The sequence below is a fragment of the Chlorocebus sabaeus genome, chromosome 1, assembly GCF_047675955.1.
Source record: "Chlorocebus sabaeus isolate Y175 chromosome 1, mChlSab1.0.hap1, whole genome shotgun sequence".
In the NCBI taxonomy this organism is placed as follows: Eukaryota; Metazoa; Chordata; class Mammalia; order Primates; family Cercopithecidae; genus Chlorocebus; species Chlorocebus sabaeus.
The window spans coordinates 115,195,621-115,256,568 of NC_132904.1; the positions used below are offsets into that span (position 1 = coordinate 115,195,621).

The 60,948-nt window shown below is 48.4% G+C and overlaps 5 protein-coding genes and 1 long non-coding RNA gene across 11 annotated transcripts; 3 read left to right on the forward strand and 3 right to left on the reverse strand.

Moving 5' to 3' along the window:
* Nucleotides 1–5,027: 5,027 nt before the first annotated feature.
* FOXR1 (forkhead box R1) lies at nucleotides 5,028–15,198 on the forward strand. Its single transcript, XM_008021127.3, has 6 exons — nucleotides 5,028–5,246; nucleotides 12,649–12,723; nucleotides 12,827–13,074; nucleotides 13,312–13,538; nucleotides 14,402–14,640; nucleotides 15,119–15,198. Exons 1-6 carry the CDS (start codon nucleotides 5,186–5,188, stop codon nucleotides 15,145–15,147), a joined length of 879 nt encoding a protein of 292 aa, XP_008019318.1. The 5' UTR covers nucleotides 5,028–5,185; the 3' UTR covers nucleotides 15,148–15,198.
* An 11,742-nt stretch (nucleotides 15,199–26,940) lies between these two features.
* On the forward strand, nucleotides 26,941–42,015 carry CENATAC (centrosomal AT-AC splicing factor). Of its 2 annotated transcripts, XM_008021131.3 has the most exons (11): nucleotides 26,942–27,151; nucleotides 27,263–27,426; nucleotides 27,844–27,942; nucleotides 36,864–36,930; nucleotides 37,315–37,377; nucleotides 38,034–38,098; nucleotides 38,244–38,349; nucleotides 39,354–39,384; nucleotides 40,949–41,035; nucleotides 41,587–41,719; nucleotides 41,813–42,015. In XM_008021131.3, the coding sequence occupies exons 1-11, from the start codon at nucleotides 27,032–27,034 to the stop codon at nucleotides 41,871–41,873; spliced, it is 996 nt and encodes a 331-aa protein (XP_008019322.1). In that variant the 5' UTR covers nucleotides 26,942–27,031; the 3' UTR covers nucleotides 41,874–42,015. The 2 variants fall into 2 exon arrangements, with proteins under 2 accessions (XP_008019321.1, XP_008019322.1); XM_008021130.3 differs by having other exon boundaries at nucleotides 26,941–27,151; nucleotides 41,587–42,015.
* LOC140712922 (uncharacterized) lies at nucleotides 30,023–30,474 on the reverse strand. The gene is made up of 2 exons (XR_012094769.1): nucleotides 30,371–30,474; nucleotides 30,023–30,058 (listed from the first exon to the last, which is right to left on the reverse strand). It is a non-coding gene; the product is annotated as an uncharacterized lncRNA (long non-coding RNA).
* On the reverse strand, nucleotides 41,980–45,143 carry RPS25 (ribosomal protein S25). The gene is made up of 5 exons (XM_008021129.3): nucleotides 44,962–45,143; nucleotides 44,639–44,734; nucleotides 44,040–44,223; nucleotides 42,109–42,207; nucleotides 41,980–42,026 (listed from the first exon to the last, which is right to left on the reverse strand). The coding sequence occupies exons 1-4, from the start codon at nucleotides 44,962–44,964 to the stop codon at nucleotides 42,113–42,115; spliced, it is 378 nt and encodes a 125-aa protein (XP_008019320.1). The 5' UTR covers nucleotides 44,965–45,143; the 3' UTR covers nucleotides 41,980–42,026; nucleotides 42,109–42,112.
* Nucleotides 45,144–45,359: 216 nt separating this feature from the next.
* On the forward strand, nucleotides 45,360–50,334 carry TRAPPC4 (trafficking protein particle complex subunit 4). The gene is made up of 5 exons (XM_008021128.3): nucleotides 45,360–45,662; nucleotides 45,837–46,011; nucleotides 46,837–46,940; nucleotides 48,449–48,575; nucleotides 49,991–50,334. Exons 1-5 carry the CDS (start codon nucleotides 45,488–45,490, stop codon nucleotides 50,067–50,069), a joined length of 660 nt encoding a protein of 219 aa, XP_008019319.1. The 5' UTR covers nucleotides 45,360–45,487; the 3' UTR covers nucleotides 50,070–50,334.
* A 997-nt stretch (nucleotides 50,335–51,331) lies between these two features.
* On the reverse strand, nucleotides 51,332–57,900 carry SLC37A4 (solute carrier family 37 member 4). 5 transcript variants are annotated; one of them, XM_008021139.3, is made up of 9 exons: nucleotides 57,799–57,900; nucleotides 56,215–56,557; nucleotides 55,184–55,416; nucleotides 54,618–54,861; nucleotides 53,911–54,069; nucleotides 53,577–53,662; nucleotides 52,942–53,055; nucleotides 52,169–52,307; nucleotides 51,332–52,054 (listed from the first exon to the last, which is right to left on the reverse strand). In XM_008021139.3, exons 2-9 carry the CDS (start codon nucleotides 56,360–56,362, stop codon nucleotides 51,888–51,890), a joined length of 1,290 nt encoding a protein of 429 aa, XP_008019330.1. In that variant the 5' UTR covers nucleotides 56,363–56,557; nucleotides 57,799–57,900; the 3' UTR covers nucleotides 51,332–51,887. The 5 variants fall into 5 exon arrangements, with proteins under 5 accessions (XP_008019330.1, XP_072877635.1, XP_072877630.1 ...); XM_073021534.1 differs by having other exon boundaries at nucleotides 56,215–56,380; nucleotides 57,799–57,851; XM_073021529.1 differs by lacking the exon at nucleotides 57,799–57,900 and adding an exon at nucleotides 57,157–57,407.
* Between the last annotated feature and the right edge of the window lie 3,048 nt (nucleotides 57,901–60,948).

Consider the following 60,948-nt stretch of genomic DNA (forward strand, 5'->3'; position numbering starts at 1 on the left):
AGTATGGAGTGCAGTGGCATGATAACAGCCCACTGCAGGCTTGAGGACCAGCTAATTTCTAAATTTTTTGTCAAGATGGGGTCTTGTTATGTTGCCCAGGCTGGTCTAAAACTCATGTGCTTAAGAAATCCTCCCAACTCAGCCTCCCAAAATGCTAAGATTACAGGAGTGACCCACTGTGCCTGTCGAGTACATTCTAACAAATACGGGAGGAGAAAAAAGCTCTTCTTTGCAATAGAATGCTAGCTAAATAAATGGAGAAGGAATGATAGATTTGAAAAATTATCATTTTACAACCATCATACTAATGATTCAGTCAAGAATCATAAATGAATGTTAGTGAGTCCAAGTTTAATAAGGAATAGGATTTTAGATAATTTCAAAATATCTCCCCACAAATTACTTACTAATTACAAAAGGGAAAAAAGATAACTTTACAGTAGAGAAATCTGATAGATACCACTAAATCAAGTGATTGAAGTTAAACATCACTAATAATGAGACAAACTGACACCATCTGCTTCTTGATGCCATGCACTAAGAAAGAAACATCACTTCTTTGGCCCAAAAGCTCCCTCAGCTGGTAAACAACTTCAGCAAAGTTTCAGGATACAAAATCAATTTACAAAAATCACTAGCATTCCTATACACCAACAAGAGCCAAGCCAAGAGCCAAATCAGGAATGCAATCCCATTCATAATCGCCACAAAAGGAATGAAATATCTAGGAATACAGCTAACCAGGGAGGTGAAAGATCTTTACAATGAGAATTACAAAGCACTGCTCAAAGAAATCAGAGAGGCCGGGCGCAGTGCCTCATGCCTGTAATCCCAGCACTTTGGGAGGCCAAGGTGGGAGGATCACTTGAGCCCAGTAATTGAAGACCATCCTGGTAACATAGTGAGACCCTGTCTCTCTCTTAAAAAAAAAAAAAAAAGACTTAAATGTAAAACCCAAAACTATAAAAACCCTGGAAGAAAGCCTAGGCAAAACCACCTTGGGCAAACATTTCATGACAAAGACACCAAAAGCAATTGCAAAAAGGCAAAATTTGACAAATGGGATCTAATTCAATTTAAGAGCTTCTGCACAGCAAAATAAACCATCAATAGAGTAAACAGTCAACCTAAAGAATGGGAGAGGCCAGGCTCGGTGGCTCAAGCCTGTAATCCCAGCACTTTGGGAGGCCGAGACGGGCGGATCACGAGGTCAAGAGATCGAGACCATCCTGGATAATACGGTGAAACCCCGTCTCTACTAAAAAATACAAAAAAAACCTAGCCGGGCAAGGTGGCGGGCGCCTGTAGTCCCAGCTACTTGGGAGGCTGAGGCTGGAGAATGGCGTAAGCCCGGGAGGCGGAGCTTGCAGTGAGCTGAGATCTGGCCACCGCACTCCAGCCTGGGCTACAGAGCGAGACTCCGTCTCAAAAAAAAAAAAAAAAGAATGGGAGAAAATACACATCTGACACAGGTCTGATACCCAGAATCTACAAGGACTTTAAACAAATTCACAAGGAAAAAAACAAGCCTATTAAAAAGTGGACAAAAGACAAAAACACTTTTCTTTCTTTTTTTTTTCTTAGATGAGGGTCTCACTCTGTCACCCAGGCTGGAGTGCAGTGGTGCAATCTCAGCTTACTGCAGCCTCCGCCTCCCAGGCTCAAGTAATCCTCCCACCTCAGCCTCCTGAGTAGCTGGGACTACAGGTGCACACCACCATGCCCAGCTAATTTTTGTAGCTTTTGTAGAGATGGGGTTTTGCCATGTTGCTCAGGTTGGTCTTGAACTCCTGAGCTCAAGCGATCCACCCACCTCAGCCTCCCAAAGTGCTGGGATTACAGGCACGAGCCACTGTGACCAGCCAATAGATGCTTTTCCAAAGATATACACGTACATGAAAAACGCTCATCACCAGCAATCATTAGAAAAACGCAGATCAAAACCACAATGAGATACCATCTCACACCAGTCAGAATGGCTACTTTTTTTTTTTTTTTTTTTTTTGAGATGGAGTCTTTCTCTGTCACCCAGGCTGGAGTGCAGTGGCACGATCTCAGCTCACTGCAACCTCCGCCTCCCGGGTTCAAGCGATTCTCCTGCCTCAGTCTCTTGATTAGCTGGGATTACAGATGCACACCACCACGCCCAGCTAATTTTTGTATTTTTAGTAGAGACAGGGTTTCACCATGTTGGCCAGGCTGGTCTCGAACTTCCGACCTCAGGTGATCCACCTGCCTCGGCCTCCCAAAGTGTTGGGATTATAGGCATGAGCCAATGTGCCCAGCGAGAATGGCTATTATTAAAAAGTCAGAAAATAACACATGCTGGCAAAGTTGTGGACAAAAGGAAAGCCTTACATACACTGCTGGTGGGAATGTAAATTAGTTCAGCCATTGTGGAATGCAGTTTGGTGATTTCTCAAAGAACTTAAAACAGAATTACCATTCAACCCAGTAATCCCATTTTTGGGTATATACCCAAAGGAATATAAATCATTCTACCATAAAGACATATGCATGGCCAGGCACAGTGGCTCACACCTGTAATCCCAGCACTTTGGAAGGCCAAGGTGGGCAGATCACTTGAGGTCAGGAATTTGATACCAGCCTGGCCAACATGGTGAAACCATATACTAAAAATACTATAATACAAAAAATAAAAATACAAAATTAGCTGGGAATGGTTGGGGCCACCTGTAATCCCAGCTACTAGGGAGGTGGAGGCAGGAGAATCGCTTGAACCCGGGAGCAGAGATCACGCCATTGCACTCCAGCCTGGACAACAAGAGTGAAACAAGAAAAGAAAGGAAAAGAAAAGAGAAAAGAAAGAAGGAAGGAAGGAGGGAGGGAAAGAAGGAAGGAAGGAAGGAAGGACGGAAGGAAGGAAGGAAGGAAGGAAGGAAGGAAGGAAGGACGGAAGGAAGGAAGGGAGGAAGGGAGGGAGGGAGGGAAGGAAGGAAATGGTACATATACACCATGGAATACTATGCAGCCATAAAAAAGAATGACATCATGTCTTCTGTGGAAACCTGGATGAAGCTGGAGGCCATTATCCTTAGCAAACTAATGCAAGAACAGAAAACCAAATGCCATATGTTCTCACTTGTAAGTGGAAGCTAAATGATAAGAACTCATGAACACAAAAGAGGGGAAACACACAGACACTGGGGCCTACTTGAGGGTGGAGGATGGGAGGAGGGAGAGGAGCAGAAAAAAATAACTATTGGGTACTAGCTTTAGTACCTAGGTGATGAAATAATCTGTATAACAAACCCCTGTGATATAAGTCATATATAGCAAACCTGCACATGTATACTTGAACCTAAAAGTTAAAAAAAAAAAAAAAAGACATCACTTCTGTGGTATTCTTGCCAAAAATGCATACTCTAATTAAGAGGAGACATTAGCCAAATCCAACAGAGGGCCATCCTACAAAATAAATGGCCAGTGCTCTTCAAAAATGTCAATGTTATGGAAGATTATAAAGACAGAGAGGCCGGGTGCAGTGGCTCATGCCTGTAATCACAGCACTTTGGGAGGCTGAGGCAGTTGGATCACTTGAGGTCAGGAGTTTGAGACCCAGCCTGGGCAACATGGCAAACCCTGACTCTACCAGAAATTAGCTGGGCATGGTGTTGCACACCTGTGGTCCCAGCTACCAGGGAGGCTGAGGTGGGAGGATTGCTGGAGCCTGGGAAGTCGAGGCTGCAGTGAGCTGATTGCACCACTGCACTCCAGCCTGGGTGACAAAGTGAAACCCCATTTCAAAAAAAAAAAAAGAGTAAAGATGGCAGTCTGGTGGTAGTGGGTTATCAGAACTTATTATTAATAACATTAGTGTCACTAAAGTTGGTATACAAGCCCCTATTGCTAAATTTGGCTTAAAAAAAAAAAAAAGAAATTGTTCCAGATTAATGGAGAGTAAACAGACACGGATATTGAGTGTATTACATAGTGTTGAAAGGGATCCTAGACCAGAAAAAAATTTTATATAAATGACATTGTTGGGACAATTGGTAAAATTTGAATAAGAACCATATATTAAATATAACATTGAATCAATCTTAAATTTTCTGATTTCTGATTTTCTGGATAAATAAAACAATATCCTTGTTTTTAGGAAATAACAGAAATATTTATAGGTAAAGGGACACGATGTCTGCAAATTACTCTCAAATTGTTAAGCAAAACATAATATATATGTAGTATATATGGAAATAAAAATATAAATGTGATAAAATGTTAATTGGTGTAATTGGTGAATCTGAGTGAAAACGTATACAGGAATTTTTTATAGCATTCTTGGGATTTTTCTGCAAATCTGAAATTATTAAAAACAAAATTTTTATTTTAATTTTATCGTCCCCCAGGCTGGAGTGCAGTGGCACCATCTCGGCTCACTGCAACCTCCACCTCCTGGGTTCAAGCGATTCTCCTGCGTCAGCCTCCCTGGTAGCTGGGTTACAGGCTTGAGCCACCACGCACGGCTAATTTTTGTATTTTTAGTAGAAACGGGGTCTCACCATTGGCCAGGCTGGTCTCAAACTTCTGACCTCAGGTGATCCGCCCACCTCGGCCTCCCAAAGGGCTGGGATTACAGGCGTGAACCACCGCGTCCGGCCGAAAAACAAAAAATGTTTTCATCAAATCACCATCCAATCTAACTCCATCTCCACCATCTACTACAGATGTGATTGTGGATAAGCCATAAACCTTTCATAACTTTTAGAAAGTAACTACAATTATGGTAGAAAGGATCAATGTTAAAGCAAAACTATAAAAATAAATAAATACGATCACGTGACCATGGTGCCTCTTCAGTGAAATAAGGGGCTTGGGCAAACGAGGATGCGGAAGATGGTTTGGGGTCCCTTCCGGATCCCCAGGTCCTCGACCCCCAGCATGTAAGGGTAGGGTCAAGGAGGGTCTTCCTAAGCGTTCCTCGGCGCGGTCCTGAGGAGATTAAAGGCGTCAAATGGACCGCTCCACACCTGAGCTGCCGCCAAGCTAACTCAATCGCAGCCGGCGCATTTGAGAAGGCGCCTGTGAAGGTCGCTCCTCAGCCGCCGCGCTCCCACTCCGCGCCGCCGCGCCTCTGCCCGCCCCGAAGGTGGACGTGAAGCTCCAACACCTCGACTTCTGGGCCAGCCTCCATGGCCAGGTCCCGGGACTGCTGGACTGGGACATGGGGAACGAGCTCTTTCTGGCCTTCACCACATCTCACCTCTCCTTAGCCGAGCAGAAACGTGAGTAGCGGGTGGGGTGAGGTGGGGGCTGGGCGTGGCAGCGGGGTGGCCTAGGGGCTCGCGGGACCCCGGGGCCGGGCGGCTCCCCAGCCTTCGCCCCCGCGTCCAGGGGAGGCTTGCGGGGGCCGAGCCCCCCGGGCTTAGCTCCGCAGCCCCCACTCCACCCCGACTCGCGAACTCCACTCGGGAGTGGTGGGGCGGGGGCGGTTCGCGCCTGACTCTGACTCAATTGGAAGCTCCCCGAGGGCAGCTGATCTTACCTAAAAACGGAGGCTTTCCACTCTACGTCACCCGCCAGGCTCCCAGAACATTCCAAGGCCTCTTCTGGGTCTTCTTCTTGGCGCTGGTCGCCATTTGCTATACTGTATATTTCAGTTACTTTTCCGTCTCTTAAAAAAACAGGCCTCATCGTTTTATCCATGGCTGTATTCTCACCTCTTAACATATTGTCTGACACCTAGAAGTGCTTCGTACTTGCCAAATGCTTGGTTGACCATTGCGATCTTTTAGGTTTTCTTTTTCTTCTTTGGACCTCAAGTGTGGAGAGTTGAGGTAATTACTCCCCACATTCATGGTACCTTTTTGCCTGCAAGGCCCTTGGATTAACTTTTTTTTTTTTTTCCAAATTTATTGTTGTTGAGACGGAGTCTTGCTCTGTCTCCCAGGCTAGAGTGTCAGCTCACTGCAGCCTCCGCCTCCCGCATTCAAGCTATTCTCCCGCCTCAGCTTCCTGAGTAGCCTGGATTGCAGGCGTGCGCCACCACGCCCTGTTAGTTTTTTTATTTTTAGCAGAGGCGGAGTTTCACCATGTTGCTCTTGTCGGCCTTCCAAAAGTGCTGGGATTACAGGCCTGAGCCACTGCCCCCGGCCTTAACTCTTCCTTTTGCCCCTTAAGTCTCCACCCCTCCTTCCATTACCTCCGCTACTCCCATAACCAACCCTAATCCATTTAACGTCTGTTTTCTCCACTCATTGTTTTTGAGAGCTGTTGTTTTGCGTTGCTAAATTCAGGCCTGGTTCATTATTTCTGATTGTTGTTACTATTCTATCTGCTGGGTGTCCCACCTTTTACATTTTAATTTTCTTTACACCTAGATTGCTTCCAACTCTTTGCCACCATAATTAATGCTAATGAACATTCTTACTTGTTTCTTCATTCAAGAAATATGTATTGAGCTCCTCCAACTGACCTGGCACTGTTCTAGAAACTCATGATACACAGTGAACAGAACAGACAAGGAACCTTACATTCTACTGGGGGCAGATAGATAATCCACATAAGTATAATAAATGGGTAGACCATATAGTATGCTATAAAGTGATCATCTGCAATGGGGAAAGAACAGGAGGAGACTCAGGAATAGGGGAAGCGTATGGTAGCAGCTACAGTTTGTTTTTGTTTGTTTATTTTTGTTTTTTGAGATGGCGCCTGGCCCTGTTGCCCAGGCTGGAGTTCAGTGGTGCAGTCTCGGTTCACCACAACCTCTGCCTCCTGGGTTCAAGGAATTCTCCTGCCTCAGCCTCCTGAGTAGCTGGGACTACAGGCACGTGCCCCCATGCCCGGTTAATTTTTGTATTTTTAGTAGAGATGGGGTTTCACTCTGTTGGCCAGGCTGGTCTCGAACTCCTGACCGTGATCCGCCGTCTCAGCCTCCCAAAGTGCTGGGATTACAGGTGTGAGCCACGGCACCCGGCCTTTTTTTTTTTTTTTTTTTTTTTTTTTTTGACATGGAGTCTCACTCTGTCGCCCAGGCTGGAGTACAGTAGCGCAATCTCAGCTCACTGTACCCTCTGCCACCCAGGTTCAAGCAATTCTTGTGCCTCAGCCTCACCAGTAGCTGGGATTACAGGCATGCATCACCATGCCCACCTAATTTTTGTATTTTTAGTAGAGACAGAGTTTCACCATTTGACCAGGCTGGTCTCAAACTCCTGGCCTCAAGTGATCTGCTTGCCTCGGCCTCTCAAAGTGCTGAGATTACAGGTGTGAGCCACCACGCCTGGCGGCAGCTACAGTTTTAAATAAGATTGTGGGGTTGAACTCAATTAGGAACATAATATTTGAGCAAAGAGTTGATAGGAGGGGAGGAGTGAGCCTAGAGGGTACTTGAAGGGAAAGTGGTAAGGAGGTCAGTAAGGCTGAATGACAGTAAATAAAGAGCTCCGAAGGGTGTGGTTGAGAGCAGGAATGCCTGTCCTCTAAGGACTTTAGGGTTGACTTTGAGTCAGATGAGGGTTGGTTTTAAGGTTTTGTTTGAGATGGGCTCTTGCTCTTGCTCAGGCTGGAGTGCGGTGGCACAATTACCTCCAGGCTCAAGCAATGCTCCCACCTCAGTCCCCAAAGTAGCTGCAACCACAGGCACGGGCCACCACACTGGCTAACTTTTTTAGTATTTGCAGAGATGGGGATCTCCCTATGTTGCCCACGCTGGTCTCGAACTCCTGGACTCAAGCAATCCTCCTACTTCCCAAGTTGAGCAGAGGAGTGACTTGCTCTCAGGGTCTGCTTCATGAGTGTGTGACCCATGCAGTTGCCTAGGTGCCTGTGTTTGGTTTAATACACTGCTATCACTGTCTTGAAATTTTTAATAATTTTTCAATGAGGAGCCTCATGTTTTCTTTACTGGACCCTACAAATTATGTGGCTAGTCCTGCATGATCTGTATTTGAAAAGATCACTCTGGCTGTTGTGTTGAGGGTAGACTGTGGATGTACAGAGACTAGGAGGCTACAGTAGTAATCCAGACAAGAGATGATGGTAGATTGGGCCAGGGTAGTAGCAGGGAGAACCAGCTGGCTATGCTGATGGATTGGATATGGAGTATAAGACAGACAACTGAGTATGAACCTTTCAAAGTGTTTTGACCTAGTGGAAGGATGGAGTTGCCTTGTACTGCAAGTGGGATACAGGTTTAGGAAGGAAAATCAGGAATTCTGTTCTGGATATGCTGAGCTGAGAGATCCTTAGACGTCCAAGTAGAAGTGTTGAGTCTGCGGTTAGATACCTGAGCCTGGAGTTCTGGAGAGAGGTGGGGACTGCAGATGTAAATTTTGGGTCTTTTGGTATATGGGTGGAATTTAAGAAGTAATAGAGGAGGAACAAGAATGAGCCCTGGGGGCAGTCCATTGTAAAGAGATTGGAGAGAAGAGAGATAACTAGCAAAAAAGACCATTGAGAATCAAAAGTAGGGGGTCTGTGGTGTCCTGGAAACCAAGTGGAAAAAGCCTTTCAAGGAGGGAGTGGTTGGATGAGTGGAATGTAAATGATGATTGGACTTAACTAAGCAGAGGTCCCTGGCTAGTGGTTTTACTAAGTGGTAGAATGTAAAACCTGACTGAAGGGGGTTTAAGAATGGAAGGAGGGGAAGTAGAGGCAATGCGTTATGCTTCAACAGGAAATAAGATGGTATATATTTTTTTATTTTTCTTTCTTTTCTTCTCTATCTTTTTTTTTTAGAGACAGGGTCTCTATCTGGTGCCCAGGCTGGAGTGCAGTGGCACCAGCACAGCTCACTGCAGCCTTGAGCAGGCTTGAACTCCTGGGCTCAAGTAATCCTCCTGCCTCAGCTTTTTAAAGCAGGCTGGGATTACAAGCATAAGCCACTGCACCTGGTCCCTAAAATGGGAGAATTAACGGCATGTTTGCATGCTGATGAGAATGACCCAACAAAGACAAAAAATCAGTGACACAGGACAGAGAGGGGAAGATTTGTGGAACAGTGTCCTTTAAAAAGCATGGGGGATCTGTGCCAAAGCGAGACACAGACATCCAGAGGTGCTATCCTTGGGTCACAATGAGATCAGCAGTCCATTGATCCTACCTTTTCACTGTTTCAGTCACTTGATGAGTCTACCCTTATTCAACTAACTTGAATCCCATGGTCAAATATTACGCAGGTTCCCTGGATGGTCTATGGCTTTGGAGCATTTTGTTGGCCAAACCACAACCCTGACTAAATCCACCTCTGCCAAACGAGTGAGCCAAAACCATAATTCAGTGGACTGGTGATCTCAGTGGGATCATAGTTGGGGTTGAGGGAGTTAGCCAGAAAGACACAAGGTGGTGCATTTTTATGTGGTGCATAAATGAGGTTACGGAGAGGTTGCAGTTGTTAGTTTAGGTTATGACTGAGGGAAGTGTCTACAGTAGAGTAGAAGTCAGACTCGCTGGAGAAGAGTTCAATAAACAGTAAAGATCATGTTTTTGTTTTCAAAACAAGGTCTGGCTTTGTTGCCCAAGCTGGAGTGCAGTAGCGTGAGCTTGTCTCACTGCGACCTCCCCTTTCCCTCTCGAGCCATCCTCCCACTTTAGCCTCCTGAGTAGCTGGGACTACAGGCTCACACCACCACACTCAGCTAGACTATTATCTTTGTATTTTTTGTAGAGATGGGGTTTCACCATGTTGCCCAGGCTGATTTCAAACTCCTGGGCCCAAGCAATCCGCCTGCCTAAGCCTCTTAAAGTGCTGGGATTATAGGCATGAGCCACCACACCTGGCCAGCAACCAAGATTTAAGGCAGGAGTAGTGTTGGAGAGTGACAGTAAGTCAGGAGCTAAAACAGGAGGTCAGTAGATGATAGTAACAGTGGAGATTGATTAGTATATAAGTTCCTGTATTAACTTGAAAATATACATCCAGGAGCAAACAGTAAGGTAAATTGTAGTCCTGCCTCATTGCTCTTAACAAGGGCTGCTCCAGTTGATACTCAGAACTGCAGTATAATAAGAGATTCTATTTCTTTGCATGTTTCTCAACACTTGGTATTATCTTTATAACTCTAGTCAATTTGATTATCTCATTATCTTACAGTGTTTTTCTTATTAATAATACTGATCATCTTGTTAGCCATTCAGTTATCCCCTCCTTGTGAATGCTGATTCATATCATTTGCCCATTTGTAAGTTTGTGTTGACCTTTTACATATTGATTTGTAGGAGCTCTGTATATATTAGAGAACTGAGAAATTTGGGTTGAGGCCGGGCGCGGTGGCTCATGCCTGTAATCCCAGCACTATGGGAGGCCAAGGCGGGCGGATCACAAGGTCAGGAGATTGAGACCATCCTGGCTAACACGGTGAAACCCCGTCTCTACAAAAATACAAAAAAAATTAGCTGGGCGTGGTGGCAGGTGCCTGTAGTCCCAGCTACTCGGGAGGCTGAGGCAGGAGAATGGTGTGAACCCGGGAGGTGGAGCTTTCAGTGAGCTGAGATGGCGCCACTGCACTCCAGCCTGGGTGACAGAGCAAGACTCTGTCTCAAAAAAAAAAAAAAAAGAAATTTGGGTTGAAGTTTGCTGTCTATATATTTTTTTTGCTTATGGTGATTTTTACTATGTTTGAACTTTTTTTAAGACAGAGTCTTGCTCTGTCACCTAGGCTGCAGTACAGTGGCATGATCTCAGCTCACTACAACCTCCGCCTCCCAGGTTCAAGTGATTCTCCTGCCTCAGCCTCCCAAGTAGCTGGAACTACAGGTAAGCGCACCACACCCGGCTAATTTTTTGTACTTTTAGTAGAGATAGGGTTTCGCCATGTTGGCCAGGCTGATCTCGAACTCCTGACCCCTCAAGTAATCCACCTGCCTTGGCCTCCCAAAGTGCTGGGATTACAGGTATCAGCCACCGCACCTGGCCAAACTTTAATTTTTGTACTATAATATGTGCATAAAACTTATAGATTCATTTTAGGGTAACTGGCATCTTTTTTTTTTTTTTTTTTTTTTTTTTGAGACAGAGTCTGGCTGTGTCACCCAGGCTGGAGTGCAGTGGCGCGATCTCGGCTCACTGCAAGCTCCGCCTCCCGGGTTTACGCCATTCTCCTGCCTCAGCCTCCGAGTAGCTGGGACTACAGGCGCCCGCCACCTCGCCCGGCTAGTTTTTTGTATTTTTAGTAGAGACAGGGTTTCACCATGTTAGCCAGGATGGTCTCGATCTCCTGACCTCGTGATCCACCCGCCTCGGCCTCCCAAAGTGCTGGGATTACAGGCTTGAGCCACCGCGCCCGGCCCGGTAACTGGCATCTTAATAGTATGTATTATAAGTCTTTGTTCAAGTCTTTTAAGTTATTTATTTAAGAGCTGAGATGGGAGGATTGCTTGAGCTGGGAGGTGGAGATTGCAGTGAGCCAATGTCACACCACTGCACTCCAGCATGGGCAACCAAGCAAGACCGCGTCTCAAAAAAAACCCAAAAAACCCTATGTTTATATCTTTTGCTACTTTTTCCGAGTACTATGTTGAATGTTAGCAACCTAATAGGCATCCTCTCTAAGCTCTCCGATAAGTATGTCATTTCCCAAACAAAAGCCTAGATTCATCTGTAATATAATGACACTCATAGGGACAGTGAGGGGGCAAAAATAGTTTTTGTCCTGAACAACCAGTTAATGGTGGTGCCACTTGCTGAGACAAAGAATACAGGAAGGCTAGGCATGGTGGTTCACGCCTGTAATCCCAACATTTTGGGAGCCTGAACAGGAGGATTGCTTGAGCCCAGGGGTTCAAGACCAGCCCAGGCAACAACATAGTGAGACCCTCATCTATACAAAAAATACAAAAATTAGGCCGGGCGCGGTGGCTCATACCTGTAATCCCAGCACTTTGGGAGGCTGAGGCTGATGGATCATGAGGCCAGGAGTTAGACACCAGCGTGGCCAATATGGTGAAAGCTCTACTAAAAATACAAAAATTACCTGGGCGTGGTGGCAGGCACCTGTAATCTCAGCTACTCGGGAGGCTGAGGCAGGAGAATCACTTGAATCCGGGAGGCGGAGGTTGCAGTGAGCCAAGATCACGCCACTACACTCCAGCCTGGGTGACAGAGCAAGACTCCATCTGGAAAAAAAAAAAAAAATTGCAAAAATTAATGGGGCATAGTGGCATGCACCTGTAGTTCCAGCTACTTGGGAGGCTGAGGTGGGAGAACCTCTTGAGCACACCACTACACTCCAGCCTGTGCAACACAGCAAGACCCTGTCTCAGAAAAAAACAAGAATACAGGAGGAAGAGCAACAAGATGGAATTCAGTTTTAGAAGCCGTCTGAAGTGCCTGTGGGCTACCCAAATAAAGATATCCAGTAAGTAGTTCTCCTTAAGGGCTAGCACAGAATGCTAGGCTAGAGGTGAAGATTTGAGAGTTCTACATTTTTTTTTATAGATGTTAACTGAAGCCACGGGCATGCAGGAGATCATTCAGGGACAGTATATGTAGAGTGAGAAGAAAAGAATGCAGAGGGGAATGAGAAGGTCAGAGAGGTAAAGGGAAAACCAGTAGAAGTACAATGTGATGTTAACTCCCCAGGCAAGGCCCACAATACCTTGTCCCAGAGAAACCTTAACGCCTAGGATCCTAGGGTCACAAAGGGATATCCTAGGATGTTTTGACTCTCTCTTTCTTTTTGCCAGTTGCCAGGTATAAACTGCGAATTGTTAAGCCACCAAAATTACCCCTAGAGAAAAAACCCAACCCTGATAAGGATGGTAAGTATTGAGTTCTCTGACCTGTTTCTGTGACCTGGGCTGGAGACCAGGGGCACCCAAAGCCAGTGGGCTGCGGCACACAATCTACTTTTGTTCTGCACAGGTCCAGATTATGAACCCAACCTCTGGATGTGGGTAAACCCCAACATCGTGTATCCCCCTGGAAAGCTGGAGGTCCCAGGACCTAGGAAGAGGGAGGATCTGACAAGCACACTCCCCTTGTCTCAGCCACCACAGAAGGAGGAAGATGCCAGCTGCTCAGAAGCCACAGGGGTGGAATCACTGTCCCAGTCCTCCAGCAAGTGGTCTCCCCCTCGGAAGCGCTTTGCCTTTTCCCCCAGCACCTGGGAGGTATGGATCTCTGGGGGTGGGAGCCGGACTTGGGCAGTAGGCGAGGGGCATGGGGAAGAGCCATCACAGTTCCGCTCTCTTAGCTATAGCAAAAGGTGAATGGGTTCAGAAATTACCTACATGCTTGGGTTGGGGAGAAGCCCAGATGGTGGCCTTAGACCACCCCCCCTTCCTGCCACTGCACCCTGGAGTAGAGGCTGAGGAGTCAGGACCAGTTCCTACTCTGTGCTCCTCTAGCTCACAGAAGAGGAGGAGGCTGAGGACCAGGAAGACAGCTCCTCTGTGGCTCTCCCATCCCCTCACAAAAGGGCCCCCCTCCAGAGTCGGAGGCTTCGGCAAGCCAGCAGCCAGGCGGGGAGGCTCTGGTCCCGGCCCCCTCTCAATTACTTCCACCTAATTGCCCTGGCATTAAGAAACAGTCCCCCCTGTGGCCTCAACGTGCAACAGATCTACAGTTTCACTCGGTATGTGCCGGGGGCCCTGTGAGGAGGGGGAAGTGGGGGCCAGGGCCCTGGGCTGAAGCCTTCCAATCCATCCCAGGCCCTGGGTTGCTGACCTGGTTTCCCTATCTGGGTCTGAGAGGACGAGTATGTTCCCAGTTCCCTTTTCCCAGGCGCATTTGTGCCCACATGTGTACAGGAACATATCCATTCCCACCCCTTTTCACATCTAAAGAACCCTCCAACCTTTTTATGACTTTAGTTCTTTTTTTATTTTTTTTTTTAACTAGTTTTCAGTGCTCTTTGGGTATAGTTCTCCTTTAAAACATAAATTCACTTGGGTCAGGTAACAGTTTTCCACCATCCTCTGAAGATGAGCCAGTCTAAAGTCAGGTTCCCCAACAGCTCCCACCTGCTTCTGCTAGGACTGGACTGCCTGGCACAGCTCCCTGCACCCCCAGGGGTGCAGGCAACCCAGTTGAGAAGGGTTTTCCATTTAGCTCAGAAAGTCCTGCTCACATGAGTGTGAGGAAGGGAGTTTGTTGGGCCCTTTCCCAGTGTTAGGAAAAGTGCCTAATGTCTCAGAATAGGCATTTTCAAGTGGTTTCCGTCCTCAATCAAGATTCCTCTTATGGGAGATACTTGGCCTCATTCTGCTTTGTTCATGCTGTGGTCCAAGCCCTGGGCCCTCAGAGGGAGGGAGGGTTCAGGTGAGCCACACACCATGTGGACGCTTTGCCACGTGCTCAGTCAGCAAAGAGCAACTCCAGGCCAACTTGCTACTATCCCCCTGTAGAGGGGCTGAAGCCCCTGGGTAGAACATGCTCCAGAGAAGGGCATTCCCGAGACATAACATCCCTTTCCTTACCTCTCCTCCCTGTCCACAGAAAACACTTCCCCTTTTTCCGGACAGCCCCGGAAGGCTGGAAGAATACTGTCCGTCACAATCTCTGTTTTCGAGACAGCTTTGAGAAAGTGCCTGTCAGCATGCAGGGCGGGGCCAGCACACGGCCTCGATCTTGCCTCTGGAAGTTGACCGAGGAGGGACACCGCCGCTTTGCGGAGGAGGCCCGCGCCTTGGCTTCCACTCGGCTGGAAAGTATCCAGCAGTGCATGAGCCAGCCAGGTGTGAAGACTTGTCGTGCGTGGGCCCAAGGGGAGGAGACCTGAGGATCCTGACCCAAGACTGAGTGTGGAAGCCTGGGTCACACCGTGGTGGGGGGGCGGGGGGACATCTTCTATAGGAAACAGGGATTAGCAGTGATCTGAGACCTTCAGGTGATGCCTGCCTGAGGTGAGACCTCCCCCACCAATGTGGGATGTGATGTGCCAGGAATCCATGGGCAAACACTAAGGGGCAGCTGGCCTTACCAAGCCCAGCAGCCTAGGCAATAGTGAGCACACAACATGAGAAGCACACTAATAGAGGTTATGTGCAAAGAGTACTTGTACTTTCCCTGGTGCAGTGCAGGGAGGCTTCAGAGAAGAGGCAGCATTTGAGCCTTGAGTGAAGGAAGCAGATCACTTGCTATGAGAGAGCATCCCAGGCCTAGGAAACAGCAATTGTGAAGCATAAACTCCTGAACTCTCTCTTTTTCTTACAGATGTGATGCCCTTCCTCTTTGATCTTTAACCCCAAGAAGCAGGAGCCAGCTAATGCTTTATTAAATTTACCCTCAGTAGCCTTCTGTGTGTGTCTATGGAGGTGGGATCTCTAAGGATGGGGTTAAGGGTGGAGGTGGAGATCAACTCCAACGTTGGAGATGGGACGCCTTCAGCTTACAGATGCTCCTGAGGCAATGGGGCAGGTGCCTGCTGTGCAGCAAAAGGAGTCCGTAATTTTCTTTCCTCAAAGGAGGAAAATGCACAGCCTTCTAAAGCATCTTGGAGCAATTTCCATTTTCCTGAATTATGAAGATAATCTTGGCTGGGTGTAGTGGCTCACATGTAATCCAGCACTTTGGGAGGCTGAGGCAGGAGGATCCCTTGAGCATGGGAGGTTAAGGCCGAAGTCAGTCATGATCACACCACTGCACTCCAGCCTGGGCATCAGCAAGACTCCATCTTTAAAAATTATCCTGGGAGATGCCAGTTTGTAACAGCCAATTCTGTAAGCACCACACATTCATTCAATTGATACTCCTTAACCACCACGCCCAGCTAATTTTTTGTATTTTTTAGTAGAGATGGGGTTTCTCCATGTTGGTCAGGCTGATCTCAAACTCCCGACCTGAGGTGATCCGCCTGCTTTGGCCTCCCAAAGTGCTGGGATTACAGGCGTGAGCCACTGCACCCGGCAGGTGACCTTTTTTTTTTTTTTTTTTTTTTTTGAGATAGAGTCTCGCGCTGTTGATCAGGCTGGAGTGCAATAGCACAATCTTGGCTCACTGCAACCTCCACCTCCCAGGTTCAAGCGATCCTCCTCCCTCAGCTGCCCTAGTAGCTGGGATTACAGGCATGCACCACAAGGCCCAGCTAATTTTTGTATTTTTAGTAGAGACAGGATTTCACCATGTTGGCTAGGCGGGTCTCCAGTTCCTGACCGCAGATGATCCACCTGCCTTGGCCTCCCAAAGTGCTGGAATTACAGGCGTGAGCCACCGCGCCTGGCCTCTTGAGTTAATTTTTGTATGGTCAGCGTTCATTTTTGGCTTGTAGATGTCCAATTGCTCAGCCTTCCAAAGTGCTGGATTACAGGTGTGAGCTGACTACAGCCTCGAACTCCTTGGGCTCAGGCAGTCCTCCCACCTCAGCCTCCCAAGGAGCTGGGACTACAGGTGCATACCACCACACCCAGCTAATTTTTTTTTTGAGATGGAGTTTTGCTCTTGTTGCCCAGGCTAGAGTGCAATGGTGCGATCTCTGCTCGCTGCAACCTCCACCTCCCGAGTTCAAGCCATTCTCCTGCCTCAGCCTCCCGAGTAGCTGGGATTACAGGCATCCACCACCACATCTGGCTAATTTTTTTGTATTTTTAGTAGAGATGGGGTTTTACCGTATTGTTCAGGCTGGTCTCAAACTCCTGACCTTAGGTGATCCACCTGTCTCAGCCTCCTAAAGTGCTGGGATCACAAGCGTGAGCCACCGCACCCGACCTGGATACTGATTTCTAAGTGATAGCCACTAAAGGAGTGGGTAAGGGAGACCAGGTCAGGTCAGTTGCTCTGGACCCACCCAGAGCTCTCCTGCAGCCAGAGCCTCTTTCCTACCACCCTAATCTACTCAGCTCCCAGGAAGGAGAGGGTCCTGAGTCCCAAGCTCTGCTTTCATCTGATTTCGCCTCAATTTGTCCACCTCATCTGCACTTTGTATACAGCCTTATCACTGTGCACATTCTTGTTAACATCAGGGTTTTTTTGCTTTGTTTTTGTTTTTTGAGATGGAGTCTCACTCTGTTGCCTCGGCTGGAGTGCAATGGAGCAATCTCAGCTCACTGCAACTTCTGCCTCCCAGGTTCAAGCGATTCTCCTGCCTCAGCCTCCCAAGCAGTTGGGACTACAGGCGTGCACCACCATATCTGGCTAATTTTTGTATTTCACTAGAGATGAGGTTTCATCATGTGGCCCAGGCTGGTCTCAAACTCTTGAGCTCTGGCAATCCACTTGCCCCGGCCTCCCACAGTACTAGATTACAGGCGTGAGCCACCACACCTGGCCAACATCAGGTTTAAGTTGCAAGTGGATCCCAAAATGCAGCAGATCAGAAAGAAAGTACAAAACAATACAGCCTTTGGGGAAAATGGGACTTGGAAAAAAATCTGCCTTTGCCCACTTTGCTCTCTAATAAACTCCTGTACTTGCACCTAGTTTTCACTTATCGATTACTTTGTTATTTTTCTTTTTTTAGGCAGAATTGCAATCCCAGCTCACTGCACCTCCCAGGTTCAAGCAATTCTCCTGCCTCAGTCTCCTGAGGAGCTGGGACCATAGGCACATGCCATCATATCCTGCTAATTTTTGTATTTTTAGTAGAGTCGGGGTTTCACCATGTTGTCCAGGCTGGTCTTGTACCCTCCCTGAGGTCAAGCGATCCACCCACGTCAGCCTCCCAAAGTGTTGGGATTACAAGTGTGAGCCACCGCCACAGGCCAGAGGAAAAGCATTCTAATAGAGGGGTTAGAATGGACAAAGCCCTGGAGGTAGAGACATACCTTGGCCTTTTGAGCAAATGGGGATGAGACCATGGAAGACAGAATACACTAAACAAGGGCAGAAGGATCCAAGGTGAAACTGGGAGAGGCGCAGGGTAGGCTTTTCTAGGCTATAACGGGGCATTTGGACTTTTTTCCAGTATGGTGAAAAGTAATTGAAGTAACTTACTTAACCTGTTTGTTGTTGTCATTGTTGTTCATCACAATTAGCCATTCATTGACAGTGGCTTGTCGGGGGAAGCCAACATGGAAGCAGGAAGACCCATTAGGAGGTGACTGCGGTAAATGAGACCGGTTGGAGTAGTAGTGGCAGTAGAGATGGAGACAGGCAGAAGAACAATTTGATGATGCATCATGGAGGTAGAAAAAACAAGTCAATAGTATTGACTGCAGGAGAAGAAACGACAAGAATGACTCTGAGGTTTTTGGTTTGAGCAAGTAGGTGAATGGTGAGATGAAGCCTGCAGGAGTAGCAGGTTTAAGCGTTCTGTGTTTAGTATCTGAGACAAGAGCGGGCACGATGGCTTACACCTGTAATCCCAGCACTTGAGGAGGCAGAGGTGGGTGGATCACTTGAGCCCGGGAGTTGGAAACTAGTCTGGGCAACATGGCAAGACCCCTTCTCTACAAAAAAGAAATAAGCTGGGCGTGGTGGCATGTGCCTGTGCTCCCAGTTACTTGGCAGGTTGAGGTGGGAGGATTGCTTGAGCCCGGGAGGTCAAGGCTGCAGTGAGTCATAATTGTGCCACTGCACTCCAGCCTGAGTAATGACAAAGCAAGATCCTGTCTCCAATTAAAAAAAAATAAAAGGAATCTGTGAGGCCAGGCGCGGTGGTTCACACCTATAATCCCAGCACTTTGGGAAGCTGAGGTGGGAGGATCACTTGAGTTCAGGAGTTTGAGACCAGCCTGGCCAACATGGTGAAACCCTGTCTCTACTAAAAATGCAAAAATTAGCCAGGTACGGTGGCTCACACTTGTAATCCCAGCACTTTGGGAGGCCGAGGCGGGTGGATCATGAGGTCAGGAGTTTGAGACCAGACTGGCCAACAGAGTGAAACCCAGTCTGTACTAAAAATACAAAAATTAGCTAGGCGTGGTGGTGGACGCCTGTAATCCCAGCTACACGGGAGACTGAGACAAGAGAATTGCTTGAACCCAGGAGGAAGAAGTTGCCCTGAGCCGAGATCACACCGCTGCACTCCAGCCTGGGTGACAGAGCAAGACTCCGTCTCAAAAACAAACAAAAGGCGGGGGGGCCGGGCGCAGAGGCTCACACCTGTAATCCCAGCACTTTGGGAGCCTGAGATGGGTGGATCACCTGAGGTTGGGAGTTCAAGACCAGCCTGACCAACGTGGAGAAACCCTGTCTCTACTGAAAAAAAAAAAAAGAAAAAGATTAGCTGGGGGTGGTGGCACATGCCTGTAATCCCACCTACTCGGGTGGCTGAGGCAGGAGAATCGCTTGAGCTTGAACCCAGGAGGCGGAGGTTGCGGTGAGCCGAGATCGCACCATTGCACTCCAGCCTGGGCAACGAAAGCAAAACTCCATCTCAAAAAAAAAAAAGGAATCTGTGAGACATCAGGGTGGCTATGTCAATGTCAAGTAGATAGTTATAAGTCGAGTTCAGAAGAGAAGTCTGAGGTGAAAATGTAAATCCACTGAGAGTCAGCAGTATGTGGATAGCACTTAATATCATGCTCTATGTACTGACATAGATATCCACAAGGCCGGGTACAGTGACTCACGCCTGTAATCCCAGTACTTTGGGAGGCCGAGGTGGGTGGATCACTTGAGGTTGAGAGTTCGAGACCAGCCTGACCAACATGGAGAAACCCTGTTTCTACTAAAAATACAAAATTAGCCAGGCATGGTGGTGCATGCCTGTAATCCCAGCTACTTGGGAGGCTGAGGCAGGAGAATCGCTCAAACCCAGGAGGCGGAGGTTGTGGTGTGCCGAGATGGCGCCACTGCACTCCAGCCTGGGCAACAAGAGTGAAACTCCATCTCAAAAAAAAGAAAAAAAAAAAAAGGAAAGATAACCACAATACATTTTGAGGAATTACAAAAAAAGAGTAGCAGAACAGTGTGTTCAAAATTACTCCAAATATGGCAGAAATTATGTTTTTATATATATATATGAAGTCTAAACAGAAAACATCTTGATCAATATAGGTGTCAAACAGCAATGGCCACCTTTGAGGACTGGGTAGGCAACATAAATGGGGCAATTGTTTGTAGCCTCTGTACAGTTTTTGTTTTTTACAATAAATTGCTTTTTACAATTTTTCTTTTTTCTTTCTTTTTTTTTTTTTTGAGACTGAGTCTTGCTCTATTACCTAGGCTGGAATGCAGTGGCAAGATCTCAGCTCACTTCAACCTCTGCCCTCCGTGCTCAAGTAATCGTCCTGTCTCAGCCTCCCTGGTAGCTGGGACCACAGTCACACACAATCCTGCCTGGTTAATTTTTTATATTTTTAGTAGAGAAGAGGTTTTGCCATGTTGCCCAAGCTGGTCTCAAACTCCTGAGCTCAAGCAGTCTGCCTGCTGGGATCACAGGCGTGAGCCACCGTGTCCGGCCTATAGTTTTTGTTTGTTTGTTTGTTTGTTTTTGAGACGGAGTCTCGCCCTGTCGCCCGCGCTGGAGTGTAGTGGCCGGATCTCAGCTCACTGCAAGCTCCGCCTCCCGGGTTTACGCCATTCTCCTGCCTCAGCCTCCCGAGTAGCTGGGACTACAGGCGCCCCCCACCTCACCCGGCTAGTTTTGTTTTTTTTTTTGTATTTTTTAGTAGAGACGGGGTTTCACCGTATTAGCCAGGATGGTTTCGATCTCCTGACCTCGTGATCTGCCCATCTCGGCCTCCCAAAGTGCTGGGATTACAGGCTTGAGCCACCGCGCCTGGCCTGCTTGTTTTTTGAGACAGTCTAGCTCTGTCACCCAGGCTTGAGTGCGGTGGCATGATCTCAGCCCACTGCAACCTCCACTTCCTGGTTTCAAGCGATTCTCGTGCCTCAGCCTCCTGAGTAGCTGGAACTACAGGTGAGCACCAACACAACTGGCTAATTTTTCTATTTTTAGTAGAGACCAGGTTTTGCTATGTTGGCCACATGTTGGTCAGGCTGGTCTTAAACTCCTGATCTCAAGTGATCCACCTGCCTCGGCCTCCTAAAGTGTTGGGATTGCAGGCATGAGCCACCACACCTGGGCTACAATTTTTAATAAAGGAAATTTTTTACAATTTTTTTTTTGAGACAAAGTCTCGCTCTGTCACTCAGGCTGGAGTGCAGTGGGACAATCTCAGCTCACTGCAACCTCCGTCTCTGGGTTCAAGCGATTCTCTTGCATCAGCCTCCTGAGTAGCTGGGATTACAGGTGTGCGCCAGCACGCCCAGCTAATTTTTGTATCTTTAGTAGAGACACGATTTCACCATGTTGGTCAGGCTGGTCTCCAACTCCTGACCTCATGATCCGCCTGCCTCGGCCTCCCAAAGTGCCAGGATTACAGGCGTGAGCCCCCATGCCTGGCCCATTTTTTACAATTTTTAAGGAAAACTACCCATGAGCCCATTTGGTAGCTTGATACTACTAATTAGCAGGCTGTTAGCTGCATGCTTCCTGGGCTCCTTCCATGCACTAACTCCCACCACTAAAGGGCATCTTAACCTCAAGGTGCCTGGGTTTTGATGGTTTTTACTTAATTTGACAAGCATACATAGAGATCCACCATCTGTTAATTAAGAGTCAGGCATGAATAGAACACAATCCCTGCACTTGAGGAGTTTTTCTTTTTTTTTTTTTTTTTTTGAGACAGAGTCTCACTCTGTCACCCAGACCAGAGTGCAGTGGCCCTATCTCGGCTCACTGCAAACTCCGCCTCCCGGGTTCACGCCATTCTCCTGCCTTAGCCTCCCCAGTAGCTGGGGCTATAGGCGCCCACCACCATACCCAGCTAATTTTTTGTAATTTTAGTAGAGACAAGGTTTCACCGTGTTAGCCAGGATGGTCTCGATCTGCTGACCTCGTGATCCGCCCGCGTCCGCCTCCCATAGTGCTGGGATTACAGGCGTGAGCCACCGCGCCCGGCCAAGGAGCTTTTCAATTATTGGTTTTCAACTAACTGCTAGACAAAAATGATGACAGGATGAGCAAAGGATCTTGAAGTTGAGGAATTAATTCTTCAGAGACAACTCTGGAAGGCTTCACAAAGGGGTGACATTTCATTCTTTCAATAAACATTGATTTAGAGCTTACCATATGCAAGATAAAGTCATCAGCTTCATGGAAATTATCTCTAGTTCATAATTCAGAGCCTTATATAATAGAAAATTTGTAAGGCAGGATTGGAAAGATGTAAATTCCAGGCAGAGGGGCTGAAGATGCTGAAGCTCGTAGGAGCAGACTAGAGTATGGAGGATATATGGAGCGTAATAGAGCAGACACTTGGAAACCAGTTAGAAAGATTTTATGTGAACCCAAGCAAGAGAGGAGAATTGAAATGAGGTATGCTCTGAGTTTAAAAAAATATAAGATAGAGTGCAGTAGCCCATGCCTGTAATCCCAGCACTTTTGGAGGCCGAGGCAGGAGGATCCCTTGAGCCCAGGAGTTCAAGACCAGCCTGGGCAATATAGCGTGACCCTGTCTCTATTATACATATATAGATTTTCTTTTTTTAAGAGTAGGGGGCTGGGCGTGGTGGCTCACGCCTGTAATCCTAGCACTTTGGGAGGCCAAGGCAGGCAGATCACCTGAGGTCAGGAGTTTAAAACTAGCTTGGCCGACACAGTAAAACCCTATCTCTACTAAAATACAAAAATTAGCCGGGCATGATGGTGGGTGCCTGTAATCCCCGCTACTCAGGAGGCTGAGACAGGAGAATTGCTTGAACCCAGGAGACAGTGGTTGCAGTGAACGGAGATTGCACCACTGCACTCTAGCTTGAACAGCTGAGTGAGGCTCTGTCTCAAAAAAAAAAAGGAAGACAGCTGGGCACCATGGTGTACCCTGTGGTCCTAGCTACTCAGGAGGCTGAGATGGGAGGATCCCTTGAGCCCAGGAGTTCTACACTGTAAGGCATTATGCAGTTTGGGTGTCCACACTAAATTTAGCATCAATATGGTGAACTCCCAGGACAGGGGACCATCCAGATTGTCTATGGAGGGGTGAAACAGCCCAGGTCGGAAATGGAGCAGGTCAAAACTCCCATGCTGGGCTGGTCTGATGGTAGTGGGTTATTAGAATTTAATAACATTAGTGTCACTAAAGTTGGTATACAACCCCCCACTGCTAAATTTGACTGGCTTAAAAATTTTTTTTTAAAAACTCCAGGCCGGGCGCGGTGGCTCAAGCCTGTAATCCCAGCACTTTGGGAGGCGGAGACGGGTGGATCACGAGGTCAGGAGATCGAGACCATCCTGGCTAACACAGTGAAACCCCGTCTCTACTAAATATTACAAAAAACTAGCCGGGCGAGGTGGCGGGTGCCTGTAGTCCCAGCTACTCGGGAGGCTGAGGCAGGAGAATGACGTGAACCCGGGAGGCGGAGCTTGCAGTGAGCCGAGATCTGGCCACTGCACTCCAGCCTGGGCGACAGAGCAAGACTCCATCTCAAAAAAATAAAAATAAAAAAAAAAAAATAAAAAAAAAAATAAAAACTCCAAAGCTCCCTTGCTGATCAATAGTGGTTGGTCCCTGTGAACAACCACTGCACTCCAGCCTGGGCAACACAGAAAGACCCTGTTTCAAAAAATAAATGGAGACAGACCCCTTAAACATATTAGAAGTCCAGTGAATAAGACAACTTGTGTGCGGTGGATGTTGGTGGGGTTGAGTAAAAGGGAAGATGTTGAGTTCCATTTGACACAAGCCAAGTTCCAGGTGCATTGTCTTATGCCTGTAAACCCAGCACTTTGACCAGCCCAGCACGGGAGTTTTACACCTGTAATCCCAGCACCTTGGGAGGCCAAGGCAGGTGAGGTCAGGAGAGGTCAAGGCAGGTGAGGTCACCTGAGGTCAGGAGTTTGAGACCAGCATTACTAACACAGTGAAACCCTGTCTCTACTAAAAACACAAAACTTAGCCAGGCGTGGTGGCACACACCTGTAATCCCAGTTAGGAGGCGGAGACAGGAGAATCACTTGAACCCAGGAAGCGGAGGTTGCAGTGAGCCGAGATCTAACCACTGCACTCCAGCCTGGGCGACAGAGTGAAACTCCGTCTCAAAGGAAAAAAAAAAAAGCCTGGAAGTTTGGGGTGAGTTATTCTTTTTTTTTTTTTTGAGATGGAATCTCACTCTGTTGCCCAGGCTGGCAGGCTGGAGTGCAGTGGCACAATATTGGGATGGTCTGGATCTCCTGACCTTGTGATCCACCTGCCTCGGCCTCCCAAAGTGCTGGGATTACAGGTGTGAGCCACGGCACCCGGCTTTTTTTTTTTTGTTTTTTGAGACAAGGTCTCATTTTGTTATCCAGGCTAGAGTGCAGTAGCACAAATACAGCTCATTGCTGCAGCCTCAACCTCCCAGGCTCAAGCAATCCTCCTGCCTCAGTCCCCCAAGTAGCTGGGACTATAGGCATATGCCACCAGGCCCAGTTAATTTTTGTTTTGTGTTTGTTTGTTTTTGTTTGAGATAAGAGTCTTGCTCTGTTGCCCAAGCTGGAGTGCAGTGGCACGACAGGCTCACTGCAGTCTCTGCCTCCCATGTTCCAGCGATTCTCCTGTCTTAGCCTCCGGAATAGTTGAGATCATAGGCACCCTCCACCATGCCTGGCTAATTTTTGTATTTTTAGTAGAGACGGGGTTGCACCATGTTGGCCAGGCTGGTCTCGAAATCCTGACCTCAGGTGATCCGCCCACCCTTCCTCCCAAAGTGCTGGGATTACAGGCGTAAACCACCATGCCTGGCCTGTTTGTTTTTTTGAGACAGAGTCTGGCTCTGTAGACCAGGCTGGAGTGCAGTGGCACCATCTTGGCTTACTGCAACCCCCTTGGTTCAAGCAGCTCCCCTGCCTCAGCCTCTCGAGTAGCTGGGACTACAGACACATGCCACCCCACCAGGCTAATTTTTGTATTTTTAGTAGAGATGGGGTTTTGCCATGTTGGCCAGCCTGGTCTCAAACTCCTGACCTGAGGTGATCTGCCCACTTAGTCTCCCAAAGTGCTGGGATTACAGGTGTGAGCCACTGTGCCCAGCAGTATTTTTTTGTAGAGACAGGGTTTCGCCATGTTGGCCAGGCTGCTCCCAAACGCCTGGGCACAAGCCATCTGCCCACCTCAGTTTCCTAAACTGCTGGGATTACAGGCATGAGCCAGCACACGCAGCCTCCAGGCTTTAACTTGGTGGTGTCATTCACCGGGAGGATGAAAATAGGGGATGTCCTGAAGAGGAAGATGTTGAGTTCCATTTGACACAAGCCGAATTCTGATGCCAGTTGACTACTTGGTGGTGGAGAACTTCAGTGAAGCAGTTTCACAAGCAAAACTGTTGAAGGCTTAGACGTTACCAGAAGTTGAAGCAGATTACTCTGACCAGCTTTGGAACACATGAGGGAAGGATGCGTGGGTTGATCCAAAATTGGGGTTTGACAGAACGAGAGGTCTTGGAAGGTCAAGTGAAGTGAGAAGTTGCCCTGTCTTGGAAGGTCAAGTGAAGTGAGAAGTTGCCCTGAGAGTGTAGCTGAACATTCCTGAGATCCAACGAGGAAAGTGAACCAAGAGGATCTAAGACCTAGACCAGTGCTTCTCAAATTTGTTCATGCATCACTATCCCCTGAAGAGCTCATAAAACCACAGCTGGCTGGGCGTCACCCTGAGTTCCTTTTTTTTTTTTTTGAGACGGAGCCTCACTCTGTTGCCCAGGCTAGAGTGCAATGGTGCAATCTTGGCTCACTGCAACCTCTACCTCTTGGGTTCAAGTGAGTCTCCTGCCTCAGTCTCCCAAGTAGCTGGGATTATGGGCACACGCCACCACATCTGGCTAATTTTTCTATTTTTAGTAGAGACAGGGTTTCACCATGTTGGCCAGGCTGGTCCTCAACTCCTGACCTCAGGTGATTCGCCCTCCTCTGCTTCCCAAAGTGTTGAGATTACAGGCATAAGCCACCGTGACTGGCCCTCACCCCAAGTTTCTGATTCAGTAGTTCTGGATTGGGGCCCAAGAATGTGCATTACTGACAAGTTCCCTGATGCTGATGCTCTAGGCCCGGGGGGAGCGGGGAAGCACACTTTGAAAACCCCTGGTGGAGAGCAAAGCATCAGCAGCAGGCAGACGTTGAATCATTTCCAGAGTGAATGGATGAAAAGAGGTGTCTTCTTTAGGAAGCGAGGTTTCCCTGCAGTCAAAGACTAGGCTGACGGTAAGGCCACATGGGATAACTTAAGGTTAGGTAGGCAGAGCCGAACTTCCGAGTCTGGATTCAGAGACCGAGCAATTTGGGGGGACAAGGCCGAGGACTGACCCTGCCAGGAGAATGATGGGAGATCAAGGAATTGGGAGTTACAAGGGTATTCAAAATGAATTATTTCTGGCAGAGGCTAGAGTCTAGAGGACAGTTCCAACAGGAAGTGAAGATCTGAAGGGGGAAGTAGTTACGCCGGGCCTGAATTCTGTAGCGCTGACCCTGTGAAGGCCCTACAGACAGTAGTCCATCCCGGTTAGTGCACCAGAACTAGCAGCAAAATCTACGGGAACTGTGCGATCCCTCAGCAACGACGCTGCAGACTGTGTAGCTTCCCTTACAGCTTTATAGGAGCCACGGGGAGCACACCCTGTGGGGGCGACTACGATTTTTAGTTCGTGGTCCCCTCCAGCAGGCATTCCCCTCCATCCACCGCACTGATGAGTGCCGGGGCTCAGGTGCTGACCGTGCTACTTAACACCTGTGCAACCCTCCTCAAAGCTCCTTACCTCCTCATGCCTCAGGTTTCCCGCTTAAAAATGCGCTAACAGTAGTAAACCACACAACCTCAGCGAGATGACACAGTGAGGTGGTTAACGTAAAGCTCTGGACACACAGTGCGCACCTATACATCAGTTAGTAAGTGTCCTGTTGGCTACTACAGGTCCTGGCCAATGCTAAGTTGCGTGTGGCCTGTGAGCCTCACGCTGCGGAGGCCGCACATCCCCGCACATCTGCAGGATGGCGCCGACTTCCCCCTTAACCGGCCGGACTCTGCAATGCTGGTGCCTGGGCGGGACCAGAGGCCTGGGAGGAGTCTGCGCAGCCGCAGAAGGGCTTGCAGTGGCGCCCACTGGGCGCTTGGGGGCCGCTGGGTTAGCCCCGCCCCGAAGGGTCAGAGGTCAGGGGTCAGGAGCCGCCGGATGGCGTAGGATCAGCTGCTGGTGGTGGTGATACCGGGTCCCCCGCCTATGGCGCCGGCGCAGCGCTGCCCTCTGTGCCGCCAGACCTTCTTCTGTGGTCGCGGGCACGTCTACAGCCGCAAGCACCAGCGGCAGCTGAAGGAGGCTTTGGAGAGGCTCCTGCCCCAGGTGCGGCGGCAAGGCTAGAGATGGGATGGGAGTGCGGGGCAGGTCGGTGAAGGCCAGAGCGGGTTGATTTGGGTGCCCCCCTTGGGGTTCTACTTCGTCTCTCTCCCGCAGGTGGAGGCGGCCCGCAAGGCCATCCGCGCCGCTCAGGTGGAGCGCTACGTGCCGGAACACGAGCGATGCTGCTGGTGCCTGTGCTGCGGCTGTGAGGTGCGGGAACACCTGAGCCATGGAAACCTGACGGTGCTGTATGGGGGGCTGCTGGAGCATCTGGCCAGGTGAGAGCCGAACTGGGAGCCTGCTCCAGCACAGACGCATACATATACGGGAGGAGGGTTTGGAGTGGGTGACAAAAAAAACGCTTTTGTGATTTGATCAAGATGGATGGATTGAGTCACTTCACAGGTGCTGCCAGCCTTTTTAGGGTAGGGGTCCTATGCTGCCACGGTCCCAAGTGGTGCTGGTGGTCTGGCTGCGAAAGCCAACTTGGTTACCGCCCCTAACCTCCCCTCAGATTCTCACAATTTTATGGGAAGAAGAGACACGAGATCTTGAAGAGATGGTAACAGTGTTCCTCTCTCAGCCCTGCCCCGGGCAGAAACCCAGATGTCAGTTTGCATTACAAACCTAATGCTTAATATCTGAGTAATATTTTATAATCTATAGCTGAGATTACTTATCCTCTCCATTTTCAGCCCTGAGCACAAGAAAGCAACCAACAAATTCTGGTGGGAGAACAAAGCTGAGGTCCAAATGAAAGAGAAGTTTCTGGTCACTCCCCAGGATTATGTACGGTGAGTCACTGGTATTGAAGTAGCAGAGTGAATTCTCTGGATCTTTGTCAGGTATGGGAGCTTACTCTATTAACTGGAAAGTTCAGGAGGGACTTCCGAAGTATCTACTGTCTTCATAGCACTTCTTATTCTAGGTACTGTGTTGGACACAAAAATGTGACAGTTCTTGAGGTTTGGTTGGGGGATGGGATTTAGCAAATAGAGAACAATACTAAAAGTTGGGTATTGTCAACTACTTAAATGTGACGCACAGAGAATACTAACGTTAGAAGAGGCTGTTTATAGTTTGTAAGAAACTGCTGTTCAGCCAGTACCTACTTTTAATAGTTTTGAACTCTATTTTATTTTTTTTGAGACACAGTTTTGCTCTTTTTGCCCAGGCTGGAGTGCAATGGCACAATCTCAGCTCACTGCAACCTCCACCTCCTGGGTTCAAATGATTCTCCTGCCTCAGCCTCCCAAGTAGCTGGGATTACAGGCACACACCACCACACCTGGCTAATTTTTGTATTTGTAGTAGAGATGGGGTTTCACCATGTTGGCCAGGTTGGTCGCTAACTCCTGACTTGTGATCCACCAGCTTTGGCCTCCCAAAGTGCTGGGATTATAGGTGTGAGCCATCATGCCTGGTCTCAGTGATTTTCTTAATGGTATCTGGGAATTCATCTGCTGCCTCTTGGTTGGCAGAAGCTGCCCCTTCTGCTGTTTTGACATATTTTAAGCTAAACTTCTTTCTAAAAGTATCAAACCATCCTTTGTTGGCATTAAATTCTCCAGCTTTAGATCCTTCACCTTCCTTTTGCTTTGTCATGTAATGATTTTGCTGTTTCTTGAATCCTATTAGAAGCTGTAGGTAGGCCTTTCTAACAACCCTGTACCCACATAAAAGCTGTGCTTTCAATATGAAGACAAAAAGGTATTGTGCAAAGCATGCAAGGTGCAGTAATAGCTTCATGAATTTCCTCCTATTTTTTTTACAGTGTTCCTTAGGCTGGATTTAGTTACTTTTTTCTTTGCCTTTAGACAAAAAAAAATTTTTGGGGGGCAGGCATGGTGGCTCATGGGAAGTCAGGAGTTTGAGACCAACCTGGCCAACATGGCAAAACCCTATCTCTACTAAAAATACAAAAATTAGCTGGGTGTGGTGGTGGGTACCTATAATCCCAGCTACTCAGGAGGCTGAGACAGGAGAATCGCTTGAACCTGGCGAGGCAGAGGTTGCAGTGAGCCAAGATCGCACCACTTCACTCCAGCCTGGGCAGAAGATAGAAACTGTCTCAAAAGGAAAAAAAAAAAAAAAATTCTTTTTTAAATTGAGACGGGGTTTTGCTATGTTGCCCAGGCTGGTCTCGAACTCCTGGGCTCAAGCAATCCGCCTACCTCAGCCTTTCAAAGTGAGCCACCATACTCACCCCTCACCCTTTTTTTTCCACATGGGTTTTGTCAATGTGCATGGATTCATTTATCTTGAAATGCTGGGCAACTGCAGCTGTAGATCTTAATCTACAGTACTTACCAAACAATTCAGCTTTTTCTTGTAATGTCATGACTTTTCTCTGCTTCTTGGGAGTGCTTCAGGCATCACTAGTGGCGCCTCCTATAGGTCCCACGTTACTATTCAAGGTTAATGGTATGACATTACTGAAAAATACGCAGGAACCATGAGTGATCACTTTCACTGTAATATGCAGTTTACTGGTGAGACAACCACTTACAAGATGACCAGCATTACTGTGTTTTAAACAGATACTCACAACACTTGAGTTCACTGCAATAGGTGGCTACAAATCGTACAGTTTGGAGTGTAATTTTATGCAGTTATGTAATATTGCATCTTTACATTTATTTTCATTTCTCTTGACTGCGAATGTCACCATGTACAGTCTGTGTTTCTGTGTGTAAGTTTTGATAGATTTTAACTTTTTTTTTTTTTTTTTTGGAGAGGGAGTTTTGCTCTGTCACCCAGGGTGGAGTGCAGTGGTGCCATCTTGGCTCACTGCAACCTCTGCCTCCCAGGTTCAAGCGATTCTCCTGTTTCAGCCTGGATTTGTGTATTTTATGGTAGTAAATCATAAAAGACTAGTATCTACATATATTTTATGCATTCATGACATACCTTTTTCTTTTTTTTTTTTTTTTTTGAGACGGAGTCTTGCTCTGTCGCCCGGGCTGGAGTGCAGTGGCCGGATCTCAGCTCGCTGCAAGCTCCGCCTCCCAGGTTTACGCCATTCTCCTGCCTCAGCCTCCCGAGTAGCGAGGACTACAGGCGCCCGCCACCTCGCCCGGCTAGTTTTTTGTGTTTTAGTAGAGACGGGGTTTCACCGTGTTAGCCAGGATGGTCTCGATCTCCTGACCTCGTGATCCACCCGTCTCGGCCTCCCAAAGTGCTGGGATTACAGGCTTGAGCCACCGCGCCCGGCCGACATACCTTTTTCTTAATTTTTTTCGTATTTCTAGGCTATGTGGTTCATCTGTAAGTTTTTTCAAATTATTGCAAATCTCCAAAAACTTTTTCAAGTGAACTTGTGCAGTTCGAACTGTGCTGTGCAAAAGTCAACTGTATCTGCTTATTTTCTCAAAAAGGAATGCCTAAAGGATAATCAAGAAACTAATGAAACTGCCAGATGTGGTGGTACACACATGTAGTCCTAGCTACTCAGGAGGCTGAGGTAAGAGGATAGCTTGAGCTCAGGAATTTGAGGCCAGCCTGGGCAATGTATCAAGACCCCATCTCTAAAAATAAATATGAATTTGTTTTTAGAGAAGTTAATGAAACTGATCACATGGCCGGGCACTGTGGCTCACACTTGTAATCCCAGCACTTTGGGAGGCCTAGGCAGGAGGATCACTTGAGGTCAGGAGTTCGAGTTCGAGACCAGCCTGGTCAATATGGTGAAACCCCATCTCTACTAAAAATACAAAAAATAGCTGGGCATGGTGGTTCATGCCTGTAATCCCAGCTACTCGGGAGGCTGAGACAGGAGAATCGCTTGAGTCTGGGAGGCAAGAGATTGCACTGAGCTGACATCGTGCCATCCATTGCACTCCAGCCTGGGCAACAAGAGCAAAACTCTGCCTCAAAAAAAAAAAAAAAAAGGAAAAGAAACTGATCACATATCAGTTAGTGTAACCAGTTGGTGTGATCCAGTTTGTGGGTCAGTAAAAATGTTTAGAGGTGATAGGAATAGAAAAAAGATGTTTCTTTTTTGGACAGAGTCTCACTCTGTCACCCAGGCTGGAGCGCAGTGGCATAATCTCAGCTCACTGCAACCTCCACCTCCCAGGTTCAAGCAATTCTCCCATCTCAGCTTGCCAAGTAGCTGGGATTACAGGCTTGTGCCACTACACCCAGCTAATTTTTGTATTTTAGTAGTGAGGGGGTCTCAAAATGTTGGCCAGGCTGGTCTTGAACTCTTGACCTCAAGTGATCCACCTGACTCGGCTTCCTAAAGTGCTAGGATTACAGGCGTGAGCCACCACACCCAGCCTAGAAAAAAGATTTCTATGTATACTTTTAAAAATAAGGTTTTTTTTTTTCTTTTTTCTGATGGTACATTTGGGAATTATACTGTAACAGGCATAAGAAGTAAGATTTCTCCCATAGGAAAATTTTCATTCAGAATCCAAAAGAAATATTTCGGGTTTTTTTTGAGATGGAGTCTCGCTCTGTTGTCCAGGCTGGAGGGCAGGTGTGTGATCTCGGCTCACTGCAACCTCTGCCTCCCGGGTTCAAGCAATTCTCCTGACTCAGCCTCCTGAGTAGCTGGGATTACAGGCATGAGCCACCAGGCCTTGATAATTTATTATTATTTTTTTTACTGGTGAAAAGATATACATATATTTAGAATTAGCCAACTGGATTCAGTTGAGATGATCCCTATTTTGTTGGCAACATCCAAAGCATTGTAATCAGGAGCCAGTCAAACAAATGCCTTCTTCTCTCCATGAGGCCGAATCAGGGTGTTGACCTTGGCCACATCAGTGTCATAGAGCTTCTTCCAGTGCTTTCTGGCTTTAACATTCACCATGAACACAAGTGTGTTGTCTTCTGTCTTCTTCATGGGACACTCAGTGGTTAGAGGAAACTTGATAAATAGCATAGTGGTCAAGCTTGTTTCTCCTGGGGGTGCTCTTCCGAGGATGTCTGCACTGCCTCCAGAGTCGCAGTGTCTTGGGTCACTGGAAGGCTGGTGATGTGCAGATTTTTTTTTGTGGCTGTAAACACCTTTCAACACTGCCTTCTTGGCCTTCAGACCCTTCGCTTTGGCTTTAGGAGGGGCAGAAGCTTCCTTCTTAGCTTTTGGCGCCATCTTGTGAAAAGGGGCTAATTTTTGTATTTTTTTTGTAGAGACAGGGTCTCACCATGTTGGCCAAGCTGGTCTCAAACTCCTGACCTCAAATGATCTACCCGACTTGGCTTCCCCAAGTGCTGGATTACAGGTGTGAGCCACTGCACCTGGCCAATAATTAGAAATATTTCCTTTTTTCTTTTTTTGGAGACAGAGTCTTATTCTGTTGCCCAGGCTAGAGTGGCATGATCTTGGCTCACTGCAGCCTCCACCTCCTGAGTTCAAGCGATTCTCTTGCCTCAGTCTCCTGAGTAGCTGGAACTACAGGCCCACACCACCACGCCCAGCTAATTCTTGTAATTTTAGTAGAGATGGGGTTTTACCATATTGCTCAGGCTGGTCTTGAACTCCCGACCTCAGGTGATCCACCCGCCTCGGCCTCCCAAAGTGCTGGGATTATAGGCGTGAGCCACCGAGCCTGGCCCAGGTTAGAAATATTTCTAATCAGGTATTTCCATGGTTATAAATATTTGGTTGCTTGATTCATATGCATAGAAAGAAACAGTTGTCATAACTGTAAAAAGCAGTATTTAGCAAGTATTTCTAAGTGATTGGAATAGTTTTCCTTTAATATTACAATGCTGCCTATTGGTTTGGAAATTACATCACGCTGTATGTTTCGATTTTACTCAAAGGCATCATGAGTACTCTGCTCATTCTTTCATTCTTCATAGTGTTCTAGTTGAGTTAGGAATTATTTTATCAGAAATCATTTTAGCACTATAATAAGGATAGATTACATACCATAATGATTTTCAGACTTTTTTTTTTTTTTTGGAACAGAGTCTCGCTCTGTTGCCTAAGCTGGAGTGCAGTGGCGTGATCTCAGCTTACTGCAACCTCCACCTCCTAGGTTCAAGCAATTCTTCTGCCTTAGCCTCCCGAGTAGCTGGGACTATAGGCACGCACCACCATGCCTGGCTAATTTGTATTTTTAGTAGAGATGGGGTTTCACCATATTGGCCAGGCTGGTCTTGAACTCCTGACCTCATGATCTGCCCACCTTGTCCTCCCAAAGTGCTGGGATTACAGGCATGAGCCACTGGGCCCGGCCTGATTTTCAGATTTTTAATAAAAAGGGTATCTGCATTAGTGGATTAGCGGGGTATATAGTCCTACCTGCTTTGAAGGCTAGTCTATAGTCATACTTACTCTGGAGGCCAAGGCAGAAGGATCACCTGAGCCCAGGAGGTTGAAGCTGCAGTGAGCTGTGATCCCACCACTATACTCCAGTCTGGGCAACACAGCAAGAATGTCTCTTAAAAAAAAAAAAAGGCAATTCAGTTGCAGTAGCTCATGACTATAATTCCAGCACTTTTGGAGGCTGAGACAGAGGATCATTTGAGCCCAGGAGTTTAAAACCAGCCTGGACAACATAGCAAAACCCCATCTCTAAAAAAAAAATTGTATTAGCCAAGCATGGTGACATTTGCCTGTAGTGTTAGCTACTGGGGAGGCTGAGGCAGAAGGAATGCTTAAGGTCACGAGGTTGAGGCAGCAGTGAGCTGTGATCATGCCACTGCACTCTAGCTTGGGCAACAGAGCAAGAGACCCTGTCTCAAAAAGAGAAAAAAAAAAAAACAGTACCTGGAGAGTTTGAACAGGGCGAAAAGAAGAAAACATGGAGGAGTCTGCTAAAGCACAAAACTTCTCTCTGGTCCTCAAATAAATAAAAGTTTTTGGTCAGGCGCGGTGGCTCACGCCTGTAATCCCAGCACTTTGGGAGACCAAGACAGGAGGATCATGAGGTCAGGAGATTGGGACCATCCTGGCTAACACGGTGAAACCCTGTCTCTAAAAAATTAACCAGGTGTGGCAGTGGGCGCCTGTAGTGCCAGGTACTCAGGAGGCTGAGGCAGGAGAAACGCTTGAACCCAGGAGGCGGAGGTTGCAGTGAGCCAAGATGGCACCACTGCACTCCAGACTGGCGACAGAGTGAGACCCCATCTCAAAAAAAAATTTTTTTTTTACAATTCCACATTGTCATTTTCTTTCCCTCTGGTCTCAAACTCCTGGTCTCAGGCTGTCCTCCCACCTCAGCCTCCCAAAGTGCTGGGACTACAGATGAGCCACTGCACCCAGCCAGCCGCCTAAAAATTTCTGGACTTCAACCACAGTGTAATTTTTTTAAAAAATCAGTTTCTTCTATTTCCTTGAACTCAGTTTCCAGGAACTTCTGGTTTGGAAATTAGATACCTGCCTTCCAGGTTAGTCTATAGAAAGTCCAATTGTGTTCCACTGTGTCTTCATTGTCCTGCTCACTCATGTGATACACTCAGGTGTTGTGGATTACGAGATCCATAGAGAAATTTCCTGGTGATAATCGCACAAAGTAAAGGAAAGAAACCTGTCAGTCTATACTATCCATTATCATTATGTGCTTTTAGTCCATTTGGTTAAATAATTTGAGATGCTTTTTTTTTTTTTGAGACGGGGTCTTGCTTTGTCACCCAGGCTGGAGTGCAGTGGTACAATCATGGCTCACTGCAGCCTCAAACGTCTGGGCGCAAGCAATCCTCCTGCCTCAGCCTTCAGAGTAGGCAGGATTTTTTTTTTTTTTTTTTTTTTTTGAGATGGAGTCTCGCTCTTTTGCCAGGCTGGAATGCAGTGACATGATCTCAGCTCACTGCAACCTCTACCTCCCAGGTTCAAGCGATTCTCCCGAGTAGCTGGGACTACAGGCACAGGCCACCACGCCAAACTAATTTTTCGAATTTTTTTTTTTTTTTTTTGAGACAGAGTCTCGTTCTGTCACCAGGCTGGAGTACAGTGGTGCAATCTCAGCTCACTGCAAGATCCACCTCCCGGGTTCATGCCATTCTTCTGCCTCAGCCTCCCGAGTAGCTGGGACTACAGGCACCTGCCACCATGCCCGGCTAATTTTTTGTATTTTTAGTAGAGACGGGGTTTCACCGTGTTAGCCAGGATGGTCTCGATCTCCTGACCTCGTGATCTGCCTGCCTCGGCCTCCCAAAGTGGGAATTACAGGTGTGAGCCACCGCGCCCGGCCTAATTTTTGTATTTTTAGTAGAGATGGGGTTTCACCATGTTGGCCAGGATGGTCTCGATCTCTTGACCTCGTGATCTGCCCACCTCAGCCACCCAAAGTGCTGGGATTACAGGCGTGAGCCACTGTGCCTGGTTAAGTCCACCTATTTCTAATGTGACTTGGTCAGTCATCAACCTCTGTGATAAGGTTTAGCTGTGTCCCCACCCAAATTTTTTTGAACTGTATCTCCCGTAATTCCCACATGTTGTAGGAGGGACCCAGTGGGAGACAACTGAATCATGGGGGCATTTTCCCCCATACTGTTCTCATGGTAGTAAGTCACATGATCTGACGATTTTGTAAGGGGTTTCCCCTTTTGCTTGGTTTTTTCATTCTGTCTTGCCTGTCACCATGTAAGACATGCCTTTCACCTTCTGCTGTGATTGTGAGGCCTCCCCAGTCACATGGAACTCTAAGTCCATTAAACCTCTTTCTCTTTGTAAATTACCCAGTCTTGGATATGTCTTTATCAGTCAGCAGTGTGAAAACAGACCAATACACCCTGTCAGCATCATTTCTCTGCTCTAGTGCTGCATCTTCAGGAGCCCAGGTTCCAGATAAATGAACCGTAGTGGCAGCCAGTGGCCAGGAGATACCAGCAGCCTGAACAGTTTTCACTTCTTTTTTTTTTTGAGACGGAGTCTCACTCTGTCACCCAGGCTGGAGTACAATGACCTGATCTTGGCACACTGCAACCTCCGCCTCCCACGGTCAAGTGATTCTCCTGCCTCAGCCTCCTGAGTAGCTGGGATTACAGGTGCACACCACCACGCCCGGCTAGTTTTTGTACTTTTAGTAGAGATGGGGTTTCAGCATGTTGGTCAGGCTGTTCTCAAACTCCTGACCTCGTGATCTGCCCACCTCGGCCTCCCAAACTGCTGGGATTACAGGTGTGAGCCACTGCGCCCGGCCTTTTTTTTTTTTTGAGATGAAGTTTTGCTCTGTTGTCCAAGCTGGAGTGCCATGACACAATGACAGCTCACTGCAGCCTCAACCTCCCAGGCTCCCAAGTAGGTGGGGCTAGAAGCGTGCACCATCACACCTGGCTATTTCTGTATTTTTTGTATAGACAGGGTCACTATGTTACCTGAGCTGGTCTCAGACTCCTGGGCTCAAGCAATCCTTCCACTTTGGCCTGTATGCCTACACTCAAGTGTAAAGACATATAAACCATGTCTATACTAACCAGCCAAATACTTGAACACTAAAAATAATTTTCTTGATGTGGTAATGGTATCATGGTTGTATAGAATGTTCCTCTTCTTGGGAGATACGTGCTGAAAATCTGGTTTGACATCTAAACCTATTTTTGTTTTGGCAAAGAGGACATGTGTCTGTACAAAAGAAATGGAGCCAGCGTGGCAAAATGTTTACAATGACTCTGGGTGAGAGGTACATAGGTGCTTATTATACTGTTTTGTTTCTGAATTTGAAATTTCTCAAAATTAAAAAAAAAAATCTGAGGAGCTTTTCATAACTGGTGGGGAATGGATTCTGGGCGGTTTTGCCCCTTTTCTTTTTAGATTCAAGAAATCCATGGTGAAAGGTTTGGATTCCTACGAAGAAAAGGAGGATGAGGTGATCAAGGAGGTAAGTTAAAGCAGCAGTCCCTCACCTTTTTCGCACCAGGGGCTGGTTTCGTGGAAGATGATTTTTCCAGATGGACCCAGGCAGGGGATGGTTTCAGAATGAGACTGCTCCACCTCAGATCATCAGGCATTAGATTCTCATAAGGAGCACACAACCTAGATACTTTGCATGCCCAGTTCACAATAGTGTTTGCGCTCCCATGAGAATCTAATGCCACCGCTGATCTGACAGGAGCTCAGGCAGCAGTGCTGTTGCAGCTTGCTTCCTGACAGGCCACAGACCAGTACTGGTCCACGCCTGGGGGTGGAGGGCCCCTGAGTTAAAGGAAAGGCCTCTGAAGAAACTGGCCCCCATGATCCTGTCTAAGCAGCCTCTCTCCCACAGATGGCAGCTCAGATCCGCGAGGTGGAGCAGAGCCGGCAGGAGGTGGTTCGGTCTGTCTTAGAGGTTGGTTTCCCTCGGAGGATCCAGACAAGTATCCAAATCCACTGATCCCTGGCATTCCCAAGTCCAGCATTTCATGAACCAGTGCTGTTTTTTTTTTTTTTTTTTTTTTTGAGACAGAGTCTCACTGTCACCCAGGCTGGAGTGTAGTGGCACAATCTTGGCTGACTGCAACCTCCACCTCCCAGGTTCAGGTTCGAGCGATTTTCCCGCCTCAGCCTCCTGAGTAGCTGGGATTATAGGTGTCACCACCACGCCTGGCTAATTTCTGTATTTTTAATAGAGATAGGGTTTCATCATGTTGGCCAGGCTAGTCTTGAACTGACCTCAGGTGATCCACCCGCCTCAGCCTGCTGGGATTATAGGCGTGAGCCACTGCACCTGGCCATGAAAAAGTGCTTCTAAGAGAACTCTGACTGCATTCTCATTTGCTTGGCTTGAATTCCCTTACCTGTGCAAAAGGGGGCAGGCCTCGTCAGTGAATATGTGGACAGGGCTGGGAGGGAGGGAGGGAAGTGTCTATAAAAGATGGCAGGGCAGTACCTTCCATATGCTAATTTGTGTCCTTCCTGTGATACTGGGGTCTGGAGGGTGGAGGCATGGCCTAGGCAGGCTCTTAAGCATCCCAGACACATTTATTTTTCCTGAATCAAACTCAGCCTCAGGCAGTGCCAGACCCAGAAGAGGGCTCTTCAGCACCTAGAAGCTGGAAAGGGATGAACAGGTAAGACTGTTAGGGAATCTCTTGTTGGGAATTTGACATCTTAGAACATTCTGCAACCTTTTGGCCGGGAAATGGAAACAGATCTAATCTTTACCACCCTCATGGCTCAAGGACCTCATCTGCCAGCCTGGCTCATGTTTTTCAGCCAAGTAGCTTCCAGCTCACAGCAGCCCTCAAACTTGGACCTGCCACCAGCTCCAGAGCTTGACTGGATGGAGATAGGACCATCTCTGACATTCATTGGCCATCAGGTACAAAGGATAAGCAAGCCAGAAGAGGGCCAATGCTCCCTCATGTCTCAGGACCCCTCTTCTGATTTTCTACCTATTCTAGCCACTGCTGTCTCCACTGCAGGCTTTTCCTTCTTACTTCACTGTTCCCTAGTAGTGTTCTCAGACTACTTCTCACCCTCCAAAGGGATCCTATTCACATGTATTGCCACTTAGGAGTGCCAACTCCTAAATCTTGCCCTCTGTAGAACTCATAGTTCCAACTCAACACAGGACAATTATATTTAAATATCCCATAGGCATCTGAAACTAACCTCCACCACTCCTGTATTTCCAATCACTAGACGCAGATCCTTTCCTTTTCCATCTCCCATATCCTGTCAACAAGCAGTCAGTTTTAAACATCTGTCTGCCTCTATTCAGCCTTTGGACAATTTCTACTCCCCCTTCAATCCTGCCTCACAAACAGAAAATCATCGTACCACTTATGATCTTACTCTACACTTCAGCTGTATTGATTGTGTTGCTTCAGGCTTTTACAGTTGCCATTGCCTAAAACATGCTTTCCTTCCCTTATTACCTAAAGTTTACCTTCCTTTAACTGTTAGCTCAAATGTCACTTTTTCATAAATGGCTTATCTGAACAGGTTATCTCTATTTCAAGTGGATGTAGCACCACGTAAAGTTGCAAACGTAATTTACCTAACTTGTGCTTAATGCTGTTCCCCAATTATGTGTGTGCTGTGAAGGCAAGGTTTTGCTCACCTGGCACGTAATAGGCACTCTACTTACGGACATCTCCACTGTTACGACTGCGAGCTTCCTAAGGACAGGGCTGTCTTAAGAATGACTTACTGTGCTTGCAAAGTTTAACATCAGCTGGGGTGCAGAATTTAGCATTGTGGCAGCAGTCACACCCACCTCTTTTGAAGTGTGCTTTGTCTGTCTTTTCTAGGATTTTTTTTTTTTTTTTTAATTATGGCTAGACTTTAACTAGCATTTTTTTTCCCCATTTCCAATTACAGGATATACCAGGAGTTGGTAACATCCACTCAGGTAAGGTCCAGGGCAGAGTTTTTTAAACCCTGGGAGATAATTTTCTTTTTTTCTTTTTTAATAAAGTTGGCCAAGATAAAGCATATGTATCTGGTAAAAGCCTTGTATCCAGAATATAGGAAGAACTGTCAACTTGATATTAAACAACCCAATAAAAGCATATGAATAGATGTTCATCATTAGTCATTAGAGAAATGCAAACCACAGTGAAATACCACTATGTATGTATTGGAATGGCAAAAATTAAAGACTGTGCCAAGTGTTTGGCAATGTAGAAAAACCAAACCCTTGGCCAGGCACGGTGGCTCAAGCCTGTAATCCCAGCATTTTGGGAGGCCGAGACGGGCAGATCACGAGGTCAGGAAATCGAGACCATCTTGGCTGACACGGTGAAACCCTGTCTCTACTAAAAAATACAAAAGAATAAACTAGCCAGGCAAGGTGGCGGGCGCCTGTAGTCCCAGCTACTTGGGAGGCTGAGGCAGGAGAATGCGTAAACCCAGGAGGCGGAGCTTGCAGTGAGCTGAGATCCGGCCACTGCACTCCAGCCTGGGTGACAGAGCAAGACTCCGTCTCAAAAAAAAAAAAAAAAGAAAAAAAAAAGAAAGAAAAACCACCAAATCCTCATACACTACTGCTTAAAATGTAAACTGGTAATAGTCACTTCGGAAAACAGTTCAGGATACACCTACGATATTATCCAGGCATTCCACTCCTAACTAGAGAAAAGAAAGCGTGTCTACACAGACTTGTACACAAATCTTCAGAACAGCTTTATTTGTAGCAGCTCCAAATTGGAAACAATTCAAATGTCTATCAACAGGCAAATGGATTAACAACGGAATAGTACTCCAGGATGAAGACAGAATTTTTGATACATACAACACAGATTAATCTCAAAAGGCCAGACCCAGCCGGCGCGGTGGCTCATGCCTGTAATCCCAGCACTTTGGGAGGCCGAGGCAGGTGGATCACGAGGTCAGGAGTTTGAGACCAGCCTGGCCAACATGATAAAACCCTGTCTCTACTAAAAATACAAAAATTAGCTGGGAGTCGTGGTGTGCACCTGTATTCCCAGTACTCGGGAGGCTTAGGTTGCAGTGAGCTGGGAACGTGCCACTGCACTCCAGCCTGGGCTAGAGTAAGACTCCTCTCAAAAAAAAAAAAAAAAAGGCCAGACCCCACTCAATATCCACACACAGAAAATCCTAAAAAATACAAAGCAACGGAAAGATCACTGATTGCCTGGACAGGAAAATATTTTAATGGGGGCAGTGATACTTAGAGGCAGATGTTTGGGGTCTTGATTGTAATAGCTTCACTCAAAAGTCACCAAATTTAAATGTGTATCGTTTATGTCAATTATGCCTCAAAGCCATTTTAAAATGACTATCACATATGGGGTAAATTAGCCTAGGGTCTTCTTCCTAAGCTCCAGAATTCCTGGGCTTTGCTTTTAGACATTTCTAGTTCTTAATTAGGAGAGGTGAGCTAACAGCTAGGACATGCTTCACAATAGCCTGAAGACTTAAAAAAAAAAAAGAAGCCTTTATTTCTTTTTCAGGTGCCACACCTCCCTGGATGATCCAAGAGGAATACATCGGTGGGAACCAAGAAATAGGACCATCCTATGAAGAATTTCTTAAAGAAAGTAAGTAAACTAATTCAAGAAAGGGTCTTCTAAATCTTCACACTCAAAAACAGTTTCCTGGTTGGGCGCGGTGGCTCACGCCTGTAATCCCAGCACTTTGAGAGGCCGAGGTGGGCGGATCACAAGGTCAGGAGATCGAGACCATGGTGAAACCCCGTCTCTACTAAAAATAGAAAAAATTAGCCGGGCGCAGTGGCGGGCGCCTGTAGTCCCAGCTACTCGGGAGGCTGAGGCAGGAGAATGGTGTGAACCTGGGAGGCGGAGCTTGCAGTGAGCCGAGATTGCGCCACTGCACTCCAGCCTGGGCGACAGAGCGAGACTCCGTCTCAAAAAAAAAAAAAAAAAAAAACAAACAAACAAACAAAAAACAAAAAAAACCAGTTTCCTTGCCTGTGTGTGATGGCTCATGGCTGTAATCCTAGCACTTTGGGAGGCTGAGGTGGGTCACTTGAGCCCAGAAGTTTGAAAACAGCCTGGACAACATAGTGAGACCCCATCTCTATATTTTTTAATAAAGAAAAATAAAAAGTTGTTTCCTTATCATTGCACAGAGGAAAAACAGAAGTTGAAAAAACTCCCCCCAGACCGAGTTGGGGCCAACTTTGATCACAGCTCCAGGACCAGTGCAGGCTGGCTGCCCTCTTTTGGCCGCGTCTGGAATAATGGACGACGCTGGCAGTCCAGGTATGTGTTCAGTGCCAGGTCTCCAACCTACCCATCCAACCTCCTTTTTGGAGATATCACCCTTCATCCTGTTAACCCTTTATTTCCTTTCAGACATCAATTCAAAACTGAAGCTGCAGCAATGAAGAAGCAGTCACATACAGAAAAAAGCTAATCATGCCTTACCAACTACCATGAGGCTAAAAGCAAAGTCAACAAACCCCTACTTTCCACCGAATTCTTTATCATTGTCTTTCTTAGGAAACAGACATACTCATTCATTTGATTTAATAAAGTTTTATTTTTCCAAATGTACAGTTGGTTGGACCTGTAAAAAAAAATTAAAAGAATCAGAACCATAAAGCTTTGTATCTACCTCCTACTCCATGAGCCCAGGCATTCCTACTCACCTATTCATGCATCTTCACCAGCAGCTGGAGCATCTCCGCCCTTGGTATTTCTGGTGTAAATTACTTGAGCTCTGTGCTTTGAAACCAGTTTGATAAGTCCTAGGAAGAAAAGATAGTAGGATGAGATGCTTAATAGATGCTATAATAGAAACTAGTAAGGTTTTTGGTTGGGCATGGTGGCTCATGCTTGTAATCCCACCACTTTGGGAGGTGAAGGCAGGCAGACAGCTTGAGGTAAGGAGTTGCACACCAGCCTGGCCAACATGGTGAAACCCCATCTCTACCGAAGATACAAAAATTAGTGAGGCATGGTGGCACGTGTTTGTAATCCCAGCTACTTGGGAGGCTAAGGTGTGAGGACTGCCTGAACCCAGGAGTTGGTGGTTGCAGTGAGCCAAGACTGCCCCTCTGCACTCCAGCCTGGGCGACAGAGTGAGACTGTCTTTTTTTTTTTTTTTTGAGGCGGAGTCTCGCTCTGCCGCCCAGGCTGGAGTGCAGTGGCCGGATCTCAGCTCACTGCAAGCTCCGCCTCCCGGGTTTACGCCATTCTCCTGCCTCAGCCTCCCGAGTAGCTGCGACTACAGGCGCCCGCCACCTCGCCCGGCTAGATTTTTGTATTTCTTAGTAGAGACGGGGTTTCACCGGGTTAACCAGGATGGTCTTGATCTCCTGACCTCGTGATCCGCCCGTCTCGGCCTCCCAAAGTGCTGGGATTACAGGCTTGAGCCACCGCGCCCGGCCGAGACTGTCTTAAAAAACAACAACAACAACAACAAAACCCCAAACAACAACAACAAAACCCCAAAAAAACAAAAACACACTATTAAGGTTTTTGTTTTGGCCGGGTGTAGTGGCTCATGCCTATAATCCCAGCACTTTGGACCGGTGGATCTCTTGAGCCCAGGAGACCAGCCTGGGCAACATAGCAAAACAGCATCTCTATTTAAACGGAAAAAAAAAAACCAAAAAAACGCCGGGGGGCGGGGGGGCTCTCTCCAAGGTGCCCAGAATGTACTCAAACTCCTTGGCTCAAATGATCCTCCTGCCTTGGCCTCCCAAGTAGCTAGAAATACAAGGGTATCACTGCACCTGCTTAATCTGACGTTTGGTAACAGAGAATCCTACAGTTTTTAACGATCATCTATCTTTACTTTTCCTTTAAATTAGGGGCCCATTATCTTCTACCGCACCTCCCCGCCCCCTTTTTTGAGACAGTCTCTTGCTCTGTCACCAAAGCTGGAGTGCAGTAGTGCCATCTCGGCTCACTGCCACCTCCATCTCCTGGGTTCAAGCAATCCTCATGCCTCAGCATCCTGAGTAGCTGGGATTATAGGCGTGCGCCACCACGTCCGGCTAATTTTTGTATTTTCAGTAAAGACAGGTTTTCACCATATTGGCCAGGCTGGTCTCGAACTCCTGACCTCCGGTGATTCACCCACCTCGGCCTTCCTAAGTGCTAGAATTACAGATGTTCAGTCACTATAGTTAGCTGAACCTTATTATTGTGGAATTATGGTAATCAAACCATACTACTGAGTAGACCATACTAAATTTCTGGTTTTAAAATTTAATACATCAAAACATTTACCATAAAGGTTTTCAACATTTTCAAAATTGTTTTAAAATAGTAATCTAATTATTTCAAAAACTGTTGTCCCTGTAATTCTGTGCATCCATTTACTTGAAACATAAAAGATCCTTGGGCTTCACCAAACTGCCACAGGGTCCACAGCACGAAAGTGGCTACGAACCCTAAGAATTCATCTCAGGAGTAAGACATCAGAATTACATTACTAACAGTCAATGGTCAAGCTATGCCTTTTTTTTTTTTTTTTTTTAAATTCTGCTTTTCCAGCAAAATCACTGAAGATGGTTAACGTGGTCAAGACAATTTACCCTACAAAAGCACACATGTAGGATACACCCCTCACCTTTACTAAGGAGCTCCTGAAGGGCTGCCCTGGCCAGGGAGCCTCGAATCTTCAGTCTCTCAGAGACCACAGCTGGGGTTATAAGTTTATAGTTGGGAACTTCCTTACAGAGTTTGTCGTAGGTAGCTTTGTCAAACAAGACTAAGTTATTGAGCTTGTCCCGAACTTTGCCTTTGGACCACTTCTGCTCACCAAAACAAAACAGAAACAAGTTAGTATTTCTGGCAGAAGCACCCTTTCCCTCTCGAGTAATCTACGTCAGAGAAATCTGTTCCATCACCATCAAAGATAAATTACACATTACTTTAAAAAAAAAAAAAAAACCCGACAGGTGCTTGGGCTTCAGAACAGGGGCCAAGCCCCACTAGATCAGTTAAAAATCACACGACAGGCACAGAGGCAGACACTTTACACACTGGTCTCATTTTCATGATCCTAATGGAAACTAGGAAAAAGAATGAATGGTGATGGGAGGATAAACTCTCACATTTTTACTCTAGAAATCTATACCTGAAAAACCAATTGCTATACAAGCTACCTATTACCAGAAGGCTACGGGAGGGAACCCCTAGTATCTCTCAGAGGGATCTTATTCCTACCTTCTTTTTGGCCTTGCCCCCAGATTTGTTCACTGGGTCTTTGTCTTTCTTGGCCGACTTTCCGGCGTCCTTCTTCTTCTTGTCGTCCTTGGGCGGCTGTAGGAGGGCAGCGGGAATGTAACCAGGTCCTCAAGTAGCCCCAAACTCCTCTAATACTGCGCCCTCAGCCCCCGCAAACTCCACCACCGAGCACATGGGCGAAGCAATAACAGCGCCCGCCCTGCAACCAAGGCCAGCAGGCCAAGGAGAGCTCCCGCCGAAGGCTCTCCCCACTGGGTCCTCAAACCCAAGAACCCCGGCGAGTTCATACCCTTGAAGCTTACCATTGCGAAGCTCGGAGAGCAGCAGCAGACACCACAAGCTTGCTAAGATGTCGGACAAAAAGGAAGCGCCGCTCGGAAACGGGCCCAGAAACCTCCGTCCGCTGTAAGTACTTCCGGGGCAAGAGGCGGAACCAGGCGGAGGAAGTCCCACGGCGAAGCGCTGGCCCTCTAGCCTCAGGAGGAAGACAGGAAGTGAATTCCAGTTCCCAAGCCGCACCGCCTAAATACCGCGCCAGGTTGTCGGAGTCCGGGCTAGTTGTGACACAGTACTGTAGTACTGTTTTCCGGCACTGATAAACGGAAAACAATCCACCAGGTCTCGGCAACTAACTTTCCGGCACTACTTATGCCCGAGCGTGTCGCTCCCAATGCGCAGGCGCCGCAGGTGCTGCAGGTGGCGGCATGCAGGGTCTAGGAGGAGGAGGAGGAGGCTGGGGTGGGGCCGGGGGCAAGTGCTGTGATGCGGTTCCGGGGAGGGGCCTTCGGGTAGCGGCCGAATGACAGTTTCCGAGCGGCAGCGGCAGTGATGGCGATTTTTAGTGTGTATGTGGTGAACAAAGCTGGCGGCTTGATTTACCAGTTGGACAGCTACGCGCCACGGGCTGAGGCTGAGAAAACTTTCAGTTACCCGCTGGATCTGCTGCTCAAGCTACACGATGAGCGTGTGTTGGTTGCTTTCGGCCAGCGGGACGGCATCCGAGGTGGGCTAGGCTCGGGCCGGAGGCGGGGGGTGGGGAGGGGACGGGCCCCAGTGCTGCGGAAGTGGGTTGGTTGTAGGTGCGGAGCTGGGGGAAAGGGGGTGGTGTCGGGTCCCTTGTCCCCGCGGCGGAATCCCGGGGCTGCAGCTTCGCTGACCATTAGCTTTACCTCTGCAGTGGGCCATGCAGTGCTGGCCATCAATGGCATGGACGTGAACGGCAAGTACACGGCCGACGGGAAAGAGGTGCTGGAGTATCTGGGTAACCCTGCTAATTACCCGGTGTCCATTCGATTTGGCCGGCCCCGCCTCACTTCTAATGAGAAGCTCATGCTGGCCTCCATGTTCCACTCGTAAGTCACCTGTCTCCTGAACGGCAGCGCTTGTAATTTGTCTACCTTTTCTTAAATCGTCATTTTGGTGTTATGAAAAACGCAACCGATCCAGATCTAGATTTTAGGTAATAGTGGCAGTGGTGTCATTTTTTTTGGAGGGGGGAGAGGAGGGGGCACGGAGTATCGCTCTGTTACCCAGCCTGGAGTGCAGTGGTGCGATCTTGGCTCACTGCAACCTCTGCCTCAGCCTCCCGAGTAGCTGGGATTACAGGCGCGCGCCACCAGGACCAGCTAACTTTTGTATTTTTGGTAGAGACAGGGTTTTGCCCTGTTGGCCAGGCTGGTCTCAAAACTCCTGACCTCAGGTGATCCACCTGCCTCCGCATCCCAAAGTGCTGGGATTACAGGAGTGAGCCACTGCCCCCGGCCGAGGTGTCATTTTACTTAAAGTCAACTTCTCTTCGCTGAGCCTTAGTTTCTTCATATTTAAAGAAAGCCAGTTTAACTAAATGATTTTAAAAAATCTTTTCCTGCTCTCAATTGTGGTATCAGATGTGTCAGCTTTTGCTTAAAAGCACAAGCTTAGTAAGCGTGGCATACATTCCTAGAGTAATCATTTTATCCAAAGTTTTAGATGTAAAATGTCTTAAAACAAAGTATGAATGTAAAATATTCACAGAATTCAAATGAACTTAAAAATTTTGACACTATTGCCAGACAGTTCACACTACTTCTCCTGACTGTCCCAGGCCATAATGTTAACTCCTCAGCAAATAGGGACACTTCAGTGGAAGTTTGAGAAGCACTCCTGCCTTAGAGCAACTTTGCCTCCTTTGCATATAGGCTGTTTGCCATCGGTTCCCAGCTGTCTCCTGAACAGGGAAGCTCAGGCATTGAGATGCTGGAGACAGACACATTCAAATTGCACTGCTACCAGACACTGACAGGTATGCATCTCCACGGAGGCCAGAGGAGTGTGATGGAGAAGGTGGGGAAGAGACACTGACAAGTTTGCATCTCCAGGTGGGCCAGAGGAATGTGGTGGAGAAGGTGGGAGGAGGGGATTGACCAAAGACACCTTTGGTAAGCAGGAAGAGGGGGTGTACTTTTCCTGGCACAATTCTTTTTTTTTTTTTTTTTTTTTCTGAGCTGTTTCACTCTTGTTGCCCAGACTGAAATGCAGTGGCGTGATCTGCCTCCTGCGTTCAAGCGATTCTCCTGCCTCAGACTCCCAAATAGCTGGGATTACAGGCATCCGTCAACATGCTCGGCTAATTTTTATATTTTTAGTAGAGACGGGGTTTCTCCATATTGGTCAGGCTGGTCTCAAACTCCTGACCTCAGGTGATTGCCCACCCCGGCCTCCCAAAGTGTTGGGATTACAGGCATGAGGCACCGCACCCGGCCCACAATTCTTTTTTTTTTTTTTGAGATGGAGTTTCACTCTGCCACCCAGGCCGGAATGCAGTGGCATAATCTTGGCTCACTGCAGCCACCACCTCCTGGGTTTAAGCAATTCTCCTGCCTCAGCCTCCCAAGTAGCTGAGACTACGGATGCCCACCACCATCCCCAGCTAATTTTTTGTGGGTTTGTTTTGTTTTGAGACAGAGTCTCGCTTTGTCGCCCAGGCTGAGTGCAGTGGCACGATCTTGGCTCACTGCAGCCTCCGCCACCCGGGTTCAAGCAATTCTGCCTCAACCTCCTGAGTAGCTGGGATTACAGGTGTCTGTCACCACGCCCAGCTAATTTTTGTATTTTTCTAGGAGAGATGGGGTTTCACCATGTTGGCCAGGCTGGTCTCGAACTCCTGACCTCATGTGATCCACCTGCCTCAGCCTCACAAAGTGCTGGGATTACAGGCATGAGCCACCATGCCCGACCTTCCTGGCACAATTCTACAGACACATCTGTTAGTTTGTTTTGCAAATACAAAACCAATATTTAATCTGAAACTGATTTTGTGCGTGCCACCCAGCATGTTCAGCACAGGTTATCTTCTGTTCAGATAAAACTCACCTTAATGCTAGCCCTGTTGCATGTACTTTGGAAGGTGTTAAATGTCTTTCCAAAATGAAATGTGAAAGCCAAATGGATATGACCTTTGGATTGCGAGTGTCATTGCTTCACCCCTTAATTTACTGAAAACTGCCTGAGCTTGTCCCTTGCCTGGCAATGTTTCTGCTGAGGGACTCCAAAACTGTTAGTTAGTAAGTGGTAGAGCTAGAACTCAAAGCTTGGTCTTAATCAGGTGGGTAACATAATAAAGTTACTTCACTTCTCTGGTCTCATCGGTAGATTCAAAGTCTTGCCTTTCCTGCATTATGTGGTAAAAAGAATAAAATTAAAATGGGCTTATAAAAGTGTTTTGCAAAATTGAAAGTGCTGTACAAATACAGAATGACACTATTTGCTCCAATGTCTACTCTTTGGTAAACATTCTTGGTCTCTCTCCAGGGATCAAGTTTGTGGTTCTAGCAGATCCTAGGCAAGCTGGAATAGATTCTCTTCTCCGAAAGATTTATGAGATTTACTCAGACTTTGCCCTTAAGAATCCATTCTACTCCTTAGAAATGCCCATCAGGTAAGTGGCTCCACTTCCAGATACTGGTTAAAGCCTCCTTGCCCCAAGCCTCCTTGCCCCTCCCTGTGTGCTCTGTCCAAAGATAGTTGAAGCATAGTAGAGTATTACTTTTTTTGTTTGTTTTCGAGACGGAGTTTCGCTCTTGTTGCCCAGGCTGGAGTGCAATGGCGCGTTCTTGGCTTGCCGTAACCTCCGCCTCCCAGGTTCAAGCGATTCTTCTGGCTCAGCCTCCCGAGTAGCTGGGATTACAGGCATGTATCGCCACGCCTGGCTAATTTCATATTTTTAGTAAAGACAAGGTTTCACCATGTTGGTCAAGCTGGTCTCGAACTCCCAGCCTCAGGTGATCCACCCGCCTTGGCCTCCTACAGTGCTGGGATTATAGGCGTGAGCTACTGCACCTAGTTGAGTATTACTTTTAAGTAAGACAGAAGGACAGGCCAGTGGCTCACATGTGTAATCTCAGCACTTTGGAAGATGGTGGGGGTAGGATCGCTTTAGCCCAGGAGTTTGAGATCAGCCTGGACAACATAGACCCCATCTGTACAAAAAAAAAAAACAAAAATTAGCCTGGTGTGGTGGCAGACACCAGTAGTGCCAGCTATTAAGGAAGCTGAGGTGGGAGGATTACTTAAACTCGGAAGGTCAAGGCATCAGTGAGCCATGCTCATGCTACTGCATTCCAGCCTGGGCAACAGAACAAGACAGTGTCTCTAAATAAATAAGACAGTCGCTGGGTGCGGTGGCTTACGCCTGTAATCCCAGCAATTTGGGAGGCGGAGGCGGTCAGATCACTTGAGGTCAGGAGTTTGAGACCAGCTTGGTCAACGTAGTGAAACCCCACCTCTACTAAAAATACTGAAAATACAAAAATTAGCCGTGTGTGGTGGTGTGCACCTGTAATCCCAGCTACTCTGGAGGCTGAGGCAAGAGAATCACTTGAACCTGGGAGGCAGAGGTTGCAGTGAGCTGAGATTGTGCCACTGCATTCCAGCCTGGGTGACTCTTTAGAGAAAACAGTCTTTCCTTGGGGTTTATGTCATTTGTTTGGTTTTTGTTGTTGTTTGTTTGTTTTTGAGACAGAGTTTCACTCTTGTCACCCAGGCTGGAGTGCAATGGTGCGGTCATGGCTCACTGCAACCTCTGCCTTCCGGGTTCAGGCGATTCTCCTGTCTCAGCCTCCAGAGTAGCTGGGATTACAGGTGCCCGCCACCATGCCCAGCTAATTTTTATATTTTTAGTAGAGACAGAGTTTCACCATGTTGGCCAGGCTGGTCTCAAACTCCTGACCTCAGCTCATCCACCAACCTCAGCCTTCCATGATACATGTTGTTCTTCAAGCAGTTTCCCCTGGCTTAAGTGGGGAGAAAGCCTCAGGCCTCACGCTTTTTTTTCCCACCTTGGGCCTGGCTTAGGTGTGAGCTCTTTGACCAGAACCTGAAGCTAGCCCTGGAGGTGGCAGAGAAGGCTGGAACTTTTGGACCTGGGTCATAGGCTGAACCTGTGATGGACCCCCAAATTCTGAGAGTTCCTGCAAAAGGAATACTGCTGTTTATACTCCAGTGGAAACCCCAGCAGCCTTGTTAGTGCACTGGAAAATGGGAGAATGCGGACCCTGAAGACAAAACTGATTCCTGAGCCTTAACACTGTGTTCTTTCCTTCTGTATATACCATGGTCTTACTTTCCAGCTCTGTATGGATTTATTTTTGGAGGAGCTAGGTCCATAAATGTTGTAATAAATATTCCTTTGATCTTGGTGTTTGCTCTCTATCTTAATCAATGGTTTTGGGGGAAAGGTAAAGGAAGGGAGACAAAAATGGTGAGGGAATTCTGGGAAGATGATTATGTTCTAGTAAAAAACATAACAAATACGTGTTCATTAAATAACATAAGATTTTGAAGCATGAGCATTGGATCTAGTCCCAGAATTGCTGCTGATTTCCTGGGGTCCTGGGGTGGTGGTGGCCGTGGTGGTGGCTGTTATAATGATGATGATGGGCCGGGCGCGGTGGCTCAAGCCTGTAATCCCAGCACTTTGGGAGGCCGAGACGGGCGGATCACGAGGTCAGGAGATCAAGACCATCCTGGCTAATACAGTGAAACCCCATCTCTACTAAAAAAATACAAAAAAACTAGCCGGGCGAGGTGGCGAGCGCCTGTAGTCCCAGGTACTCCAGAGGCTGAGGCAGGAGAATGGTGTGAACCCGGGAGGCGGAGCTTGCAGTGAGCCGAGATTGCGCCACTGCACTCCAGCCTGGGCGACAGAGCGAGACTCCGTCTCAAAAAAAAAAATAAATAAATGATGATGATGATGGAACATTATCAAGCACTTACAGTCAGGCATTCCTGCTTTATCTCACTTGATCTTCACCCTAAGTCCAGGGGGTACGTTCTGTTACAGATAAGAGATTTAGCAGACTTTCTGCCTCAAAGTTTCCAAGCTAGTTACTGACAGTATGGGTTTGAACCTAGGCTTTCTGACTACACACTCAGTAAACCACTGTTACACTTCCTCCCTCCATCAAGTTATTTAACCTGTCCACAACCTAATAGCTTTATCTCTAAAATAGTCATTGAATTATTCAATGTTCAGGTGAAGGCAGAGGAGGCATGAGCTTTAAAGGAGTCCATCTACACTTCAGCTTCCTGATTCCAGGGAAATGAAGTCTTTCCCTTTTGGGGTGGCAAGAGCAGGTATCGACAGTATTTCCCAAGGAAGCTGTGTCACTTCGAAAAAATGAATCACTGACAGTGTTCAGTATCAAATCTAGTTTTAATCTCCTATAACAAGTCATCTTTTCTTCCCACCTATACCCAACTGCGCCTAGTGGTACAGTGAGAGTGATACCCGCCTCTTTCCCTGGAGTCTGAGGTATTGGCAACAGCTGTCGCCCACTGCTGAGCGAACTTAGGGCCCAGCAGAAGTCAAGGGCCATTAGTGCCCTGCGGCTGCAGGGATAGCCTCACTTCAGGTGGGGATGGGGTAGGATGGGAACAGGATGGGGCCTAGGAAAAGAAGAAGGGTACAGGAGGCTTCCTGACTGCAGAAGTTTTCTGTTTGTCTGAAGGCAGGAAATAGGAGCTAATGGAGTCTAAGGCCAAAGGTTATCTTTTAAATAGAGCATAGGACCAGGGAAACTGGGACCTCACTAGCCACTGATAGCTTCCAGCGCCACCTGGGTGAGGGAAAAGGCGCAGAAATGGAAAGTGAAAGGTTCAGGGCTAGCCAAGCAGGCCCCGCCTTTTCTCCCCGCCACAGCATGCAGGGGGAAGGCCACCGTGGAATGGTGCTCTGGAACCTGGACTCTCTTCACTCAGCCTTCTTGGACACTCGGCCCATCTTGGTGCGGATGTTTCGTAGGAGGAAGAAGCCAGCTGTGCTGGCTGCACAAATCACTTCAGCCACCCAGAAGGCTGTGCTCCAGCTGTAGTGCTTGGCAATGGTGCTGAAGGGCAGCCCAGCCAGAAAGCCGCCCACTGTCAGGGGGAAGGGGACGAACCTAAGCCAGTGGTGCTAGCTCCAGCTTCTCACTGGTTTATATGCAAAGCACGGGTGGGGGTGAGGGAGAGACTCTAGAAGGTAACACTTACCATTGGCCATGAGTCCCACAATGGCATGGGAGGTGCCACACAAGTTGGGAGGGGCACTCTCGTTGGCTATGACTCCAAACAGGGCAATGGGACCATACGAGGAGAAACCAAATACAGCTCCCAATACCAGGATCCAGAGCTGCCAGAGCGGAGTGGCATTCAGAGTGGGAAAGCTGACCTGCCTGCCCACCCCTGCCAAAGCGAGGAAGAAGGCTTGGTCCCCAGGAACAAACGGGAGTCATAAAGGGACAGTAAGTAAGTGACCCTTTTCCTCCCACTCCCCAACACAATTGACAGTACAGAGCTAGAGTAGCAGATGCCACATTGAGCAAACCCTGGGACCTAGGTGGGCAAGGAAAGGAGGTACAGAAGTCATCCCTCCGAGTTAGAGGATGTCCTCAGGATTCACACAAACTGGACTGGCTAGGGGTAAGGCAAAGGGGTAGGACAAAGGTAAGACAGACCAGGAGAAAAACCAGAGATATCTTTAAGGCACCTCATGCTCTGTAAAGCCTGTGAGCTCTGCGAGAGGGTGAAGAGCCGGAGTCCAGAAAGCAATGTCCTAGAGGAGCACAGGGAAGAAAAGAAAACCAGGCCCAGAGTGGAGGAGGAGAACCCAGACACAGAGAGGAATGGTCCAATCAGAACTGAAAAGGGAATCTGAGAGGCAAAGAAAAGATTGGCCCAGGCTACAGCCAGGAGAGGAAGAGAGAGTCAGTGGCCCTTGCCTTCTCTCCTTGTGCCCTGCCGTGAGCCAGGCCTCTCTTAATTACCTTGGGGGAGTCACTGGTCACTGTTACCCGGAAGAGGTACATGGACACTGTCATGCCAGCCATCATGAACAGCAACAGGCCGTGGCGAGGGTTCCCGTAGATGGACAGTCCCGCCTATGGATACAGTCCTGGCAATGTCACACCCTCAGAACAGGGCAGAGAACCCCCATCCCTGGACTCTGATACAGCAGGGCCTCTGCTGACAGGTCTTTGGCAATCCCACCTCAGTTCTTGGCCCTGGGCAGCTCTGGGAGGCCCTGGGACCTGCTCATTACATTCTGAGGCCAAACTCCACAACATCCCTTCCTCCCCCATGGGGCAGGTCTAGGACACGTGCTGGGGAGTGCACCTAGTCTGTTCCCAGCCCGTTTTCCTGGGGCTGTGGAGAAACCTATAGCTAAGTTAAGAAATATTCTGGCTATCCTTCACATCAGTTAAAATTCTCCCAAGAGCCTTACCTCCACAACTGTAGGAAAGCTAAGACCAGCCCGGAATCGTTCCCTCCTCACCCGGTCTAAACCAGCAGATGCCAACCTGCCTGTGCCCTGGGACTCCCATCTCTCCAGTGCCTGTCCCAGCCATGCTGTGAAGACTGAAAGGGACCCTTCTCCTTCCTGTCCCTTCTGCCCGCTCACCTTTGCCATGGCCCGGTCTGACAGGTAGCCAGCTGCGATGCTGCCTACAAGGCCCCCAACTTCCAGGGCACTCATGTAGGAGCTACCTGCAGTGGGGAGTTGTGGTAGGAAGAGGGAAGGGAAGGGTGGGAGGGTGTTACACATTGGGGTTGTCCCACAATGGCTTAAACCTGGAGAGGTACAGGGTTCCCATGGGTGACTGGCCATAGCTGCCTGAGTAGTGCCCAGCCTCAAAGAACAAATAAAGAGGATAAAGAGAAGCAAGGCCTGAATTTCCATCCCCTGCATTGGTTCCTGCTCCTTATGCCCACCCTTGTCCCCATGCTCATCTTACCTACAAGGGCTGACTGTCCTTTCTCCTGGATAAGGAAGAACTGGCCCCAGTCAGTACAGCAGGTCTTTACTCCAAACACCACAAGGTAACCAGTGGAGAGCACCCACAGGTAAGGGGACAGCAGCAGCTGCTGTAGGGTGCTCTCCTCCTTCAAGGAGCCTGGAGGTAGGAAGAGGCTGGGTGTCAGGCTCGGCTCTGACTGCTCTCCCCAACCTGAGCCCCCAACATTCATTAACCAGCTACAGGGGCAGAGTCCATCTGCACAGCTAGGATCAACGTGAAGGGTATTCCCTCACCCCACTGCTCTCCTCTCCCCTTCTCCTCTGCAAGCTCAATGAATGAAAGAGAAACAGGACCAGGGAGGACCAAGCCACTTAAGGACCAAGCTCAATGAATGAAAGACAAACAGGATCAAACAGGCCCAAGCCACTAAAGCTCATGATTCTATCTATCCAGGACAGGGAAGTCTGTGCTGTTGTGAGGAAAGGCCAGAAAATAACATGAGTCACAGCTCTTGCTGGCTCTGCCACTTGTCCAGTATTTAACTGCCTCTTGGGATGGAGTTTTGTTCACTCCCCATGCAGCCTTCGTTACCACTCCTTCCCCCACATCCACTGACTAGCATAGGACCAGGCAAACGCCTAGTCCTCAACAAAAATCTGCCTGCTGAATGAGTGCCCCAGTGGTTGGCTTGGGTGGGGGCTTACCCTTCTTGCCCTTAGAGGGTGTTGGGTCCAGGTTGCGGAGTCCAACATCAGCAGGTTCATTGTGGATGAGCAGAAGACAGAGGAAGGAGACAACCACACACAGTGCCCCAGACAGGGCCAGTGTGCTGCGCCAGCTGTAGCTCTGGGCGAGGACGGTTGCCAGGATAGGGCCCAGCCCTCCAGCCAGGTTCATGCTGGTTGACAGGATGGCCCACCAAGTGCCAAACTGAGATGGCTCAAACCACTGTGGGGCAGAGAACAACAACATAGGTGTCCAGCCTACTGCCCATGTTGAGGGTGGGGTCAGGTGGGGCAGCCCTAGAAGCTCACATTACAGGGAAGAGGGAGAGGGCGCTTCTGTTTGGCAGGGCAGTTCCCTCCTCTGCCACCTGATCCCACCACTCTCAGCCTCCTAAAATATCTTGACAAGCAATAGGAGCTGGCCAGGAACTGCTCAGGAACCTGCTCTGGGTTGGGTATGGAGGTGGTGGGTAAGAAGGGGCGCTCCCACATGCTCTTTAGGCATCCTCTATGACAATCCAAACAGGCTCTTTGGAAACACTCACCTTCCTCAGGACCTTCCCACATGGGGGCCAGCCCAGCCCCTGGGCCAGGCCATTAAGGAACCAGAGGGCAGCAAAGACAGGTACTGTGGAGCTCCAGGAAAAGAATATGTTGACCAGGCCAACCAGGAGCAGCCCAGAAGAGAAGAGCCAGCGAGCACTCATCTGGTCAGACAGCACTCCACTGACAAACTTGCTGATAGCATAAGCTGCTGACTGGCTGCTGGTGATGAGCCCTGCAGGGGAGGGGAGCAGGGAACAGTACACTTAGGGGTTAGGGACCAGGGGAGAAACACAGGAGCAATGGAAGAAGGCATGGGGTCAGGTGTGTAGGGGTGCCCAGTGGGGTGAGACAGGTTACTTCTCAGAGGAACAGGAGGAGCCTGCGCTGCAATCGGACACTCACACATGGGGCCCTACTACTTCTGCCACTTCTCCTGCCTCACCATCAGCACTAGCCCCAGACTGACCCATGATTCTCAGCTACAGTTGTCAGGGAACAAAAAGGGAGCAGGACATGGCAGCTCCCCATCCCTGGGATTTGCATATGGGATTTCCCACCTCACCCTGGATGCCAACCCCAGGCCTCTAGCAGTTCTGTTGCTCTACCACCCAACATGGGGCGAAGGGCTCAGGATTGGAGTCAGGGACCCTGTCCCTCCTGAAGGGTAGCATGCCAGGCCACATGAAGTCATTGTGCCAACTTTTAGCTCACAGTGTCAGTAGCCAGCACTCACCCTGAAGCCTCCACATGCACCCAAACAGATGTGAAAACCATGCTCAGAAGCCCCCAAACACTCTCAGAATAAACAGTGCCTCCAGGGGCATGCACACACACATCCACACACATCAAATAAGCAGCCCTCCTTAGCCCTGCATGCACCCACATCCATGGATCTCAGAGCCTCTTTTTCTGGCACCTGGCCTCTACTGCACAGACACTCCACTCACACGACATGCCGGTACACAAACACCCAGTGTGTCCTGCTGGTTCTGTGTCCCCAGGCCCACCACCCTGCTGTTTCAGGGCTCACCCAAATCATCCTTGTCCAAAGGGATCTCTTCCACCAATGATGGCATGACAAAGGAGAAGGTCTTGCGATTGAAGTAATACAGGCTGTAGCCCCCAAACATGGCCGAGAAGATCACAGTGCGATAATAGCCATAGCCCTGGTCTGCCATGGTAGAAAAGAGCAGGCCCTACCAGCCAAGACACACAGCCTTTGACCACAGCTCCTGCTTGCCACTCTCACAGTTCCCAGATCTGCTGAGTTGGATTTTTTCTGCTCCCTCCTCCACCCAGCCTCCCAGGCTCCCTTTATAGCCACCTCCTGGACAATCATTAAGCCTGGGGAGGCTCCTAGGGGACCCAGTGTCCTGAGGGAAACAAGAAAACAAGAGATTACTGATCGCCAAACTGTAGGGGGTGGAGGAGGTCCCAGAAGGAGGCATGCCTGTGAGCCAGGCCAGCACGCTGTGTCCCCAGGATTTCTGCCTTTACCTCCTCTATCATGTCTGCTTGCTTGTGAAACCAGCTTTGATTAAAGGTTCAACCTAATTACTTTTGTCTGCATGAGCCCAGGGGAGGCAGGGGTGGGATGAGCAGAGATGCCCTCTCTAGCCCTGCTCCCTCAGTCACAGAACCTTCTCATTCATTCACGGAAGGTTTATTAACTTACTAGTTGACAGACACTGCACTTGGCACTAGGTTAGTTTCTACACCCACTCACCACCACCCCAGCAAAACACAAAGTCAGACACACACCCCGTCTACCCCACTTCTAAGCCTTCTAGAGAGGGCCTCAATCCATGGAACTCTCAATCCTTAGCACATAATAGATATAATTGTTTCCTACAGTTGCCCCCTGTAATTCTAAGCAAAGGGGACCTCCCCAGTTCAGGTCCCACGGTGTCACACAGAAAGCCCTGCTAAGCTCTGATGGGGCCCAACAGAGCTACCTCTGGATCCCCATTACCCTGCGACGTCAGTCTGGGCTTCCTTCGGGCTGGCTGGGGGCTGCAGGGTCTGGTTCCAACCTGGGGGACGTTGGCAGGGGCCGCAAGCAGAGGGACTGGGCAGCCCGTGGGCGGGAAGGTGCACAACAGTCCCGCCTAGGGCCCCGGCAACATGCCCCGGCTTTTCCGCCCAACTGGGAAAGCAACTGGAGCAGAAGGCGTAGGTGCACATGGAGCGAGGGACCGCACGTATTCCCCCGCACGTATTCCCCCGGAGGCCCCGCGCTTCTGGCACCCAGAGGCTCAGCCTGGTAGGGGAGGGCCAGGCGGCGGGCGGGGGAGGAGGAGAGGCGGCGGGCTCCTGGCACCTGCCCAGCCCCGTGTCCTCACGCTACTCAGGACACGCGATTGTGCGGCTGGAAACCACGGGGCCGGGGGTGCAGGAGCTGGAGAGGTGCGGAGACCACAGGACTGGCGCCATAGAAAGGGGTCTTGTGCTGGTCAGGGGCAGCGTCTCGGTGCCCCCAAGATCCATGAATTGTCTCCGGAACTGCAGGAACAGCTCCGGGTCGTATCGGAAGTTGGGGTTCGCCAACAATGGATCCCCAAGACCTGAGAGCCCCGCCCTCAGGTGACGCCCCTCCCCCGCATACCGCCCCTACCTGAACAGAGGCAGGAGCCCGAATAGGACGGGGCGGAGCCAGCGAATGCTGCGCATGCGCGACGGGCGGGGGCGTGGTCTTCTCCTGCTGCTTTGCTTGCCGGCAAGTGGAGTTCTCCGCCCCACATGCCGGGGACATCGACTTACTCCCTTCCGCCGGTCACGTCACGCTGCTCCTTGGACCAACACAGCGCCCCTTACGGGTTGAGCACGGCATGTCCAATTCTTAAGTGGTTGCATTCAGCAAACCATGTTTTTAGTGAGTGCCCTCCTCTACAAAACACATGGAACACTGAGGTGGATAATCATTGTTCCCAAGTTGCTCACAGTCTGGGAAAGGTGTTGTAAGATAACACAGCATTTTTTTTCTTTCCTTTTTTTTTTTTTTTGAGACGGAGTCTCGCTTTGTCGTCCAGGCTGGAGTGCAGTGGCACGATCTCAGCTCACTGCAAGCTCCGTCTCCCAGGTTCACGCCATTCTCCTGCCTCAGCCTTCCGAGTAGCTGGGACTACAGGCGCCCACCACCACGCCAGACTAATTTATTGTATTTTTGGTGGAGACGGGGTTTCACCGTGTTAGCCAGGATGGTCTTGATCTTCTGACCTCGTGATCCGCCCGCCCGCCTCGGCCTCCCAAAGTGTTGGGATTACGGGCGTGAGCCACCGCTCCCGGCCCACAATTTGGAATTTTAACTTGTGGTTTGATCGTTGGGGACAGAGACGGGGCCCAGAGTAAATATCAAATTCTAGTCCCAGACCCCACAGCATTCTAACAGTGTGACCTTGGTTAATTACTATGAGCCCCGGTTTCCTACCAGCCTGGTAGGTTATTGCAAAGACTCGACAGATGATTTAGATAAGAGCTCAGAAATTCCGTAAGAGTTCTCAACAACAGTGGTTTTCACTGATCCCAGGTAAGAGTTGTGAGGAGTAACAGTAGTGATGCTATTTTACAACAATGATGACAAAGCAAATGTTAACCCCGCCCATAGCTTCAACAGAAGATAACATAGCCTAACAAAGTCCCCAACAGTCCCAATCAGCCAGCACTTCCCAACCCCTCCCCAATATAAAAGCCTCAGCTTGTAAGCGATCAGGGTCTCAGCCAGACTCCTGACTGGAACCCCTCGCAGGCTTATTCCTGTGAATAATCCTGTTTGGCCGTTAAGTTGCCTCATGTCTCTCGCTCTCTTCCCTTATATCTTCCTAACAAGAGTGACTGAAGGAATTTTAAGTGTTCCAAAATTGAGAGCAAAGATCTTTTACTCTAGAGAAGGTGGTCGGAGAAGGGAGGAGGAGGAGATGAGATAAAATAGGATGACAGGCCGGACGTGATGGCTCGTGCTTGTAATCCCAGCACTTTGGGAGGCCAAGGCAGGCGGATCACTTGAGGTCAGGAGTTCGAAACCAGCCTGGCCAACATGGTGAAACCCTGTCTCTACTAAAAATACCAAAATTAGCCAAGCTTGGTGCTGCACGTCTGAAATCCCAGTTACTGGGGAGGCTGAGGCAGGAGAATTGCTTGGACCTGGGAAGCAGAGGTTGCAGTGAGGTGAGATCGTGCCACTGCACTCCAGCCTGGGCGACAGAGCGAGACCCTGTCCAAAAAAAAAAAAAAAAAAAAGAATGGCAATGTCACTGAACTTCGTTAATTCAAAACTGAGCAGGAGCCTAGTTTGTACCAGGCACTGTGCTTTCAGCCAGGTAGATCAGAGGACCAGGAAACAGTGTCTCCAAAAGCAAACCAGAACAGATTCTTTCTTTACCTAACAGAGGAGTACAGAGCCATCAGGTTTTTCTCCCCTTTTATTTTTAAGATTTAACATACACATAATAAAATACAAAAAGTGCAGGAATCTTACATGTACAACTTAATAATTTTTTACATATATTAATACCCCTGTAACCACCACCTAAATTAACAGTCCTATCGTTTTATTTTGGAAATGGAGTGATCTCAGCTCACTGCAACCTCCGTCTCCGGGGTTCAAGTGATTCTCCTGCCTCAGCCTCCCAAGTAGCTGGAATTACAGGCATGCCCCACCACGCCCAGCTAATTTTGTATTTTTACTAAGGATTGGGGTTCTCCATGTTGGTCAGGCTGGTCTCGAACTCCCGACCTCAGGTGATCTGCCCCCACCTTGGCCTCCTAAAATGCTGGGATTATAGTCATGAGCTACTGCACCCAGCTAACCTGGCTAATTTTTCTGTTTTTAGTAGAGACAAGAGTTTCACCATATTGGCCAGGCTGGTCTCGAAATCCTGAATTCAAGGGATCCACCCGCCTTGGTCTCCCAATGTCCTGGAATTACAGGCATGAGCCGCTGTGCCCAGTTGATGGTGTTTGTTTGTTTTTGAGACAGAGTCTTGCTCTGTCAGCCAGGCTGGAGTGCAGTGGCACGATCTCAGCTCACTGCAACCTCTGTCTCCTGGGCTCAAGCAATTCTCCTGCCTCAGCCTCCTGAGTAGTTGGGATTACAAGTGTGTGTCACCACGCCCAGCTAACTTTTGTATTTTTAGTAGAGACGAGTTTCTCCATGTTGGCCAGGCTGGTCTTGAACTCCTGACCTCAGGTAATCCGCCCACCTCGGCCTCCCAAAGTGCTAGAATTACAGGCATGAGCCACCGTGCCCGGCCTGTTTTTTGTTTTTTTGGTTTTGTGGCTCAAGCCTGTAATCCCAGCACTTTGGGAGGCTGAGACGGGCGGATCACTAGGTCAGGAGATCGAGACCATCCTGGCTAACACGGTGAAACCCCGTCTCTACTAAAAAAATACAAAAAACTAGCCGGTCGAGGTGGCGGGCACCTGTGGTCCCAGCTACTCCGGAGGCTGAGGCAGGAGAATGACATGAACCCGGGAGGCGGAGCTTGCAGTGAGCTGAGATCGCGCCACTGCACTCCAGCCTGGGCGACAGAGCCAGACTCCGTCTCAAAAAAAAAAAAAAAAAAATTTATTTATTTACTTTTTTGAGACAGGCTTGCTCTGTTGTCCAGGCTGGAGTGTGATGGTATCTTAGCTCACTGTAAACTCAAACTCCTGAGCGTAAGCGATCCTCCCAAGTAGCTAAGACTACAGGACCAGGCCACCTGGGTTCAAGCACTTCTCCTGCCTCAGCCTTCTGAGTAGTTGGGCTTATAGGCGCCCGCAAACA

Bases quoted from the DNA above. Each gene is read 5' to 3' on its own strand.
- FOXR1 (XM_008021127.3), top strand. From the start codon at position 5,186: ATGGGGAACGAGCTCTTTCTGGCCTTCACCACATCTCACCTCTCCTTA. The intron at 5,247-12,648 runs GTGAGTAGCGGG...TCTTTTTGCCAG, and splicing joins CTCCTTAGCCGAGCAGAAAC to TTGCCAGGTATAAACTGCGA. The intron at 13,539-14,401 runs GTATGTGCCGGG...CCCTGTCCACAG, and splicing joins CAGATCTACAGTTTCACTCG to AAAACACTTCCCCTTTTTCC.
- CENATAC (XM_008021130.3), top strand. From the start codon at position 27,032: ATGGCGCCGGCGCAGCGCTGCCCTCTGTGCCGCCAGACCTTCTTCTGT. The intron at 27,427-27,843 runs GTGAGAGCCGAA...CTCCATTTTCAG, and splicing joins CTGCTGGAGCATCTGGCCAG to CCCTGAGCACAAGAAAGCAA. The intron at 41,036-41,586 runs GTAAGTAAACTA...ATCATTGCACAG, and splicing joins TGAAGAATTTCTTAAAGAAA to AGGAAAAACAGAAGTTGAAA.
- RPS25 (XM_008021129.3), bottom strand. The intron at 44,224-44,638 runs GTAGGAATAAGA...TTTGGTGAGCAG, and splicing joins GGGGCAAGGCCAAAAAGAAG to AAGTGGTCCAAAGGCAAAGT. The intron at 42,208-44,039 runs GTGAGGGGTGTA...TTTTCTTCCTAG, and splicing joins TCAGGAGCTCCTTAGTAAAG to GACTTATCAAACTGGTTTCA.
- TRAPPC4 (XM_008021128.3), top strand. From the start codon at position 45,488: ATGGCGATTTTTAGTGTGTATGTGGTGAACAAAGCTGGCGGCTTGATT. The intron at 46,941-48,448 runs GTATGCATCTCC...GTCTCTCTCCAG, and splicing joins CTGCTACCAGACACTGACAG to GGATCAAGTTTGTGGTTCTA. The intron at 48,576-49,990 runs GTAAGTGGCTCC...GGCCTGGCTTAG, and splicing joins TCCTTAGAAATGCCCATCAG to GTGTGAGCTCTTTGACCAGA.
- SLC37A4 (XM_008021139.3), bottom strand. From the start codon at position 56,362: ATGGCAGACCAGGGCTATGGCTATTATCGCACTGTGATCTTCTCGGCC. The intron at 55,417-56,214 runs GTGAGCCCTGAA...CCTCCCCTGCAG, and splicing joins TTTGGACAAGGATGATTTGG to GGCTCATCACCAGCAGCCAG. The intron at 52,308-52,941 runs GTAATTAAGAGA...CCGCTCTGGCAG, and splicing joins TGACCAGTGACTCCCCCAAG to CTCTGGATCCTGGTATTGGG.